The 72,089-nt window shown below is 38.2% G+C and overlaps 3 protein-coding genes and 1 pseudogene across 5 annotated transcripts; 2 read left to right on the top strand and 2 right to left on the bottom strand.

Annotated features, from left to right (window-relative positions):
* Positions 1–8,958: 8,958 nt before the first annotated feature.
* On the bottom strand, positions 8,959–11,617 carry GPR15 (G protein-coupled receptor 15). Its single transcript, XM_037058914.1, has one exon. It carries the CDS (start codon positions 11,503–11,505, stop codon positions 10,420–10,422), a length of 1,086 nt encoding a protein of 361 aa, XP_036914809.1. The 5' UTR covers positions 11,506–11,617; the 3' UTR covers positions 8,959–10,419.
* An 8,905-nt stretch (positions 11,618–20,522) lies between these two features.
* Positions 20,523–27,436, top strand: CLDND1 (claudin domain containing 1). Of its 3 annotated transcripts, none has more exons than XM_037058910.1 (5): positions 20,523–20,628; positions 21,979–22,285; positions 24,440–24,550; positions 25,873–26,010; positions 26,183–27,436. In XM_037058910.1, exons 2-5 carry the CDS (start codon positions 21,997–21,999, stop codon positions 26,401–26,403), a joined length of 759 nt encoding a protein of 252 aa, XP_036914805.1. In that variant the 5' UTR covers positions 20,523–20,628; positions 21,979–21,996; the 3' UTR covers positions 26,404–27,436. The 3 variants fall into 3 exon arrangements, with proteins under 3 accessions (XP_036914805.1, XP_036914808.1, XP_036914807.1); XM_037058912.1 differs by lacking the exon at positions 20,523–20,628 and adding an exon at positions 21,702–21,784; XM_037058913.1 differs by lacking the exon at positions 21,979–22,285 and having other exon boundaries at positions 20,556–20,628.
* A 33,702-nt stretch (positions 27,437–61,138) lies between these two features.
* On the top strand, positions 61,139–61,827 carry LOC118995725 (triosephosphate isomerase-like; annotated as a pseudogene).
* Positions 61,828–67,600: 5,773 nt separating this feature from the next.
* LOC118995724 (olfactory receptor 5K4-like) lies at positions 67,601–71,435 on the bottom strand. The gene is given in 6 exon segments (XM_037058821.1): positions 67,601–67,620; positions 70,461–70,518; positions 70,613–70,826; positions 70,828–70,873; positions 70,876–71,165; positions 71,167–71,435. Coding segments are annotated over 6 exon segments (897 nt in total).
* Positions 71,436–72,089: the final 654 nt, after the last annotated feature.

Here is a 72,089-nt window from a genome sequence, read left to right as displayed (position 1 = left end):
ATTAAGAAAAGTCTTCCAAAAAAAAAAAAAAAGAAAAGAAAAGTCTTCCATTGAAATAGGGAATCAATGTCACAGAGAGAAAGAGCTGAATAGGGATGAAGTACAAGTTACTGCTTCACTTATTTCTCTAATCATAATACAGCTAGAATCACCTAAAAAGTCAAATTATTTGTCTGCATTGCTTTTCTAACACAACTTATTATAGACAATGTCATTTCTCGATTGTATTGCCTTCTTTGTCATAGAGTAATTGACTGTGTAAGCAAGGGTTGATTTCTAGGCTCTCTATTCTGTTCCATTGATTTTTGTGTCTGTTTTTATGCCAGTACCATGATGTTTTGATTACTACAGTTTTGTAATATAGTTTGAAGTCCAGGCACATGCTACCTCCAACTTTGTTCTTCTTTCTCAAGATTGCCATGGCTATTCGGGGTCTGTCGTGGTTCTGTATAAATTTTAGGATTACTTTTTTCAGTTCTGAGAAGAATGTCACTGGTATTTTGATAGGCATTGCATTAAATCTGTAGAATGATTTGAGGTATTATGGACATTATAATGGTATTAATCCTTCTGATCCATGAGTATAGTATACCTTTCCATTTATTTGTGTCCTCTTCAATTTTTTTCTTCAGTGTCTTAGTTTTTAGTGTACAGGTCTTTCACTTCCTTGGTTAAATTTATTCCTTGGTGTTTTATTCTTTTCAGTACTATTGAAAACAGGATTCTTTTCTTAGTTCCTTCTTCCTGGACTTCAAACTATATTACAAAACTGTAGTAATCAAAACATCATGGTACTGGCATAAAAACAGACACAAAAATCAATGGAACAGAATAGAGAGGCCAGAAATCAACCCTTGCTTACACAGTCAATTACTCTATGACAAAGAAGGCAATACAATCGAGAAATGACATTGTCTATAATAAGTTGTGTTAGAAAAGCTACGCAGACAAATAATTTGACGTTTTAGGTGATTCTAGCTATATTTTGATTAGAGAAATAAGTGAAGCAGTAACTTGTACTTCATTCCTATTCAGCTCTTTCTCTCTGTGACATTGATTCCCTATTTCAATGGAAGACTTTTCTTAATGTAAATCCAATATGATTTGCAATAAAAAATAGTGTATGCAAATAAATACAACGAATTTCTGTATATTAATTTCATCTGCTGCTACTTTACTGAATTCATTTTTTACAAAAGAATGGACTTAGAGGGTATTGTGCTAAGTGAAATAAATCACACAGAGAGAGACAGAAATTATTTCACTATATGTGAAATCTAAAAAAAGAAACAAACAAATAAAACAAAACAGAAACAGATTCATAGAAACAGATCAAACCGATGGTTGTCAGAGGGGAGAGGCACAGGGGCATATGGGTGAAAAAGGTGAAGAGGAATATAGTCAATAATATCAGAACTTCAAGCAGTGACAGATGGCTCCTAGACTTGGCGTGGTGATCACATTGTAAAGTGCATGTGTTGAATCACTGTGTTGTGTAACAGAAACCGAGATAATGCGGAGTGCCAAGTACACTTAAATTTTGATATAAAGTTAAAGGGGAGTGGCAAGATTAGTGTTCCTAAACGAATTATTACTGGGGTAGCTTGCTAGACCCCTATAGTTACAACAAAACGAAAGCAAAAGAAGAAAAAGTACAAAACTTGAATATTTAACATTTGTAAAAGTTTTCCATTTTAGTTTTATCCAGTGGCATGGTATTTCTGGCATGTTCAGTTTGGTTCAACAATCATGTGCACCTAACAAGAACACGGACAAGCAGAAGCGTGGACATGCTCTGCCCCTCCCCACCAGGGAGCCCTTTCCCCAGTCCACCAGGTGACTCCGAGGACACAGGCTGCAGTAGTTTCGGTGCTAGGGGAGGGCCCAGGGAGATGGGGCCCTTGCTTGAATGCTGCAGTAGTGAGCCCCTCGTGATCATTTAAAATGCATGATAGTTTTAAAATTGCCACTTTGAAGGGATCAGGTACCTATGCAGGTAACAGAAAGGCCATCCTAAAAAGAATCAGAAGATTATTATGAAAAGGCTCAGGGGTAGGGGTTCTACTTACTCAGAAATCAGAAACACAGTACAACAAGGAACTGGAAGACCTTGTGACTCAGAATCGATGTTTTACAACAAATATACTTTAGTTCTTATTTTTATTTTTTTCTTATACAATTAGTGCATGTTCTTTTTTGGAAAATACAGGTAATAATAACAAAAACTTGTAACCTCACTATCTAGTGATGACCATTTTATTCTTGCACTAATGAAATAGTCATAAATGTGATTATCCTGTAGTCTTTTCTTTGACTTAATTTCATTTAATATATTATTAATATTTTCCACATCAGTACATGGTACCACATTTTTAAGGCTACATAGTCTTCTATTGTAAAGATGCATAGGAACGTTAATTTATTCAGTCAATTTTCTGTTAGAAGACATTGTTTTCACTTTTCTACTTTTGCAAACAGTGCTGCAATAAAATTGTATGTACAGGTATCTTTGCATGTGGCCATAATTACATTCCAGGATAAGATTCTAGAAGTAAAATTGCTTTTTAGATATATTCTAAATTCCTCTAAAAAGCTTAACAAAGTTACAGTCCATAGTCTGAGAAATCTCTCCCAGGCTACACACCTTCTATCCTGGTCGATCTTAGTAGTTAATGTTTGAATCTTTGGCAGTCTAATTAGTAAAGCTTATTTTTGTTATTTTAATTTAGCCATCTTTATTATTCATCATACTAAGTATTTTCTCAAGTTTATTGGCAGTAATTTCTTGTTTAAATTGTAGGAGTGAAGTTACTGTGATCTGAGACTGTGAGCACTATGTCGTGCACAGCCGCACCGACTGTTCTCAGTTCTTCTCCAATTTTCTGAATTTAAACTGTTTCTACTAATGCATGTAAGTTATTGCATGTACATTTTTTCATTAGATATAGAGTAGCCATTTCCATCTACCTTCCATTTCTCTGTATCTTTATTTTTTTTGCTTGAAACATGAAACCACAGGCCAAGTTTCATTTCTCATTTAAGCACTTCTCCCCCTGAGTTGTCGGTTTTGCCTTTGTTCTACACTGAGGGTAAGAGAGAGGGCACCACATTAAATCACTGTGTTTGGGCCGGGTTCGAGTAGAGTTATGTACTTTGCATACCTTCTTTAGTTTGCTTGAAAATAAATTTAAACCTAATATTGTTCACGATGCATTCTTGTGTTTAAAATGATCTTTTACCCCTAACAATGTTTATGGGCAATGAAAGTATTTTCATTTGGAGATGCCAATGTGGACCTTTCTTTAAGGAACTGTGACAATATTTAGGAAATAACCATGTCAAAATAACAGTTACATGAAGTGACATGTATATGGACTAAGTGTGGACTTTTCCCTAAATACTGGAAAAGATAAAAAAATGATTTGACTTGCGATTTTCTTTTTATTTATCAAGCTCTTCTTGGGTGTTAGTTACTTGTTTGATTCAAAAAACAAGTAACTATGGAGACTGTAAACTCAAAGAAGAAACAAGTTCCATGTTTACCTCATAAAATCCTGCAGTTTAATAGTGCCGTACATATATGTTGGGGAAAAGTAGATTCACAGCTGTGAGTACACAAAACACAGAGTTTCTGTTTGTAGTATTTATTAATTACTGTATTACTTTCCATACAAACGATGGTAAGTCGGCTTTTGCCCCACCCTGTATAGTAGTTGATTGTGGAACAGGCTGTTTGTTCAACCTTTTAATAGGGAATTTTAATCCATTTGTACTTTTGTTGTAATTGTTAGATATATTTGTACTTATATGTGCCATTTTATTTTGCATTTTCTATTTCCTATATTTTTCTTTGCTTTATTTTCTCCTTTCTTGTATTCTGTCCAACGCTTTAGTCTGAATACTAGCAACAAAATTCAGTAGGTGCTGATCAGCTGCATTTATGTACCACGTGGTTTTGTAGTTTCTGAGCAACTGCATTGTGCCTGCTTTAGAATCCATCAGGTATTTTTTCTTGCCCCTGAGCTCTTTTTTAAATTTAATCTTTAGTGCATTTTTTTTACTTTACCTTTCAGTCCCTTTATATCCCCTCCCCAACACCGTTGGGCACTCACCACACTGTGGTTCACATCCATGAGTCCTTTCTCCTTTTTGCTCAATCCCTCCACCCCCAGTCTCCCCACACTAGCTGTCATCTGCTCTCCACCTTTGAGTCTGTCCACATTTTCCTTGTCAGTTCAGTTTGTTCGTTAGATTCCACATATGAGTGAGATCATATAGTATTTGTCTTCCTCTGACTGACTTATTTCACTTAGCATCATGGAATTCATCAGTTATAATAATAAATTTGTGGTTGTCATAGTGCATTGTGTATAATAGACACTTGCCTTTATAGTTTGATGTTTGCAGTATTGACTATTTTTAGGGAACTTTACAATCTATGGCATAAAAGGCATAAAACTAAACCATTGACATGTGATGCAATGGGGGATAAGTGACTTAACTAGCTAGTCAGGCCAAACACTCCAGATTGACATCTCAGTTCTGCTTTATTTTCTACACACCATGAAGGAGCTCTAAATTTGCCTAGAGTAAAATACATGCTATAATGGGGTTTGCAAATTTAAGGATTTGTCAAGGTTTTGCAATAGACAGTACTTAAATAGTAATATATTTAAATACTTAAATACTGTCTATACTCTATAAGGAAAAGAACAGAACTGCTTACTAAAGACTCTGCCACAGACAATTTTTTAAAAATTAAAAATAGTCTTTAGTCACACATAAGTTTTGATGCATAAAATCTTGTATGGTCTAAGAACATCACAAGAGTAACTATATCTTCCGCCCTTATTTGTAAGGGCTAATGGGGGAGTGCTTTTGTAAAATATAGATCATAAAGTATTCTAACAAGGAGAACCTTTTACATTTTATTTTGAACTAACAGTAATATGAAAATTACATCTTTCTCATCAGATTGATAAGAGCAAGCAGATAAAAATGTTAATATTTCCAATCAGCATTGACAAACATTAAGTGCTCATAAACGAAGCCTAACTCTCATTAACATGGGAGTGATAGGGAACTAGATAATGATTAAATCTTAACTAGCAAATAGGAACATCACTGAATAATGTCAGATTGATGATATCCTTTGGTCTATAAAGCACTATAAAAATAATATGAACATTGTATCATAAATCCTTTTATTTTCAATCCTCACCCAGTGCTATGTTTATTGATCTTAGAGACAGAGAAAAGAGGAGAGAGAGATGGAACATCAAAGTGAGAGAGATACATGAATCGGCTACCTCTGCATGCACCCTAGGAATTGAACCTGCCACCTTTCAGTGTACGGAAGATACTCCAACCAACTGAGCTACCTGGGCAGGGCTCATATATCCTTTAAATGGGCTATTTAAACACAACTCAACATAAGCACATGTGGCCAACTCAAAGAAGTTTCACTGTAATTTATAGTGTCTTTGTATTTTAGAAATTTGTTACTCATATATATATATACACCAAGAATTTTAAAAAATATATTTTATTGATTATACTATTATAGTTGTCCCATTTCCCCCCCCCCCCCCCCCCGCTTTATTCCCTCTACCCCTTAGTCCATGTCCATGGGTTGTATATGCAAGTTCTTTGGCCTCTACATTTCATATTCTATTCTTAACCTTCCCCCCTCTATTTTGTACCTACCATTTATGCTATTTATTCCCTGTACCTTTTCCCCAACTCTCCCCCCTCCCTGCTAATAGCCCTCCATGTGATCTCCATTTCTGTGACTCTGTTCCTGTTCTAGTTGTTTGCTTAGTTTGTTTTTGTTTTCTTTTTAGGTTTGATTATTGATAGTTATACATTTGTTGTCATTTTACTGTTCATATTTTTCATCTTCTTTTTCTTAGATAAGTCCCTTTAACATTTTATATAATAAGGGCTTATAAACCAAGAGTTTTTAGTTCAATAATGTCTGCCAACTAATAGAACACTTCCCTCTACTTTTAGTTATTCCCCCCCTTTTCGAATAATAAATAATGGACATTTCATGTCAATTTATATTTCATTAAAATTTAACTTGTCATAAGAACCTTCACTTTAGTAACACTTTGATGTACTGGGTTTTTAAAGTAGGTTGTTGGGTTTTGTTTTTAATGCTGTAGGTTACTCTTAGGATACAATTCCCATTTATCAAATACATTTAGGAAATATGCTCTATTAAGGAAATGACAAAGAAAGCAAGAGACAAGAGTAGTTCACCCTAAGATGGATTTTTACACCTGCATTGTGAAATCAGGTCACTGGTAAAATCTAGTCGTAATTGTTTACTCACAGAACTGACAAAAATAAGGTTGATGCAAAGAAGAGAACTTAAAATAAGAACAGGCCTTTGTAGAGGACAGCCAATCCACAGCAGCTTCTGGGGAAGGCAAAGCCAAGCGACCGTTTACACATACTCTCTCAGAGTTACCCTCCTGCTTTTTCCCTGGATGCTGCTTCTCCCTCTCATCGGGCTGGAGGCATCATCTCACTAGCAGGCTACACCGTGGCTGGTGCAGAAATACGTATATAACTCTCTTAACATCGTTTGACTTTTGTGAATGAGCTCCGCGGGAAAACTGAGGCTTACTGCTCTGTGACACACACATCTGACGAGTCATTTCTTACCTCTGAGATTACTGGGGGGAAAGAATAGAGAATGATTTGAGGAGTCAAGATGAATCAGAGAGGGAGGTTTCTTTCACTCAGCTTACCATCACGCTGTGCATTTCTCCATCTACTTAAAAATTATCTTGTGACCCCCAGTAATAGTCTACCCTCAGTCACGCACATAGCTTCCTGTTTAGACTGTTTTTCTCAGCTAGTGTCATCTTACTCAGCGGTGATCTGACTTGTTAGAGGGGACAGGTCAGGGTGCTCCCAGGACTGCCGGGTTAGTTTTGCTCGTTCATTATGGCCCAAAAGGAGTATATGCGTGTTTGTGACTGTGCGCACTTGGAGTCTATCTATTTTAAAGTTAATTATAAGTTATCAAACAACACCTCAGGCTTTAATGGAGAGCTTTTCTGTGGTAAGTTAAAAAATTGCTTGAGAACTGCTTGGGAGATTACTATTGTTTTATATTTGTCAGTAACATTTTAGCAATAGCTTTGGACTGCTCAAACAAATGACAACAACTAACATTAACTGGCAAGGATTTCCTTATAGACAGACTCTTACTACATTTTATTTTCTTTTTCTAACTTTGGATGTAACCAACAAGGCATGATTGTGTTAAGGTGTCAGGTAGTTTTCTAGAATTTGTGGCAACGTGTGTTTATTTGTTCTATAATGACTTAACCAAAAGGTAGCCCTCAGAGTAGTGAGAGATAAAAATCTTGAAAATTTGTTAATATATTAATATGTCTGTTTCTGGATATATTTTATCTGCATATGTATTTAAATGAAATTTACTCATATTAAAAATATAGAAATAGTATGGTTTAAAATATGCAAAATGACACCTAACCAAATAATTTACAATACAACTTTTAATGCTATTATAATGTAAATTACATTCTATACCAGAGGAATCCATATATAACATAACATACCAACTTAAACGAGTTTCGCACTTTTTTCTATGAGAGTTATGCCATTTATAAAATTTTGTCTATTTTTCCTTCCATCTCTTTGGTACATTATGAATATAAAATACACCAAGATTTTTTTATTATTGTTCAAGTACAGTCGTCTCCATTTTCACCCACCACACCCTGCACCCCACCCTTCTCCACCTCCCCCCCTCGAATCCATGCCCCTTGGCTTTATTGGCTTTGTCCATATACCCAAATTTTTTAAAGGCATAAAACTAGGATGTATACTTAAAGTATTAAAAAGTACAATGTATTTTTGATGTTATTTTAAATATTTCCAGCAAAAACTAAAAAGGGATGAAACAGAAGTTAGACAGATTCTTAATATTTATTAAATGAGAGTGACTGTTATTTGATATGTTTGAAAATTTTTAAGCAACATTCAATAATTAATAATAGAAACCCAACAGCTTTATATAATTTGCTACTCAATATTTTATAAGATATTATATTTATTAATCTCATTCTTTAAAAATATTTTATTTATCTATTTAGAGAGAGGGGAAGTTAAGGAGAAAGAGAGGGGAAGAAACATCAGTGTGCGAGAGAAACATCGACTCTCTCATGCGTCCCAACTGGGGACCAGACCTGAAATGCAAGCTTGTGCCCTGACTGGGCACCACCAAATCATAGCCCTTTGCTTTGTGGGACAATGCTCAGCCAACCGAGCCATGCTGGCCAGGGCAAGTCTCATAATATTCTTGAGAATTCTACAGACATAGATGGTAGCAACTACATTTAAGTATGGAGGACTAAAATGATTTGCCCACTGTTCCAACATTAAGGATGAAGTTAAACCTAATAATTCATGTTTTCCCTTTTCTAAAAAATACCTTAGCTGAGTGATTGAGCTATTTTATTAGGGGTAGCATTTCTCACAGACAGTGATTTTTAAAGACAGTGATTATTAATAGTGTTTTTGTTGATGTGTTTTAAAAAAATTGAATGCCTTCTACCTTTCGTATTTTGTTTGCATCTAACCTTTGGAGATATATTTGTTTTGGACTTAGTTTTGAAGTATTCCAGGAAACTTCATTCTTTATAATTTACATAGTCAATTTTTCTATATATATGGTAAATAATTAAAAGACTTAGAATACATTAATATTAATAAGTATTAATGTTAATTAATTATTAATATCAATATATTAAATAGAAATGAGTACAATACAACATAGAATACTTAAATAAGGACATTATATTTTTATTTAATAAAAGTTTAATAGAAATTAACAAATTAACCAATTCATAAAATCAAAAATTATATTTTCAACTTTGAAATGGATTATAAGATAATAAGATATCCGATGGCTGAGATTTTTCTTAATGCAGAAGATACATACATAGAATAAACTTGAATTACTTCATCTCTGAAAAAAATATAATCTTTCTCTGATTTTTAAACTTAAGAGTTAGAAGTAAAACAGTAATTCATCTGAGCCAACAGTGGGTATAAAAACAACACATTTTCTCTTTGATCCAAAGGTGTTGATGATGGTGGGTTTGCTTCCGCAAAGCCTTTTGTAGTTATGGCTAATTAAGTTCTTACTCCAAAGCAATTGAAAGGAATATTAGGTACAAATAGACTAAAAAATATTTAATGGGCAAAAGAATTCAGGATAGTCTCTGGGTCTGAAAAAATGTATATGAAATACCAACATCATTTTGTTATGGATTTTTAAAATCTTTTTTACTTCAGCTGAATACAGAGCATCCTACCTTCCTATATCACAGGATCAAATCTTGAAATCATATATATGAGCAAATGACGCTATAAGGAATGTGCAGCACGAACATTTTAATTAGAATACAAAATCATAATTTGCACAAGGGTGTAGCTAAGGATTTGCTGACCTCCAATTATATTAGTAGTAACTAACATTTTTATTTGATAACTTGATAATGGGGTAATTAAAAGTATGTAATTAAAGCAGTCATATCCTAATTTATAAAGACAACAAAAGCAAAAGAGCATAGCAAAACCCCATTGAAAAGTAGCTACTACAGCATTATAATGAGATACATTTTTTACCAATATATCTTGTAATAAATATAAAGGTCAAACCTTGCCTTATACTTCTTTGTTAAAATACTTAGGAAGACCAGATGATAATGAAAGTCAAATACAAAATAATTTACCCCATGAGCTTTTTGCCAGTCTAAAGCAATTTTTTATGTTATGGGTTGAAAGACAATGTTGAAAGATGGTAAAGAATCCCTACACAAGTCTTTAGAGAATAAGGCCAGAGACTCACTTCATTACCTTGGAACAATTCATTACAGAGCACAGGTATGTTATAGTTTTTGCCTCCTGCATTATTATCACATTTCTCACCAGACGAAAGGGGGCAGAATCCTTTAAATGTAATCCACTCTGGAGCTCAGTATGAAGGGTGGTATGGGCCAAGGTACCCTCTTTCTTGAGAGAGGAAAAGGCCTGAATGTGCAATAAGAACCACGAAAACAGGCACTAGTCCAAGCAGGAGTCTTTATCTTAGAATTCGAGGATATATAGGAGTTGCATTTTGCCCAGTGAACTTGGTTGGCAGAGGTCAAATAAGGCCATTCAGCTAAAAAACCAAAACAAAACCCAGCATGTGGCCTGATTATATCCACAAACACAAGAACTTTTCAGTTACCTCTTTAATTAAAATGAACTCTACCTTGCATTTAGGATGCAGTATGAATACTCTTCAGCAATAGTTTTTTGTCTTTCTTTGTCACTGACCCAAATAAACTCTCCCGTCAACCAACAGAGCCTGGAAAGCCACAGACCCTTTTAGAGTGACACGGACCTCTTTCTTCTTCTGGTAGAATCCTCTGCATGAACCAAGTTGGACAGAGCCTTTGCGAGGTGACTATCTGATGTCTCAGTGCTGCTCCCAAAGTCATAGTTCTTCAGGCCAGGGCACAAGCAGCGCACAATGGCCCGGCGGATGTAGCTGTCAAAGATATAGTAAATAAAAGGGTTGACACAGCTGTTGGCAAATGCCAAGGGCCCACTCACCTCCATGCCCACTTGGGGAAAAGATGAGGAAGAGTAGAGTTCTTGCTGAAACCCAGAGACAATGGACAGAAGCTTGAAAGTATTGAAGGGCAGCCAGGAGAAGACAAAGGCTGACACAACAATAAATATGATCTTTATGGATTTCCTCAGCTTTTTGTTATGCTTTCCTGGCTGCTGGTAATGGACACACAGCTTCCTTGTGATGCAACAGTAGCAGGTCACAATGCTCACCAAAGGGGCAAAGAAGGTAAAAATTAAGGACACCAGGGCCCAAGTCAGTTTAATCGAAGTGGACTTCTTCTCTGCGCAGTATGGCTTATCATTAATCAGGGCGACCTCCCTGGACAGAACTGTAGGCAACCCCAGGAGGCAGGAGATAAACCAGACACTGGCACAGACTCCATAGGCACAGTCTTTCCTTCTGAATTTCCTGGATATGGTTGGGCGCACAATGGCCAGGTAGCGGTCAATGCTCATGCAGGTGAGCAGGAAGACACTGCAGTGCATGTTGACTGAGATCACGTAGGAGCTACCTTTGCACAGGAAAGAGCCTGTTCTCCACAGTCCTGAAGATGCTTCTTTATCCACCCAGAGAGGCAATGTGACAAGGAAAATGAAGTCAGAGGCGGCCAGGTTCAGGATAAAGATGTCCATCAGTCTTCGGCTGCCCCGTTTGAAATACAGTGCACTCATGAGGACGAGGTTCCCCAGCACTCCAGCCAGGAACACGGCTGTGTAAAAGACGGGCAGGAAAACAGACGTATAAGTGCCATGGGACTGGATGTCCTCAGTATCGTCAGAACTTTGGCTTGTAGCGTAGAAATAATCCAAGTAAATTGAGGTGGTTTCTGGGTCCATCACTGAAGGTCAGGTGCCAAACTATGGTAAGTTTCCTTACTGAGGAAGTTTTTGTGTGAATTTTAGAGATCTCAAGGCAGCTTGTTTTATATAGTGCTGCTTCTTCCCTCGACCCGCTCCCTCAGAGGATCTTGGAATGAGCATAAAAACAGAGATTTTAAAAAGCAGTTTCTACCAGTGCTCAGGAAGGGCCCACCAGAAACATCGCCCCGATTGGTGCTGGGTGGTTGTGGTTGTGGTTTTTTAACTTTGCATTTGCCCAGGAAACTAAAGTGCTTTTCTACTTCTTTCTTCAAAATATTCAACTTGTTTCTTTAAGTCTAGAAATTATTAAATGAATTAACTTTTTTTCCTTACCTGCTTTAAAGACATCTTTTGCTCTTCTGACACTGAGAATCCTTTTCTGCATAGGGGAGGCTGTTTTACTTAGAAGTTTAGGATGGAATTGGTGAAGATGCTCTTATTATTTACATCATTGGTAAAATGTAAAGAAAACAGTCTTTCATTGTATGAAGAGTGAACTGAAAATCTCCTAAATCATGTGAGTGCACATTTATGGCAAACATAATGATTCCAGTTAGAGTATCAGATTTTTCCACTTATTTGACTCTTAGTTTGTATGTAGTCAATGTTGTCTCATTCAATAAGTTTTTTTTTAATCCTCAAAAGGCTGAGACCATGGTCTCTTGTGGACCATTATTATCTGTAATAATTTCTCCTATATAATTAACACAGTACCTTGCACACAGTAGGTGCTTTGGAAATGTTAGTTTATTTGAGTTGTTTAGGAAAACTCTTGTTTTTGTGATTCAATACTGTTAGCAAGGGTGAATTCATTGGGGTTTCACTGCAGGCATTACTGTTATATAGCTTATAAATACAGGTTTAAAACAGAAATTAGAACTTTTACTGTCTTCTCTGCTACTGCAATTCAACCAATGTCATTCTCTTTGTTAGAATTAACATCCTTGATTAAGAGATTTTCTCTTTACTAACCCTGAATACTTATCCATCATTAGACTCCAGATTTCCTCTCCTCTTCGTACCTCTCCTTGGTAGCAGTGATTGTTTGGCGTTGGAGCTATGGCTTTTTCTTAAGTACGTCTGCGAAACAGTGAACTTCACTTTGGGAATCACTGACCTGGCAACAGAAAGATCTATATTAAGTGACATTATAATGAAGTTGCCAGTATAAGCAACACAAAAGGAAGATTTTTTTGGTTCATTCAAAACACTTGAGAAATAGACTGACATTAAAAAAATCCCACCATATTATTTTTTATCTGTTCTTTCTTATGTTAGAAAGACATGGTAAAATATAACAAATTTTGAAACTAGTTCCATTTATTTCAATTCTTTACTTGTCTGAAGTGGCTCAAGCTTCTCTCACACTCGGCTCTCCTTTCTTTTTCTCCATCTCATTTAATCACCATCAAAAATTACAGTTTTAGGCTGATATTGCCAATGCATAGAAGAATGTATGCCTGTAGATGAAAATACAATGGTTAAACATTTGAAGTTATTTCTATGAATTTTCATTTCTTCTGTAATTAATATGTTGAAAAATGATCCTGCCTGCTGTATGTCCTCCTTCTCTCTTTTTCCTAATGTGTCCTCATGTCACCTCAGTCTTAGATGTCAGTAAGGTCAGGGAAAGCGGAGGGCTCCCCAGCTCTGGGGCAGCCCCAGTAAGTCATCTGGAAGTTGTTTTTGGGACTAGGTCTGCCTTCTGCTGTGTCCCTGACTGCTCCGTGTTCACAGGGGGATGGGGGAGGGGTACACCCTTCACCAAGTATAGGCTGCAGATGAGAGGAACTAATTAATGCTTTGACATTTCTGGGATGAAAGTCTCTCCCACTGGGTAAGCCTTAAATATTTAATGAAATAGTTCATTTTTGCCAAATAGTTAGAAGTAGGACAATATGAACTTGTAAAGGACCAGTGGGGTGAACAGAATATTCAACCACTATATATAGGCTTGTGTGTGGGAGTGTATTCAAGTAGCAATCATATGTACTGTTAGAAGTGTGCAGTTAGAAGTTTGCATTCTGCAAGCGAAAGTTCTTTTGCCATTTGAGAAGACAACTTTAGTTCTGGGCCTAAGATATTTAAAAACATTTTTTAGATATGTCTCAAGAATTCCACATAAAAGTTATAAAATGAAAAAAGAGCTGATGTTCATACTCTAGAGGGAAATATCTGGCTGCACATATATCCTAAAGGTCTTAAACTTTCTTTCAGCATTCTGAATTGCTGGGCTACTGGTGTAAACTATCTTAAACAGTTTACTTTCTCAGTAAACTTTAAAGCTGCTGTAGACAAAATGATGTTTTATGATATATAGTCATTTGGAATATAACAATTAGTGGTAGAATTCTGCAATGTGAGACTATCCTACATGAATCAGCAGTATTTTGGGACTCAAGTTAGAAAACAAACTAAGTGATTTGAGGGGAGAAAAAAGGAGGGAGAGAGAATAGCATTGTCCTGGGCTTTTAATAACTCAAAGAATATAAAGCTATTATTAGAGCCCATAATAAAAGCTGAATAGATAAGCTAGTGAAGGTCATCATTCTAAATAAACGTGGGAACAATAGTCATTTTTCAGGCTTCAAATGCTCTTTGAAATAACAATAAAATAACCAACGACATAGACAAAAACTCAAAGACAACACTGGGTACACAAGCATGTAAAAAAGCAATATGAACAGTATGATCTTTTAAAGTCTTTCTAAAGAGTAAGGTATAAATATTAGTAATGGAATTACAGCATACATGCCATCTCAAGAACGGCTTTCCTCTCCAAAAATTGCTTAACTTTCCTCCCTGAACCCTGGCAGTCACTTGCTTCTACCTTTGTGTTTTCTAAGACCTTATACAACACTTATAAAGACCTTATACGACACGGCTTATACCTCATTGCACATGATTAGTTGTTTTCATGTCTGACCTCCTGAGCTGATTATGAGCAACTTGAAGGGAGAGCCCACCGTTATCTCTCCACTGGCCTCTGGCTTACGGTAGCTACCCAAGAAAAGTCGTCTATGGATTGTTTTGAACTTGTGGGTGCCAGACCACATTACCCACACTAGAGTCACCTGGGGTGCCTACTCAGCTGTAGCTCTCGGAACCCAGTCTCAGATGTACCGAGTCGGAATTATTAGTAGAGTCTAGGACTTTATATTCAACAAACATCCCAGGTGATTCTTACACACACTAAAATTGAGAATCATTTTTCTAATTTCTTAGTCAGCATTGTATGTTATGCTTTGTCATTATTTTGCCTGTCTTTTTAAAAAGTTTAAAAATTACCTCTAAATTTGAACTTCTTCGATGCCTTCTATTCTGGAGCTCACAGAATTTTAGAAATTAATTTAGACTTCTGGGCTCTCCCTATTCTGTGTCCAAATTCCTGAGATATGTTCAGAATTGGGTCAGATGTTGAAGACAGGGAGAGAGTAGGGTTCTGTCCCCAGAGACACCTGCTAAAATGAATCTTTTCTCATCTATCATGTGGCCATAGCTGTGGCTCACAGCCTCTGTGTCAGAGGTGAGCTGAGGTTTTGTGTGACTACAGCCACCCCAACTGGCATTATGGTAGATTACTTCTGCTTCTGTCAACCACTCTGGCCCCTGGATTAAGTAGGGACTCATCAGAGTATCGCATACAGCAGAGCAGAAAGAAGTCTCTGTTTATATGTGCTCACCTGATGAGTCCTAGAATAAATGGCAAATATTGTGAAGCAGTTTTTTTCATTAATCTTATCAGAGTGGTGATATATTTATTTGTTAGAAAAACACTCTTTTTTGTTTCTTCCTTGAGTGTTATAAAATGTGTTACCATTTACATAGTTCAGTTTAAGAGATCGACTTATACTCTAAAAGTTAATATTTTAAATTCTAGCAGTTACTTGGAGAGTTTAGTGCAATATAATGTAATAGATCATACTAAATTAAGTGTTTGCTGTTTTCAGGGTCCTCCCTGTCTTTATTTATTGGGTTATTTCCCTTGCTACACCATATTTACAGACAGAGCTGTGATGTTACTATTTTAGGAGCCCACATATTTTAGACTTCTTCGTAATGGCTGATCTGATCTGGACTTAAGGTGCCCATAACAAAGACTGCGTTTATTTGTACTGGTGTTCCTGGTACCCAGTACAGTGTCTGGCATACAACAGATAGTCATCAAGTGTTTGTAGGTCTGGATTGACTTATGCCTGAATTTTGAGTCATTTCCAATGATTGGGACTTTTTGCAAACTTCTTGGATAGTTTTCGTTTCCCATGATTACTGTTTATCACTGAAACAGCAGAAGTTTGTGCGGTTGTATCTTTTCAAATCGGAGTGCACTCCTCCTTTTCCTTCAGCCACCTGCATTTCCCGTTATCTCTGTCTTCTCGTACACTGCCTGGACCGAAGGATGCGTGAATTCCCCAGGAAACTTTAATGCTGTGGATCTATGTGACAACCACATTTTAGAGTTACATTATTCTCCTTCCAGCAGAATTATGAACCTAAAGTTTTAGAGCTTCAGGTGATACTTGTGATCATCCACTACAAACATTGCACCATGAGAACACTGGGGCCAGGAGAGGCCACTTACTAAAGACTCAAATGATGATTTTAAAATAAAGGGCAATTAAAATGTAAACTTCCTACATACATATGGTCAATTCACTTCCTTCAGAAGCATGGACATCTAAACAATTATAGTTCATTGCTCTGTGCAGCATTTGATGGAAATTGTTAAAAGGAAAGAGGTTTTTATTTCTCAGACTTTTTAAAATTTTCAATTGCAGTTGATATACAATATTATATTGGCATTAGGTATACAATATAACGATTAGACTTTTTTATACATTACAGAGTGATTACCACAGTATGTACCATCTAACATAATACATAGTTATTATAATATTATTGACTATATTCCCTATGATATACTTTATGTCCCCATGACTAATTTTATAACTGGCAATTTGCAGTTCTTTAAAAAAATTTATGAGTTTATTTCAGCCAAATTGATGACATATGCTGGGGAGCAAGATCTTAAATGCTCCATAATTTATGCTTCTTAATTCCTTCATCATTTTCATCCAACTCCCCAAACCCCTTCCAATCAACCACCGGTTTGTTCTATCAATTAGTTTCTTCCTGTTTTTTCATTTGTTTGTTAGTTTGTTTGTTTTGGATTCCACATATAAGTGAAATTATATGGTGCTTGGTTTTCTCTGCCTGACATTTCACTTAGCATACTATCCTCTAGGTCTATTCATATCTTTGCAAATGGTAAAATTTCAGTCTTTTCAAGAGAATAAAAGACTTATTTATTTTTAGAGAAAGGGGATGGGAAAGAGAAAGAGCAGGAGAGATACATCAATTAGTTGTCTCTTGTATATATCCCATCCAGGGACTGAACCTGCAGCCTTGGCATGTACCCTGACCTGGAATCAAACCAGTGACCTTTTGCTTTGTGGGTGACACCCAACCATCTGAGCCACACTGCTTAGGGTGATTTCATCCTTTTTATAGCTGAATAATATTTCATTGTGTATTCATACAACTTCCTCTCAATCCACTCATATCCATTGATGGACACTTAGGTTGCTTTCATATGTTGGCTATAGTAAACAATGCTGCAATGAACTTAGGGGTGCACATATCTTTCAAATTGGTGTTTTGGGTTTCTTCAGGTAAATACCCAGAAGTGGAAATGCTGGGTCCTTCTTTGCCTTGTTATAGACTTTGTTTTAAAGTCTATCTTGTTTGATATAAGTACTGCTACCTCAGTTTTTTTTCTTTGTTTCCACTTGCACAAAATATCTTTTAGGAAAGTCCACAGCATGAGCTAAGACAGGTCATTTGTATGGAAGAGCCAAAAGTTGGGTGGCATGGGGCCTCAGGGAATCACCAGGGTGGGGGAATGGTGTTAGCCAGGCTGATGGAGACTCAGATATGGCACCTGCCTGAATCTGCAAGCTGGGGAGGGGCAGGCCTCAACCAGGGGCAAATGGCACCTTCTTGTATTTCTGTCTGGGAGAAAGCTGCCCCTCCAGCTCCTAGCACAAAGCCAGACGATTTTGTTTCTCTCCATATGTCCCTGTGCTTTTCCAGAAGTTGCCCCAGTCCTGAAGTTCAAAGCAAGTGAGTCCCTCAGCCAGTAAAATCAGTATGCATGCCCTTTTAAGAGGAACTGCCTGGGACTCCAGAAGCACTTGGTCTCACTCAGCCACTGTACCTACTGGTTTTTGCAGCCAGAAGTTATGGTGACTTCCTTTCCTGGCACTAGAACCCTGGGCTTGGGGGACTGGTGTGGGGCTGGGAGCCCTCGCTCCTCAGGGGAGACCTCCGAAGCCAAGATATCACTTTTGAATTTTAACCTCCACATGTGGGTGTGGGACAATTAAGTAGCAGCTAGGAATGAGTGGCCAAAGGGGGAAGAAAGGCAGAGCCTTTGCCATTACAGTCTAACAGAGAACTTACTATAGGAGGCTAGAAGCAAAAGGAAGACATGTCTCACCAGTTCACTGATCATGCTGAGCTTGGCTTGAGGTTGCCAGAGGTTCTGAACATTGCAAGCAGGAATATAGCAAGGAGGAAGGGAAGGTAGTCCTTGAGATTCTATGCTGGGGAAGAAAGTCTCTAACATTTTCACTAAGAAAAAGAGCCTTTGCTCACTGATGAAGAAAGCCTTTGTAGCTGTACATTATTCCCAAGATTTAGAAGTGGGGGATAAGGGGGGAACCTAAAAGCTGACTAAGGTCTATAACCTCTGAACACCAATAGTCAGTGTACTTAGATTAACTAAGTACCCACTTGTAGCCTGGGCTCAAGTGTATAGAACAAACTTAGTAACTTATTAACAACTTTATTTTCTTTATACATTGGGCATTTAGACCAGATGGGTGCTTGCTTGTAGCTTTGTGCTCATGTGTTTCATAAATAAACTTGCTATCTTGTTTCCATTATACTTGTTTGTCTCTCACTTGAATCTGTGAGCAAGACAAGAACCAACGCAGGGGAGGGATCCTCTTGACTTGGGTCTCTCTCTCCCCATCCATGACAGGACCAGTTAGTTCTCCTCCCACCCCCTCCCACCAGTCTCCAGATGGCTTCTTTATATCCTTAGTTGTAGGAATTCTGTTTAGCTACGTTTCAGGTGATTCTCAACGTGGTCGTTCTGTAGTTTCGTAGTAATTCTGGCATGGTTGTGGGAGGAAATGAGCATAGCATTTTCCTATGCCACCATCATCTTGAGGAAAGAGCCACTTTAGATGTACTTTTCTACTTGCCTTGCTCTTCTGGCTAATTTTCTTATTGTTCTCCAGTGAATTGAAACAAGGACATTTTTAAATGATAATATTTTTAAGGGTGATTGTTGATTAGAACCCAGAGCTTACATATGGTTCTATTGTTCTCCTTCCTGTACTCCTAGGTTCACAAGAAAAACTACCACAATAAAATTATATGAGAAAAACATAATGTAGGTACACATGGCTTAACATAATTTCTAGTTCCTAAAAATGTGCAACTAAAAATAATATTTAAGTAGACTAAGACATTTGTTATGGAAGGAAATTCTCATGTGAAGAGTTCTTTTGTGAGTACATAATATAAACAAGTAAAAAAGCTACATAACTAGATCTTCAGTGGTGGGTTTATTTAAACTGTAATGTAATTGTAACATCTTTCCACTGAAACTAGAACCATCCCTAACAAATTAAGCCAGAGGTCTAGTTCAATTTTGCTTTTAAATACAAATTGCATAATCTGTATATGGTTGCACTAGTTATCTTTAACATTTGGTGAAGATACTTCAGGCCAGCTACAGTTTCCCAAACACCAGATTAACAAATGGAAGCAGAAATTTAACTCCATTATTTTAAATATTAAGGATTTCTATTGCCTACCCATACAACAAGCAAGTACAAAAAGAAAATAGAAAACATCCGAGATGCACAGATAAATCAGACACACAGTTGTGTGCTTGGTGATACTGCGGGCGATGAGGCAGTGCAAGTCCTCTGTGCTGAGTAGATAGGATGGTCACAGTCTCAAACGTGCAGACACTTCTAGGTCCATACTATTTGGTGAGTGAAATGTGTCTTGTGTGTTTTCTAGGCATTCTGCAGACTTGACGGATGAAAGCAACACCCTTCTTTGCAGGTCTCTCAAGAAAGACGCATCCCAAATCATGAAGACTTATGCATGCTTGAGCAGAGCTAAACAAGGATGCCTGAGATCTGGTCCAGGTAAGTCTTTTCTTGTCATTTTGCAGGTTAGTCCACAGGTTCATAAAACCTGAAGTGAGCAGAGACACTTACCTCTATAAATGCCTTATTTCCACCATCCAGGGGAATCAGGAGCTTTCAATAGCTGGCCCTATTTAAATATTTTAGATAGTCAACACATACTTTCAAATACTAACAATTTAATAATTGTTTACTATACCTCAGGCCCTGTGCTGGACATTTAATATGTATTTTTTTCTCATTTAATCCTCACAATGACCCCTTGGAATAGGGGCTATTATCAACATTCATATTTTGGATAAAATAAAACTGAAACTTAAAGAAGTTAAGTAAATTGTCTAATGTCACAAGTCAGCTCTCCCCAATAGTAAAGTTTGGTAAGTCAGTTATTCACCCTGAGCTCAGTTTCCTTCTGTTTGAATTGAGGTAGGGTCTTCCTCTTTCAAGCTGTAAAACTTGAGTTTCATAGATCACAATCAGTGACAGGCGGTGACCGGAGACCCGAGACAATTCATTCGCCCTAATCTGTGGCCCACAGTCTCTTCCTCTCTAAAATGTAAGAATCCATCACCCGTCCCTCTCAAGCTTGCTGGCTTTACCTCTGGAGCCGAACTACATCCCCCACAAGGCACCGCGCGTGGCTCCAGGAATGCCTTCCGCCTGTTCCCTCAGCTTCCCCTCTGTGGCTCCTACAACTCCCACAAGCCCCCTCGGCCCCAGGCCGTGGCCAGACCTGGGGTGGAGGCGGAGGCGCGGGAGTTATGGAGGGGGCGGGATCTGCAGGGAAGTGCGTCAGAGGAGGTGCAGGGAGAGTAGGGCGCTGTGGTCTGAGCTTGAGAGTGAAGCTGGCGGAGTAGGAGGATGGGCGGTGAGTGAGAGGGACCGGCGAGGCTGGGTGGGGGTCACGTAGCCGTTGGACGTTTCCAGTGGTTTAGGAAAAGGTCTCCTGCCCGTGCGCGGCTGTGGTGGGCTGGTCTGAGCGGCGAGGTTACGGTGGGGTTGTCCCTCGGCCCAGTGGTCTGGGAGGGGCCTGGTCGGGTCCCTGGGGCCCCAGGCTGGAGTCAGCGCCGGGCTTCCCCTCCCCAACCTCCACTAGCTTCCGCCTCCCTCTGCCCCCTGGTGCGCCCCGCGAGGTGACAGCGCCAGACGTCCGACATGGGAGAACCGCCGCTCCCGAGGCCGGGACCTGTTAAGGTCATTTGAGAGCACCAGGCTGAAAGAAGGTTAAAAAGAATAAAGACCCAGACCCAACTTAGAGAGTTGTCGTTAATTACTGTAATTGCCTTGAGCTCTCTTGAATCACTCCCCGTCTTCCAAACTCTTTAACCTTAGTTTGCCAGCCTGTTTTCTTGCTGCTTTGTAAGGTGTTTGGTGCGGTCCTGGTACATATTTGCAGTATTTGACTCAGCTGGATACGCCTTGAGTCATTTTATTGCGGCCTTTACTACTGCCATTGAGCCCGTGTCCACGCCTTGGGAGTGTTCGTATTTTAATTCAAAGTTTTCTTTAAGGTTGAGGCGACAGCATTTAGTTTGCAGTTGAGGAGGTTCAAAATTATAAGGGATGGGGAGAGTTGGTAGGAGGGGAGAATTTGGCAGTGTAAAGGAGCTTGGCTTAGCGTTACTGGATTAGGGGCGGGTTGGTATCTAGCATTATGTGTTGTTGTGTTCTCCTTGCTATTCTGTGCACCAGCAACAGCTCTTTGAGTTCACAAATATCTTGAACTCAGTCTTCCAGACTCTAAACCTTGTTTTTGGGTTTCCCTCGTAAGATTAAACTGGGAGGAGTGAGTTTCCTCTGCTTCCTTTTCCTACGCCCTTTTCACACTCAGGCCCAGAACTCTTAATGCTCTGCAGCTTGTATGAAAATTCTGTCAGCAATTAAAAATTTATGCATGGTACATTGCTAATTCTGGGCTTGTCTGTTGTTGGTATCTGTAATGTGTATGTCCTTTTCAGTGTTGTCTGTTTTAGTGCGCAGGTGATAGACTAGAGAACAAGACCTCTGTCTCCGTAGCATCCTGGGTATGTGAACCTTCAATAAGTACGTACATGATCGTGACTTTTGTTTTGAACTTAATTAAAAGAATACTAGTAAAAAAACCTAATGATTAGACATTACTTTAAATAGCCAAAGAATGGGGGCTAACAGGTGACTGGTTTCTTTCAAAGTAATCTTTGCCCTTGATTGAGTCTAACTTTTCTTCAATTTTATACAGAGCAGTCTGAATGCCAGAATGGATAACCGTTTTGCTACAGCATTTGTAATAGCTTGTGTGCTTAGCCTCATCTCCACCGTCTACGTGGCAGCCTCAGTCGGCACAGACTTCTGGTATGAGTATCGAAGTCCGGTTCGAGAAAATTCCAGCGATTTGAACAAAAGCATCTGGGTCAGCTTTGCTAGCGATGAGGCAGATGAAAAGACTTATAATGATGTACTTTTTCGATATAATGGCACAGTGGGATTGTGGAGACGGTGTATCACTGTGCCCCAAAATATAGAGTGGAATAACCAAGAAAGGACAGGTATTTCTCTTTCTGTCTCCTTTACGTATTCAATAATAGACAATGTTATGATGATGGCCTGATTATGTTTAAGCAGGTTTGTGAGTTCTTTCTCTCATCAGAGAAATAAATCTTACACGTCTCTTCTTTCCATAGCACCTTCCGCCCCCTTTATCTCCTGTGGCTTACCGTTGTACTCATAAATATTGGCTGGATCAGTAACTGCCCTCCTCGTCATGGGAAGGACATTTAAAATCTTTGTATTTATTTACCTGTCTGTTAAAAGCCTTTTTATTAATGTCACATGTCATTAGGAAATAATTGGAAAAGTATATTGGAAGATTTTAAATACTTGGTAACTGGTACAAAGGATTAGTATCCAAAATCAAGTCAACAAATGTGAATTGATAGTCCTTTTATGTGTTAACTGTGTTTTAGTAGAAATTGTCTCTCAGATTTATTTTGCAAGCATTCTCAACATTTAAAAATTTTAATTTCCAGTTATTAAAACTGGAACTTTAGAGCTCTTTGTAAGGAACAACCTTACATTTTGTTATTATTTGTGACTACTTCTCATAGCTCACAGGCTTGAGTTGCCATACATCAAAAGAATGGTAGTTGTGATTCAAATGGAAAAAAGAAAATAGTGTGGAAGAGGGGAAAGTTGGTTAAAATTTATTGTAAGATGTTTAGGTCTATGAGAACGTAGGAGTACTTAATATTTGAGTCTTAGCAACCATTTATCCTTCATTTAACAAATATTTATTGTATGTCAGGTTCTAGGGCCTAGTAGCTTGGAACACATTAGAGAAAGTAAAAATAAAAATTCTTACTTCTGGGATAGCTACTTGCATTCCAATAAAGGGCAACAGGCAATAAACATAACAGTATAAATAGTACATAATTATATAGTATATTAAAAGATGACATACGTTATGAAAAAATATACCAAAATAGGAAATACATATGATGTTGGTGGGCATAAGTTATGATATTCGGTAGTATAGGCAAAATAGGCTCCAACAGGAAGTTACCACTGGAGTGAAGACGATATACGTGAAGATGTTGGCCCAATAGGTAATGGTGGAGGCAGAGAGAATCTCATAGGGTGGAAGGAAGAACCACTTACTGCAAAGGCCTTATGTTGGGAGCATGCCTAAATAGTCAAGGTCCGGCAAGGAAACCACTGGGCTAGAATGGAGGGAGAGTGGGGACCCTGTCAGAGATGTGTGCCCTTGGGGTGGGAGTAGGGCAACTCATGCAGTGTTTTGTAGGCATGATGAGGACTTTAATTTTTACTCTGAATGTGATGGATCCATTGTGGGGGGTGGGGTTAAGCAGAGGTGAGCTGATCTAGTCACCTAGCTGGTATGTTGAATACAGGTGTCAGGCATTGGTGGAAGTCAAGAGACCAGTCAGGAAGCCTTTGCACTATGAATTAGTGCAATGAGAAATGAATGTGACTCAGACCATGGTGGTAGTACTGAACAGTGGCCGGGTTCTAGATATATTTTGAAGGTAGAGCCTCTAGGGCGTAAGTGGCAAACACAAGGCCCATGGGCTGAATCCCTCCACCTTGTTTTATCCGGCCTGGCACCTTGTTTCTACCCAGCAGCAGCGCTGAGCTCTCACTTAACTGTTAAGGAGTTGTTACATTTATACAGTCCTAAAATTACATTCAGCTCTTTGAAGGCAACCACGAGGCTGATGTGGCCCCTGGTGAAAGTGAGTTTGACACCCGTACTCTAGGATTTCCTGATGTGGGATTTCCTGCATGTGGGCAAGAATGACTGAAGTTTCCAGGCTGAGGAGCTGGAAGGTGGAATTGCCATTGCCTGAGATGGGGAAGATGACTGGTGGAGTAGGTTAGGGGGAGAGATCAAAGTTCCAATTTATATCAGTTTTTATCCCCTCCTCCTCTTTCCTAGTCTTACACATCTATTCTCATTCATTTTACTGCTCATCCCCCCACCCCCTTTCTTGTGCCGTGTCTCAAGCCTGCCACTGAGAACCACTAGCACTATTGGGCATTGATTTTGTATATCAGGACCAAAGAGGTTGCTATCTCCTCTGGGAATGTTTTTCTGTATCACTTTTTATTTAATTGCCCCAAAGAGATTTTTGTTAAATGCTTATAATTAAAACAACAAACAAACCTTGTTATTCCTGTTCCAGAGTCATTTGATGTGATTACAAGATGCATGAGTTTCACACTTAGTGAGCAGTTCATGGAGAAGTTTGTTGTTCCTGGAGATCAAAATGCTGGGATCGATCTTCTTCGGACCTGTGAGTACTTTGTTATCAGCAGGACAATTAGGGGGCGGGGAATAGGAAATAATTTTGCTCTTTTTTTTTAAACTCTGATTTTGGAACAAGATTGAGTTAGTACATTGTGTCAACTTGACATCAATAACAGTATTGATATGTTGATAACATATTTGAGAAGTTAGATACACACTTACCAAATTACAAATAAGAAATTAAAAGAGACAGAGTAACACATTGGATGACAAAATTCAGGCCCTTCAAAAGGAGTTACTAGTGAGCCCATGTAAAGAAGTAGTTTAACAGGGGTACATAATAAATTCCCATATTGGAGTTAAACACTTCAGTTACCTGAGTGCAAATAGGAATGTGTGAAAACAGTTGACTGCAAGCTCTGTATGACTCAGTTGCATGTCAGGCCTGCCACCGATGTTAATCCAGGCCTAAGTGGTAGTAACAAAGGTGTCAAAAATACATGAAAATATTTTTAGGAACACTGTATTCCTTGAGGGTCAGGCTACCCAGGATGTACTGTCTTCAGATTTGGACCTAGTTTCCAATCGACAGAGATATATTGGAGCTTTCTGGGAAGAATGATCATGTCATGAGATGAAACATTGATTTAATGGCAGGTATTCAATTTTGTGTCGCAAATACATAGGAAGAAGTTTACTTATGCTAATAATTTGAAGGAAAGTGAGAGAAAAGACATTTATGTAGTTCTGGAAGTAAAACTAGCATTAAGGGTAGATTTGGTTTGGAGTTGATATTAATACATTGCTAATAATTAAAATAATTTAAAAATGGAATGCGATGCTTTGTAAAGACATTGACTGTCTTCTCATGTGGTTAAAGAAATTTATGATAATTAATACTGCCATTAATTGAGTGCCAAGTATATACCAGCACCTGTACTTTGGTACTTTATGTATCTTTCAACAGGTTTTTTATCATTACCACTCATTGACTTGTTATTCCTGCCATGGATCCTGTAAGGACTTAGATTTGTGTGTGTGTAGAGCCAGAGCGTTGTATTTCAAATACTGTCTGTACTGCTTCATAGGGATGCTGGGAGGATTGATATACAAAGCGCCTGCAGAGCAGAGCCTGGCACGTAGTAAGCCTGTCCTGCTGAGATGAGGAATTGTTAACTCTTAGGGTCCTTTTGCTTCAACAGGACCCAGTGTGCTTTCCGTTCTTTTGAGCAGTGTGCTTTAGAAAGAATCCTCAATGTTCCTTTCTTACTTTTGAGAAAAGATCTAATTAGAATATGAAAGAAATTGCCATTGTGGAAAAAGTGTCTGGAATCCTGGTAACAGTTTTATTCTCTTTTTAAAAATCAGATCTTTGGCGTTGCCAGTTCCTGTTACCCTTTGTGAGTCTAGGTTTGATGTGCTTTGGGGCTTTGATTGGACTCTGTGCTTGTATCTGCCGAAGCTTGTACCCCACCATTGCCACGGGCATTCTCCATCTTCTTGCAGGTGGGTCTTGTCTTTAGACTAAACGTTTTATCCTTCTTCTGGCTCCCTAGAGACCAAAGAGTTGTAATTCTTACACATTCTTATATTTTTTCCCTGTCACGTTGCCCGAAGAACACTTACCGGTCCTCTTATCTAACCGCATTTTGTTTTGTTTTCTAAATTTTCCTCCAAGGTCTGTGCACACTGGGCTCAGTGAGTTGTTATGTTGCTGGAATTGAACTCCTCCACCAGAAACTGAAGCTGCCTGAGAATGTGTCCGGGGAATTTGGATGGTCCTTCTGCCTGGCCTGCGTCTCAGCTCCCTTACAGTTCATGGCTTCTGCCCTCTTCATCTGGGCAGCTCACACCAACCGGAAAGAGTACACCTTAATGAAGGCATATCGTGTGGCGTGAGGGGGAGGCCAGCTGCTTTACAATTGCCATTTTTATTTTTTTAAGAGTAATACTTTCCCTTGTCACCCCCTCCCAACTGTTTTTAATTTAACATTTTTTTTGCTGATATTTTATCTTGAAAATCCAATTTATTTATTCACACAGTTTTAAAAGCACTAAAATTTATATGCACTATTTGGAGTGATTCCGTATTTCAGACAAACTGATCTGGGGTCCGAGTCCAGACAGAAGGAGGTGGGTGGGCACAAGTTTGTTACAGAAAACCGGTAGTGGGGAGTTGACCCGGAGCAAGTTATGTCTGTTAGACTTTTCAGTAAAGTGATTAATTGTATTCACCCACCTGGAAATTTTACTTTTATTGGGAAACCTCATCATTTTCAAAACTTATGTTCACCTTGCTGTTACAGAAAGCCAGCCAGCCAGAAGTATTAGTGCTGTTTTCAAAGACTTCAGGTCCATAAAATAAGGAAATTACCTAGAATCCCTTCCCTAAATGTTGTCATCCAGTGTCACTGAGATGAAATATGGCAGCTGTTTATCTGCACCACATCTATCTACCAGAGAGGAGGTGAAAACAGCATTTACTCAAAATTCTAGCGTTGTAACTGCAGGAATTCCAGTTCAGCCAGACAACAAGATTAACCTTATTTTATTATTTTTTTTAAACTCCCCTTAGTAAGTCAGTAGGATTTTCAGTACCACCAAACCATTTTGGATTTTTGTTCCTTCCCCCTTAATGCACCAGGCTTATTCAAAGAATGCTTTCTGTTTAATACTACACGGGGGTCGCGGAGTAAAATTCTCCCACTGCTGTCTTTGTTTCAGCTGAGTACCATAAAGAACGGTCCACCACAAAGACCCTCTGGAGTTAGGAAGACCACTACAGCCACGCTGGTCGTTAACTTCTAACCGTGGTCTTTATTTCTCGTGGTGAAATGATGTGCCTTTCCTTGCCTAAATCCCTTCCTGGTGTGTATCAACATTATTTAATGTCTTCTAATTCAGTCATTTTTTGATAAAATGTCTATAAACATTGAGCTTTTAAAAAATTTATTTATTTATTTCATTACTGTAGCACTTGACAGATTTTTTAAAATGTAATTTAGTAATTTCTTACAATTCACTAAATCTGTCTTTTATAAAAAATAAAATAAAAAATGAGAAGAGACTCAGTTGATTTAAGTTTCAATACCTTAGCATAAAAAAGTACCAGAATCTGAATGAGTATCTCTGTGGTTCTCTGTGGAAATGCACTGTCGCTTTATAGGCCTATCTTTATGTTTAGTGTTTGGATCTCTATTTTATCTTCCCGGAAATGTGGTAACCTTGCCTCCATTAGAAAATAAGAGACTCTTTATCACTTATGTTTCAGTTTTAAATTATGTTTTCAAAGTAGTTTTGTGATCTCGTACTTACTGTGGCTATTTTCTCATAAATTCACTTCATGGCTGTGGATGTTTGTGTTCTATATTAAAGAAATAATCAAGTGAGCTTTTGACTTCCAACGAAGCTGCTATTGCTCTGCAGCTGATTATTGCCTGAGAAATGGCTGGCTACTCAGCTCTCTCTCTAACTCTTGAAGTGTTGTTGCCCTTCAGCACCTTCTGTGGAAAGTAGACAGAAAAGCTAAGCGAACAAATGCAAAACACTTTCGGGAATGGGATTTTAAAATTATTGAACAGGGCATTTTTGTATTGGGAATTATTTTAAACAATGGTCCCTGCCTCTCTTCACTCCAGAGCTGCGTGTGACTGTGACCGCAGTCTGTGGGGGCACAGTCAGAACTGGACTTTTGTGGTACAGCCTCACCAGTAGCATCATTTCTTGTGGGAAGCTGGCACCTCAGGCCCTGGTGCTAAGTGTGTGTTGTAGTTGGTGTTTTAAGCACATTGCAGTGTAGCTGAGATCATCCTCTCCTGTGTAGACATTTTTCTTTGGAATAAATAGGGCTATGTTTTATTAGATGTGATAACTACAGTTTTTCAGCTGTCTCATAATTCTAAAGAGGTAGAATCATATGAATTACTGATACCTAACCTTTTTAAAATTAAACTAATACATAAAATACGTGGCAAGTAAAGTCCTATTAATCCCTTTTCATCTAATCTTTGAAAGTAACTTCCAAAGTAAAAAATGAATTTTTGGATTTTTCAGAACATGAGCTTTATGGCAATGTAAGAAGCCTGTTTTAAAAATCTTAATTTTACGGCTCCCAACCTCATGAGTAAATGATATGAGTATCTGCTGTAGCCTTTTCTGCAAAAATACTCATTTCCAAATTTCTTAAAGATAGCCATAAAAACAGTAAAAGTTAACATACCATAAAAAGGGCACAATAATTCTGGAACAATTTGTTTATTCACTTAACCGTGCCTACTGTCTGTGTCCCAATACACCAGAGTCTCATGAATTTAATAGCAATGTGTTAAAGTTCCACCTGCCCTGCATGTTGTGTGTGTGTGTGCGTGCGCACCCATGCGCGCCCGTGCTCAGGGGAGGACAGACTTATAAGTCACTTAAAGGTGAACCGATTTAGTCACACAAGTGAGAATGAGAAGACCATACAGTAAATCAATTCAGAGTTTGATTGCTCTGCTATTCCAAAGATGATATTAAATTGTAGACTAGCAGTTAAAACTTACTATATAGATTCAGTCATCTTGAGTTGACTATAAAGTACATAGTGTGAGGGCACTTTTAAATTTAACCCTCATATTGGCTTTTATCCAATGAGATGAAAACAGTCTGTTGAATTAACCTGATTTGCCAGTGGCAACACTTGCTAAAGTTTCCTGCAGCCAGAGGAGCAGGTAATGGGGGCAATTCTGAAGATGCAAATCATCTCACAAGCTGGATGCAGCTTTGCCTGGCACAGATGGGTGGAGTCATTTGTCCTCCTTTCAGATCTGTGCTCACTGGGAAATAATGATTCATACCTTGAAAAGAAAATTAAAACAAGGAAGAACATACGTAGATAGGAAATCTTTTGTCTATTGCACATCAGGTGTTCAACACAATGTTGTAATGAGATACATTTTTTCCCTGGGATCAAATGACATGCCAATGGCCTGCAAATTCATCATGTGAAAATTCTAAATGGCAAATAGAATAGATTAGAATAATTATTTGCTATACAGAAGTTACTGTGAGTTATTTAAATCCTCTTCAGTGCTAAAATTTTTGTTAGCAAAATTAATACATTATTTGACATTAACATTGACATGCTTTCAGCAAACCTGTATAAAGATTCTATCTACCTATCTATATTTGCAGTTGATAAAAATATGAAATAAGAGAAAGATAATTCTCTTTGTTTCCACCTTTTAAAATATCTGAGTTTTCGGGTAATGCATCACATTTCTTCCTTTTTATTTAAAATTTTGTTTAGTTTTTGAGAGAGAGGGAGGGAGACAGACTTCCGTAAGTTGCCTCTCACACACACCCCAACTGGGGACTGAACCTGCCACAGAGGTATCTGCCCTGACCTGAATCCAACTGGCAACCTTTCACTTTGCTGGATGAGGTCCAACCAACTGAGCCGTACTGGTCAGGGCTCGTCTTTCATCTTCTGACTCAGTGTCTCAGAATGTGAACATGACCTTAGCTTTCCTGCAGAGCCATTCAGTCCCTCCCAATTTCTTAGACTTTTCTTGGTTTTCTTTACTCAGCTTGTATTGTCACTGGTGTGTTCACGAGGGGCTTTGATTCTTCTATTCCCATGTTTCTCTTGGCACCTTTCTTCACAGTCCTTAGCCTTGTCTTCCCAGTTTTCTTACTTTCAGCTTCAAGGTATCAAAGATGGCTGTTCAAAACTAAGAGCGATTCTGGGAAATAGATGTGCTATCTGACTTTAGCTGCTTAACAGTTCTAATCACCTCTGACTGGATTTATTATTCCTTGCCACACATTTTCCAAAATCTCTCGTAGAATCTTATTCTTCCTTAAATTCCACATTCTCTTTAATGAGGGAGTATCGGAATAAACTGGTTCCAGTTCCTCCAAAACTCACTTGCTCCTCTCTACAAAAGAAGAAATGTACCTGACTGGGGAGGTGACCGGGGTCATAGCGTCCACAAACAGTGACAAAGGGTGTGGTGGTTAAGTGTTCGCTCTAGAGACAAAATACTGGGTTTGCGGTGCCAGGTCTGTCACTCAGCCTCTCCCAGCCTGCTCTTCCCCCCTGAGCAATGCTATCATACCTGCTGTGACGAGGGTTGTGTCAATTTATTAGCTTAAAGTAGCCACTCAAAAAAGTGCTGGTTAAGACTGGTTGCCTTAAGAGGGCATGGGGTTATCAAACCTATGAAGCTGTAGTCCTCAGCCTGGGCTACACATTGGAATTGCCTGGAGAATGTTAAAAAAAATACGTTTGCCCTAGAGATTCTGATTTAGTTGGTCTGGGGTGTGGCCGCCATTTATAAACCTTTCCAAATGATGCCAGTGGGATAGCTCTGTTTGAAAAATATGCTTGAGAATATTATGTTTAAAAGCAAGAAATGGGATTCTTTCTCTACTAGTCAGATTGTTAGAAGGAGACAGTGCGCTCTGTCAAGTAAATAGACCTGGCAACAGTGCCTGCTTTCTAGAAGCCATTTCCCTCCTGTGCTTCGGAAGCATGCTCTTCTGCAGATGACTGGATGTTTGAGGGGGGCGCCAATCCACCACACTCTTCTGGAGATGGGTGTGAAGAGTCTGCCTGCAGGTCCAATACGCCCCCCTGGCTGGTCCGGAGATTCAGATTTGGCAGGAGGAAGTAGGAAGCCTTGTTTTTTGTTTTTTTGTTTTTTTTTTTTTTTTGCTTCAATCCCAGATTACTTTCTTTAATCCAGTACTTTTCAAGAATTCTGTAGCTGATGTGATGGGGCCTTCATAAAGAAAATGAAAACTTTGATCCTTGTCTGCTTATCAGTTCATTGTGTTCCTACTACTGGGTAGAACCAGTAAGGACAGACGCATACGCGATGGGCATTAACCTCTACACAAGCCAGAAATGCTTGAGAACAGACTTATAAAATGAGGACAAAATAGTATGTGCCTTGATACATTATTGTGAGGGTTAAATAGGAAGGTACATAGATCCTGAAATGTAAGAGCTCAATAGATGTTTGGAATTAGAGGCTAACACAGCACACGGAGGAGGTGGCCTTTGCCTGGCCTGTGGGGTCAGGCTCTAGTAAACGCAGGAATTGGAGCTGTGGTGACTTGCTGAGTGGCTGCGTGTGGGCAGGGATTAAAGCTGGGGCTGGTCCTAGTTTTGAGGGGGAATCTGGTTTCCTGTTAAGGTTCATCTCAAAACAGCTCAATTACACAGGCTTTTTAGCCAACATTGCTAAAGGTCATGTTTTTATCCTTTTTCTCAAACAGGTTGGGATTTTTAGTCTTTTGATGATTTCACTAAGTATCAGTTGATGATTCAAGATCAGCTGCATCAAAAGTCTGTCTTTATCTTGTTTAAATTGGATTTAGGTCCACTGAGGGGATGGGAGGAACTTGGATTCCTGAGGCTTGTTCTCAGTCTCCTGAAATCAACTACTACCACATACAGTGCAATTTGATTTGGATGGTTAATTATTTTAAAATTATAGTTGACATAAAATATATTAGTTTCAGGTGTATGACATAGAGATTCAACATTTATATACCTTACACTGTGGTTGCTATGATACTTCTAGTAACCATCTGTCACCATATAAAACTCTTAAAATGTTAGTGACTGTATTCCCTGTGCTATATCCCCGTGACTAGTTTATTTTATACCTGGAAGTTTGTACCTCTAATTCCCCTTCATCTTTTTCACCCACCTACTCTCCACCCCCCTGACAACTATTAGTTTGTTCTCTGTGCATGCGAGTCTGGGGCAGTGGATTTCAGGCACACCATAAGTTCAACCACTGGGCATTGTTCATGAGCAGTTACAGTAAGTTGCACAGAGGCATTTTCCTGTTGCACTGGACGTAAAGGAGGATTCAAAGATATGAAAGGTAAGAAACTATCTTTAAGAATTCTAGGAGAGTTCAAACATTGGGGCTATAATGCCTTCTAAGACTCATTTAGAGGCAGCCAAACCCATTTTTGTCTTTTATTGTTTATGCGATTACAGTTGCTCTTGCTTTTTCTCCCTTAGCCCATCTCCCCTCAGCCCCCACCTCCCCATCCCTAGGCAGTCCCTATATCATTGTCTGTGTCCATGGGTCAAGCATGCACATATATGTTCTTTGGCTGATCCCCTTCACCTTCTTTCAACCAGTCCTCCTAACCCAACATCTGTCAGTTTGTTTTGTGTATCTATGCTTCTGTTTCTAATTTGTTCATTAGTTTATTTTATTCATTAGATTCCACATATAAGTGCAATCATATGGTGTTTGTCTTTCTTTGACTGGCTTATTTCACGTCACCTTTTTTATTGCTACATAGTATTCCATTGTGTAAATGTACCACAGCTTTTTTATCCACTCATTTACTGATGGGCGCTTACACTGTTCCAGATCTTGGGTATTGTAATTAATTCTCCTATAAACAAAGGAGTGCATATATTTTATTGTGTTGGTGTTTCAGGCATCTTAGAATACATTCCCAGAAGTGAAATTGCTGGGTCAAAAGAGTGTTCATTTTTAATTTTTTGAGGGTAGTCCATTCTGTTTTCCACAGTGACTCAGACAGTCTGCATTCCCACCAAAGGTGAACTAGGGTTCACTTTTCTCCACATCCTCACCATCACTTATTTGTTGATGAATTGATGGTAGCCATTCTGACAGCTGTGAGGTGGTATCTCACAGTGGTTTTAATTTGCATCTCTCGAGCATTTTTTCATATGTCTGTTGGCCATCTCTATGACCTCTTTGAAGAAGTGTCTATCTATTCAGATCCTTAGCCCATTTTTAAAAACTTGAACTGTTTGTTGTAAGTGTTAAATTGTATTAGTTCTTTGTATGTTTTGGAGATTGTACCCTTATAAGATGTACGTATTATTGGTGAATACAGTCTCCCACACAGTGGGTTCCTTTTCATCTTGCTGGTGGTTTCTTTAGCTGTATGAGCTTTTTAATTTGATGCTGTCCTATTTGTTTATTTTTTTCATTGTTTCCATTGCCCGAACCCTAGGAGATGTATGGGCAAAAATACTGCTTTATGAGATATCTGACATTTTACTAACTATGTTTTATCATAGAATTTTTATGGTTTCATGACTTATATTTAACTCTTTTACCCATTTTGAGTTTATTCTGGTGTATGGTATGGTGTAAGCTGGTCTAGTTTCATTTTTTTGCATGTATCAATCCAGTTCTCCCAACACCATTTACTGAAGAGACTGTCTTTACTCCTAGTATGCTCTTGCCTCCTTTGTCAAATATTATTTGACCATAAAGGTGTGGATTTATTTATGGACTCTCTGTTCTGTTCCATTGATCTATATGCCTGTTCTTATGCCAGTAGCAGACTGTTTTGATTACTGTGGCCTTGTAATACAGTTTGATATCAGGTATTGTGATCCCTCCTACTTTGTTGTGCTTTCACAAGGCTGCTGAGGCTATTTATTTGAGGTCTTTTTTGGTGCCATAGAATTCTGGGGATATTTGTTCTAGATTTGTGAAATGTGACATTGGTATGTTAATAGGAATTGAGCTGAATCTATAGATTGCTTTGGGTATTTTAATGATGTTAATCTTCCAATACATGAACACAATATATGCTTCCACTTATTTGTATCTTCCTCAATTTCTTTCTTGAGTGTCCTGTAGTTTTCCAAGCACAGATCTTTTACCTCCTTGGTTAAATTTATTCCTAGGTACCTTATTTTTGTTGTTGTTGTGCAATAGTAAGTGGGATTGTTTTTTAAAATTTCTCTTTCTGATAGTTCATTATTGGTGTATATAAATGCCATTGATTTCTGAGTATTGATTTTGTATCCTGTTACTTTGCCAAATTCATTTATTAGGTCTAGTAGTTTTTTGATGGAGCCTATAGGGTTTTCTTTTTTGTTTTTACCTCCAATTATTTTATTTTATTTTATTTTTTAAAACTTAAAATTTTTTTGGTTCAAGTACAGTTGTCTCTACTCCCCTGACCCCAACCATCCCATTCCACCCTTGATCCTACCCCTGTTTGGTTTTGTCCATTATCCCCCCCCCTTTAACTCGCCATTATCCGCCCCCCGCCCCGACCTCCCCTCTGGTTACTGCCCGTTTGTTCTTAATTTCAATGTTTCTGGTTATATTTTGCTTGCTTTGTTGATTAGGTTCCACCCTATAGGATTTTCTATGCACAATATCATGCTGTCTGCAAATAACAACAGTTTTACTTTCTCCTTTCCAGTTTGGATGCCTTTTATTTCTTCCTCTTGTCTGATCACTGTAGCTAGGACTTCCAGTAGTATGTTGAATAAGAGAGGTGGAAGTGGACATCTCTGTCTTGTTTCTGATCTTAAGGGAAACATTTTTATTTTTTGCCCATTGAGTATGGTGTTGGCTGTAGGTTTTCCATATATGGCCTTTATTATGTTGAAGTATGATCTCTCTACTCCCACCTTACTGAGAGGGTTTTTTTTTTCATAAACGGGTGCAGGATTTTATCAAGTGCCTTTTCTGCATCCATTGATATGAATATGTGATTTTTATCCATTTTGTTTATGTAATGAATCACATTTATTGATTTATGAATATTATACAGCCTTGCAAATTCAGAGTGAATCCCATTTGATCATGGTGTATGATCTTTTTGGTGTATTTCTGTATTTGGTTTAAAATATTCCTGTTGAGGATTCTAGCATATATGCTCATCAGGGATATTGGCCTGTAATTTTCTTTCTTTGTTGGTTATGGAATTAGGGAAACCATATTTTATTATTCTAACTACCCAACTATCGCTCCAGACAGTGCTTCCCAACCCTCCTCATTTGCAGTAAGATGATTGGAGGGATGAAAGGGAGGAAAAGGCTTTGAGTCATTGAGTGGCAGGTGCTGGGTCTACTCCCTCTCCTCCACCACAGAGTGGAGGTATGGACTCCAACCTGTGTACTAGTCACCAGTCAAGGTGAAAAAGCAGAGTTGCTCTGGAGTTAATTCTTGATTTTTGCATCAAGAGATCTGCTGTAGATTTAGACATATCTGCTTATAACCCCAGCTCTTCCTTTCACTGGTTGAGAAAGTTTCGACAAGTTATATCACTTCCGGTGGGATAAGTCACTGTTCATGTTTGTTGTGAGGCTTAAATAAGATAACACACACAAAGCACTTAGCACAGTGTTCAGCACATCTTAAGATTTCAATACACTTTTACACAATGGAATTCTATGCAGCAGAAAGAAAGGAGCTTCTACCCTTTGCAACAACATGGATGGAACTGGAAAGCATTATGCTGAGTGAAATAAGCCAGGCGGTGAAAGACAAATACCATATGATCTCACCTTTAACAGGAACCTAAACAACAAAACAAACAAGCAAGCAAAATATGACCAAAGACACTGAAATACAGAACAGGCTGACAGGGACCAGAGGGGAGAGGAGAGAGAATTTCAGGGGAAAAGGGGAAGGATTCACAGGAACAAGTATGAAGGACACATGGACAAAAAATACAGTGGGGGGAGGGGGAATGGGAGGCAGGTGGGGAGCACTGGGGTGGGGTGGGCTGGGTTGGGAGTATAAGACAGAAAAGTGTACTTAGCCCTGGTTGGTGCAGTTCAGTGGACTGAGCGAGGGCCTGTGAACCACACAATCACGGTTCAATTCCCAGTCAGGGCACGTGCCTGGGTTGCAGGCCAGTTCCCAGCAGGGGACTCATGAAAGGCAACCATATGTTGGTGTTTCTCTCCTTCTCTCCTTCCCTTCCCCTATAAAGATAAATAAATAAAATCTTTAAATAAAAAAAAAGAAAACTGTACTTGAACAATAATTAAATAAATCTAAAAAAAGATTTCAATAAATGCTATTACTAACATGCAGATAATTTCAAATCCCCAGCCCTACCTTCTCTCCTAAACATATGTCTAAATTTCTAACTGCCTCAAGACAGCTCCATTTGAATATTCTCATGGTACCCCAAACTTAATATGGTCAAATGCAAACTTATCGTTCTTCTCATAGTTTCTCCAATTCCCATTTTCTTTATGTTTCTCCCATCAGCTAGACTTTCAGTGGTGACATTATTTTTAACTCCTCCTAGTCCCTTGCCTTATATATTCAATAACTTATCAAGACTTCTTTATTCTACTTTCATAATGCCTCTCTCTCGAAAACCCTTGTTTTTTCCTGGTTCAGACTACTAGATGATGACAGTAGCCTTTTTGCTGGATTCCTTTGTCACCAGCTCTTTCTCCTGTAACCCTTTTTATACATAAATTTGGTCATAACAGCCTTTTAAAAAAATTTATTTATTTATCTATCTTTAGAGGGGATGGGAAGGAGAGAAGGAGGGAAACATCAATGTGTGGTTACCTCTCATGTGTCCTCTACTGGGAACTGGCCTGCAACCCAGGCAGGTGCCCTGACTGGGAATTGAACTGTGATCATGTGGTTCACAGACCCTCACTCAATCCACTGAGCTACACCAGCCAGGGCTCACAACAGCCTTTTATTCAAAACCTTTCAAAGACTACCCGTTGCTTATAAAAGCCATCTAGAATAGTCTAAATTGAGTCTCATACCCAAGCTCTAGAATTAGTTGGTTCTATCTTTGCAACATTTTCTGTTCTCCTGCTTTTTAGTTGGACTCACTGTTAGTTGTACCCTGTTTGCATTTTCTTTAACCCATGCTTTTTATTGTCTTCTTTGTTACTGGGATACAGTTTTTCACATATTTGAATTCTGCCCATACCACCTCACTAAAATTAGTTTAAAGAGTCACAACTATTTCTTTGCCAAATAGAATAATTTAAACCTGATTTCAAATGTCTGATTCTTCAGAATTCCTTTTAGCATGCTGAGTAAACTTTTGTGGTTTTTATCACTTTCTACCTTGTATAACACCAATTAGTATGAATATCTTCTTCCCTACTAGGATTTATTGCCTATCTAGTCTATGCATCTCCTAACATCTCCCATATTGCCTTGCCAAGAGTAGTCTCAGGAAATCAGAGAGAGGTTTCTGAATGTTAATCCTTAGATTATTAGAGAGCCCCATTGTAAAGTACACACTTTCTACCTTACAGAACACTGGTTAATATGTATATATCATCTTTACTACTAGAACTTAATGCCTATCTATTCTTTATACCTCCTAATACCTCCCACATTGCCTTGCAAAGAGTAGTCTCAGGAAATAAGAGGTTTCTGAATGTTAATCTTTGAAATTATTAGAGAGCCTCATTGTAAAATGTATACTTGCAACTGCACTCTCTAGGAAAGAATTAGAATTGATTGACAGGAACTCAAGTTTAACAGTGTGGAGGGAAAGCTCTCTGCTGGGTTCTTCCAGGTAACTGAGATGTGCAGATATAGTTGCCTCCCACCTGTGCTGAAGAGGAATTGGGTTCAGTTCTATGTCAGTTGTGATGCCATGCGTACACTTAAACTCAGTCTCTTAGGTTTTTGTGATCTTTGCACATTTCGTAGTAAGTGCTTATACTAGGAAATATTTAAATTTTTTTGTTGACTTGGTTAGAAGACACATTCAGAAGACACATTTCTTTTAAAGAAAATTAGATTCTTGGTCAATGAATAATTTTTATGATCTACATTATTCCTGAAAATTACTTATTTATCAACAACCTTTTAATATTGTTCCATTTCTCTTAGGATAGTTTACAAGCTCAAAGCCTTATACTTTGATGCAATTTCTATATTTTAGATGCACTGGCCTATGAGCTTTTTCAATGGACCATGCCTGCAGCAGTTTAAAAATGTGGCTTTATAATTCTTTGATCATTCTTCCATTGAAAGGGGGGCTCTCTGTCCTCTCCCCTTGAATCTAGGCAAGCTTGTGATTGCTCTGACCATTGGAGTTTGGTTGAAGTGATACTCTGAGGTCACAAAAGGCTATATGCAGCTTCAGATTGAGTCTCTTGGGACGCTTGCCTTTAGGATACTTACCTGTGAGATGCTCTGTCTCATAACCCAGCTGCCATGCTGTGAAACTCAGGCCACATGGAGAGACCCTTTATAGGAGTTACAGTTAAAATCCCAAGCTAAACTCCCAGGTGCAGCCAAGCTCCTCCTCCAGCCACGTGCATCAGCCACGTTGGATGTCCAGCCCTGCTGAGCCTTCAGATGACTCTGACCCAGCAACTATCTGCTGTAACCCAATGAGACTCTAATCACGAACCACTCAGTTGTGCCCAATCAGCCTACAGAACTGTAAAAGATAATAAATCGTTGTCTTACACCACTACATTTTGGAGTCATTTATGATGCACAGTATCTAGAAAAATGCTCTTTTCTCCCACAGGATTTCAAAAGTTTTCTCTTTTTCTGACCATGCCACCCACTCTACTTCACTCCCCACTTTTTTACCTGCCTAATTTCTATTTATTCGTCTAGTCAAAGCTTGATATGTACTTCTTCAGCAAAATGTTCCCTGATCGTCTTTCTTGTGTTAGTTCTTCTCCCTCTCATTTATTTCTAAGAACCCTGAAGTTCTTCACTATGGTGGGCCATAAAGTCCAAAGCAGAGAGTGTCTCTATTTGTCATCATTCCTTTTAAACTCCATGGGCCCTGTCTTCCTGATCCTTAATAGTATCTAAGGTAGATTTTGGGGTCACTTAATAATTAATGAAGTCACCTTCTAGAGGAATATGAAAAAGTTCAGTCTGGTCTGATAATCACAGGCCAGTTAGTGAAATTACAGCCAGAACAACAAAGTTCCAGCGCCCTCCTCTCCTGGCTTGGGCTTGCCTCTGGCCGGGAGGCCTACAAAAGGGAAAGGATCGGTCAGCTTCTTCTCTCTGTCCTTAGTCACTTTTTTTCTACATGGACAGTTATGCTTCTGACCCCTCCATGGTCACACACTGAGTAGATTAGGGGAAAGGAGTTTTATTTATGTGGTTGGTACAGTTGTTATCTCACCTTGAGGCTCTAGTGGGCCCAGGCACAACTGCAGACTATTTTAAGGGCTCTCCCTGAACGTGGGTCCAGCTGCCCGCCATTTTGAAAGCCAATACCGGAGAGGCAGGTGCTGATGTAAAGACAAGTGGTTTTATTCAGGTGCTGGCAACCTGGAAGGTGGGGACTCTCGTCTTAAAGCCCATCTCCACATCTCAGCGCAGGCAGCGGGTTGTAGGAGGGAGAGGGACGAGGAGAACAAAGACACCAGGGCGAGAGGCTGTGGACATGCAGGCAGTGTCCTTGCTGGTCCCGATATGGATCTTTATGTCAGCACCGTGGGGCTGGTCAGTGGCAGCCAAGTCCCTGCAGTGGGGCGATCTGCGTCACCCAAAGTCTCGTACAAGCAGGAACTGGACCTGCTGGCACCTCCAGTGTGCTTACAAAGAAACTACTGGTATGCGGGTTCTTTTTAGCAGTTCATTAGTACAATATGTTCTAGTTCCATTTTGTGGTATGTCAGAGTAGTATGGAGTTTTTAATTCCCTGTCACAGGGTCACTTTTGGGAGCTTCTCAGAGACCTTCTCTCTGAATACCTGTAGACTGCAGTTCTTTTAACAAGTGAAATTAATGTCTGTCCTTCAGCTGTCAGCTTACAACTTCCTCTGAGTCCCTGGGTTCCTGCCAGGCTAATGCCTCTGTGTCAGGGTCCTGTTACTTTCAGGTTGTTCAGGAGTTCTTTTTTACAGGATGCTTGTCAGCTCCTTCTCTGGGTAAGATATTTAGCCTCCAGGAAACAAGAAGAACTAATGGATATCTAGACAGTAAGAATGTAGGTTTCTCCCAGCTCACCCTGGGGTATCGCTGCTTCTCTGCTTCAGGACCACCTAGCCAAGCCCTTTCATCTTTAGGCTTTTCAGAAGTGAGTCGGATTTCTCTTCCAGGGTCTTCAGAGTCCAGGGTATGCGTGACAAGCTCTCTGAGTAAAACCTCTCTTAACTGTCTTAGTAGAGTAAGGGGGAGGCAAGCCCCCTCCTCACCTCAATGGGTGGGCCTAGGGAAAAGCCCATAGCCTTCAGTATGGGCTTCAGTACCTTCTCTGTCTAGAGAATGTCTGTCTTCTAATTCTCCAAACCTTGACTGATCCCCAAGGCTCCCCTTGAGGACAATAATGAGCTAAAGCCACAGATCCATTTTTAGATTACTTTCTGCAAATCCTGCTCAGGGGTCTAACATCTCTATTCAGAATGTAGAACTTCTGATAACATTAAACTGAGATAATTACTTGAATTACATTTAAATCCAATGAAACATTATTAAATATAATGGTTTTGTTTAATATTTTCCTCTTGTCTGGCTTCACTCATAGCACAGAAATGCTTAGTCAGTGCCTCATGTATAATAGAATGCTCAGTAAGTACTAACTGAATGGTGCATGATAAATAAATACATTTAGATTATATAACTGAGTTTTGTTTTTTTATGAGCTAATCTTTTAAATCTGGTTACCCAGAATACTCACTTTTCAGATGTAAGTACATGCATATATACATAGCTAGTACATTTTGAGCTTTGTCGTTCCTCCTGTCAGTCTTCAAACAAATAAAAGTTATTTTCTTGGTATGTATTTCCTCAGGAGAAGAGAAGTATTTTTATTTCAAAAGATAAAGTTTCCCTGTAAGCAAGCGCTGCTGCATATTTAGCTATGAAGTTAGTTAAATAGACAACATAGAAGAGAGTGGGAAGCATTGTGGAGAATGAAGTTCTGTTTAGTTTATTGAATGCACTATAAATATCCTATAGAATTTTCTTTCCTTCTTAATAGCCTACATTAGATGAATTTCTAAGAAGCAAGGATTATGCCCATGCAGTTCTTTTTACTGTGTGTCACACCATATCATTTCCCACACTGAGAGGAACTAAAATCAGTATATACTTTTCTGGGGTTGACAGGAAGGAAAACAACTTGCTTTACGGGAGGGCAGGAGGAGGATGCGTTGGAGAGCATTACAAAAGAGGACAACCCTCAGACTGATGGGGGAATGGTGCCAAAGATTTCATCTCTGGTGCTTATAGCTTGCCTCTGCAAGAATTCTTGTCATGAGAAATTTCAATCTTAACATTTGTTTCTTGTGGCAATGTAAGACTAAGAGATGGCTCAAGTGATGCGTTCTTTGAAGTCACACTCCTAGTGGAGACAACATAAAACGGAGAAGGCGACTTCTTTCAGGGTCCTCTTCCCTCCTGCTTTTAGTTCCGCTTCTTCTTGCACAGCCCAGGCCCCTGGCTTTCTAGGGGACTCATGTTTGGGATCTTATCTGGCCTTTGGTGTGTGTGAGAGTGATAGCTCCCTAAATGTGTGCTTCATTCCTTTAGGCTTCTTCCTGCTGAATAGCTGGCAAAATAGCCGTTGAACTGATTTGTGCTGCTGAGCTAAGGAGTCACACCTTCCAAGTAAGTTGTTTCCATTTTAACCTTCGGACTTTCAAGACCTTAATCTTAATTTTTTCTCCTTGTTCTTCTCCCTTCCTGCCTTTCTTTCTCAGTATAGTTTTTGAGCAAGTCAGCTGGCGCCAGGCATTGCAATAGGCCCTGGGGATGTACATTGGACCTGTGCCCTCATGGTCATCACGTGGAACATGGGTTGCCATGCAAAACACATCATAAATCATTTTCTTTAATATGGAAGCATAACACATTGCATTTTCGAGTCCGTGAATAATACTCAGGAGTCATCAGTCATGCTCTTACTTGCTCATTTGGCAAGAAAAATAATATCTATTCAACATGTTTGTCTCAACATTCTAAGGGTGGAATCTGTTGTTACTATAGAGATCAAGAAATATTTTGACCGGAAGAATAGTTTGGTGCCCTTCAAACTGTATTACTTTTTCTACTCATAGGGCTAGTCTCTGTGTACTTGTCTCCCAGGAATAAATAAGTCAACTTTGTCCTGTTGTCCCCAGTTGTGGCAGTAACCTCAAGTAACTCTTCCACATTCTAGTTTTAATGCAAATGTGCTGAATGTCTCTCCTCCACCCATCTGTGTGGATGACATGCCAATAAGCTTAGGCACATGCACGTAGATAGCCTAACCTGCCTATCAGAGTGTCAGACCGAAAGGAAGTTGTTTTCTCATGTTCCTCTCTAGTTCTATGATGAACCAGTTCAACATATGTGCATATCTCTGCATGCTATCATGTTTAAAATATTTTCCCTGAAGTTTTTTTGCATAATAAAACTTTTGGATTTTAATCTCAATTTTCTTTTATTTCATACATGTTCTTTTGTTCTTATCTTCTAAAAGGAGTATTAAAAGAAAAATATCTGTAAGTAATAGCAATATATAATAACTCATTTCCTCAAAACTATCATGCTAATTTGATAATACGCTCTTTCCCACATTAGGTTTTGGCTTTTGTGTCTTTCTTTTTTTTAATCATCTTTACTATATATATTTTTTCCATTACCATTTAGTCTCCCTATATGCCTTCCCCACAGCAATCACCACACTGTTGTCCATGTCCATGAGTCCTTTTTTCCTTTCTGCTCAATCTCTCTACCTGCTAAACTCGACCCCCCCCCACTAGCTGTATCTGTTCTCCATCTATGAATCTGTCTCTGTTTTGCTTGTTAGTCCAGTTTGTTCATTAGATTCCACGTATGAGTGAAATCGCATGGTATTTGTATTTCTCTGACTGGGTATTTCACGTAGCATAATGTTCTCTAGGTGCATCCACACCATTGCAAAGGGTAACATTTTCTTCTTTTTTACATGTGAGTAGAATTCCATTGTGTAAATTGTCCCATAGTTGTTTTATCCACGCATCTATTGATGGACACTTGGGCTGCTTCCATATCTTGGAGACTGTAAATAATGTTACGATGAACATAGGGGTGCTTATGTTTTTTTGAATTAGTGTTTTGGGTTCTTTCAGATGTATTCCAGATGTGGGATTCCTTGGTCAAAAGGTAGGTCCATTTTCAGTTTTTTGAGGTGTCTCCATACTGCTTTCCATAGTGGCTGCACCAGTCTGCATTCCCACCAACAGTACAAATGGGTTCCCACTTCTCCACATCCCCACCAGCACTTGCTGTTTGTTGATTTACTGATGATGGCCATTCTGGCAGGTGTGAGGTGGTATATCATTGTGGTTTTTAACTTGCATTTCTCTGATAATTAGCGATGTTGAGCATCTTTTCATATGTCTATTGGCCATCTGTATGTCCTCTTTGGAGAAGTGTCTATCAGATCCTGTGCCCATTTTTTAATTAGGTTGTTTGGTTTATTTTGATGTTGAGTTTTGTAAGTACTTTAAATTTTGGATAGTAACCCCTTGTCAGATGTATTGGTGAATATATTCTCCCATTCTGTGGATTGTCTCTTTATTTTGTTGATGACTTCCTTTGCTGTGTAAAAAAATTTTAGTTCAGTGAAGTTCCGTTTGTTCACTTTTTTTTGTTTCCCTTGCTTGGGGTGGTATATGCAGTAAAAAAACTTCTATGAGCAATGTCCGAAATTTTGCTGCCTATGTTTTATTCTAGGATTTTTATGGTTTTGGGTCTAACATTTAAGTCCTTGATCCATTTTGAATTTATCCTTGTGTGTAGTGTGAGAAGGTTGTCTAGTTTCATTTCTCTGCACATGTCTGTCCAATTTTCCCAGCACCATTTATTGAATAAACTATCTTTAGCTCATTGTATGTGCTTGCTTCCTCTGTCAAATATAAATTGACTATACAGGTGAAGGTTTATTTCTGGGTTCTCTGTTCTGTTCCATTGATCTGTGTATCTGTTTTTATGCCAGAACCATGCTGTGTTGATTGCTATGGCCTCATAGTATAGCTTGATATTAGGATATTAGGTAACATGATTCCTCCAACTTTGTTGTTCTTTCTCAGAGTCGCTGTTGCTCTGTGGGGCCTTTTGTGGTTCCATGTAAGTTTTTATTCTAGTTCTATGACATATGTCATTGGAATCTTGATATGAATTGAGCTGAGTCTATAGATTGCTTTGGGTATTTTAATGATGTTAATTCTTCCTGTCCATGAACATGGTATGTGCTTCCACTTATTTTTTTCTTCCTCAGTGTCTTATAATTTTCTGAGTACAGGTCTTTTACATCCTTGGTTAGGTTTAGTCCTAGGTATTTTATTCTTTTTGAAGCAATTGTGAATGAGATCGTTTTCTTAATTCCCCTTTCTGTTATATTACTATTGACATATAAACTCGCAACTGATTTCTGAATATTAATGTTGTATCCTGATACTTTGCAAATTTATTTATCAGTTCTGATAGTTTATTGGTGGAATCTCTTGGATTCTTCATGTACTGTAGCATGTCATCTGCAAATAAAGACAGTTTTACTTTTTCCTTTCCAATTCGGATGCCTTTATTTCTTCCTATTGTCTGAATGCTGTGGCTATTGCTAATTCTAGTACTATGTCAATTAAGAGAGATGAAAGCAGACATCCCTGTTCTGTTCCCAATCTTAAGGGGAATGCTTGTATTTTTTGCCTGTTGAGTACAATGCTGGTAGTAGGTTTATCATATGTGGCCTTTATTATATAAGGCTTTTTGCTTCTTGGGAGTTTTTTGAATACTGCTTCAGTTTCATTAGGTGTAATCTGTCTATTCAGGTCCCCAGATTCTTCCTGATTTGGTTTTGGAAGACAGCATGTTTCTAGGAATTTATCCATTTTGCCCAGGCTGTCTGGTTTATTGGTATATAATCATTCATAATATTTTCTTATAATCCTTTGTATCTCCTTGGTCTCAGTTGTTATTTCTCCTCTTTCATTTCTGATTTTGTTTGGGTCCTTTCTCTCTCCCTTTTTTTTAAGACTTGGGTTTTTTTAAAAAATATTTTATTTATTTATCTTTAGAGGGGAAGGGAAGGAGAGAGGGAGAGAAATATCAATGTGTGGTTGCCTCTTGTGCAGCCCCTACTGGGAACTGGCCTGCAACCCAGGCATGTGCCCTGACTGGGAATCGAACCACAATCCTTTGGTTCACAGGTCCACGCTCAATCCATTGAGCTACGCCAGCCAGGGCACTTTCTCTTTTTTTCTTGATGAGTGTGGTTAAAGGTTTGTCAATCTTGTTTAAGACCCAAGACTCTTGTTATTGACTCAATAATTAAGTGGGGGAATGTTCAAGCTTAATGCAAAATCTGATGCAGTTTCATTGCTTTCCTTGTTCAATCTTTCGAATGTGGCAGCCACACAGTACATAGACTCACTCAGTAACATCTACTGCCCCTCACTGACTAGTACAGTGAGGTTGTTGTGGTTCACTCATGTGCATTCCAATCTACTCTTTTTGGCTTCCAGGTTAGAGTGATCTCATGCAAACCATTCTCATTGTATGAACAGTGGTTGGACTTTTTGTGGACAGACCTTGTATTTTTGGTAACTTTTGACTTCTCTTGAATTCAGAAGTGATACAAATGAATTGCAAGAATTAGACTAGTGCTTATACAATAGACTTTAGATTAAAGGAAAAAAATGTAAGGAACTTCAAAATTGAAAAATAAGAATCATAAGGAAAATTTTAAGGCAAGATGCCAATTTCTAAGTAAATATTAAGGGCAATGTTCTGACTTTAACCCATTTGAGTTAGTTTCTCCTTCTCGGCAGTCTGGATATAAAGTCCTAACTAAGTGGGAAGAAAAAAATTCCACTAAATTGGTCTGCAAAGGCTTTGTAGAGAAGGTGGGAAGCAAGCTAGGATTTTTTTTTTTTTTTTTAGCCTCACAGGAGAGGTGTGATGTGAACAGAGGTCATAAAGCAGCACCTTTCCCACCTCTTTTTTTTAAATCTATGTGTTCTTATTTATTTATTTATTTTTAGAGAGAGGGGAAGGAAAGGAGAAAGAGTGAGAGAGAAACACCAATGTGTGGNAAAAAAATGTAAGGAACTTCAAAATTGAAAAATAAGAATCATAAGGAAAATTTTAAGGCAAGATGCCAATTTCTAAGTAAATATTAAGGGCAATGTTCTGACTTTAACCCATTTGAGTTAGTTTCTCCTCAGCAGTCTGGATATAAAGTCCTAAGTGGGAAGGAAAAAATCCCACTAAATAGGTCAGCAAAGGCTTTGTAGAGAAGGTGGGAAGTGAGCTAGGATTTTTTTTTTTTTTTTTTTGCCTCACAGGAGAAGTGTGATGTGAACAGAGGTCATAAAGCAGCACCTTTCCCACCTCTTTTTTTTTAATCTATGTGTTCTTATTTATTTATTTATTTTTAGAGAGAGGGGAAGGAAAGGAGAAAGAGTGAGAGAGAAACACCAATGTGTGGTTGCCTCTCATGTGTTCCCTACTGGGAGCCTGGCCTGCAACCCAGGCATGTGCCCTGACTGAGAATCGAACCAGCAACCCTTTGCTTCACAGGTCTCACCTCTTTTAAAAGTCATACAATTTCTAGAATCTTTCTTTGAAATTATATATAATGCCTTTAATAGGATCCCCGAGATACATTTACATTTTTCTTGCTTCTCAAAGGACTTTGCTCAAAATACTTCCTTATTTAGGACTCCTCCATAATCTTAGTGTTATATGAATCCATATTGTCCATCAATCTCATTTCAATTTGTTTGGTTAATTATTTTGATTTTTCTAACTATATATTATTTGAGTTCATTTTATCTCATTATATTCTGCACTCACCATGTACTACCCCTAAGTTAAGCGCTTCTCTTCATGGTTCTCTGAATAAGTCACTTTCTGTCTTCATTTGGTACCTTTTACCCTACCTGGATTACCTTCCTCATGTCCCTCTATTTACCCAAATTCTACCCCTTCTTTAATACTCTGACCAAGGCCTATCCAACTTTACTAGGACAAACCCATCTGTCTTCTTCCCAACCTCCCAAGCTCTTGTTACCCATATAACACCTCTTGAATCTCAGCTTTTGCCTTGCCCTGGCATTTCATGGGTATAAGTCTTATTCTCCTCAGTTTGATAGCAAGCTCATTAATGTCAAGATTATGCATATTTCCAAGATGTACCCTGAGGACACAGCAAAGACCAAAGCAGGGAAAAAATCTCTGTCCTCAGAATTAAATTATAGAACAATATGATAATGCAGGGCCATTTCTGTGCTGATGTGGCACCACGGGGAAACTCTCTCCTGTAATGACAGCCTGTTACGACTTGTTGGGGAAAAGGGTCTACCAAAGGAACTGTGGAAAAATGATGAATGTCGCTCTTAGTTTACCTCTTAGCTATGAAACAATGTGGAATCAGTTATAGACTCAGTGAAAAAATCATAGCTCATTTCTTGTTATTCTAAATTTATTTCTTATAAATTTATGAAAACTTTTATGTTATGTGACAAAACAGTTGCAATTTATTGCATCACTTGTTCATACACTCATACAATGAATACTTTATAGTGCCTACCATTGTTGAAGGAAGTCATCTTGAGGATGTTGCCCCTGGTTGATACATGAGATGGACCCCGGTCCTCACTCTGTCCCCTGTCCTTGGAATGTATGTTCTTCCCACTGTGAGAGCAGTGGGAGTTCTTCTCAAGGATGAAGCCTTGAGACAGTGTTGGTGAGACCATGTATATACATGACTGACCTGAGTTAAGGCCTCTACACAAACTTTGGAGATTCTAGCAGGTGGGCATAGAGATCGACTCACCTTGTGGCCACACAAGACAAGCCTGGTGAGTACCCTTGCTTATTAGAACTGCTACCCACCAGTCTGGAGCAACCTGACTCTTTCTTTGGTTTCTCCTTGTGCTCTGTGTATGGGAGCCTCTTTGAGAACCAACAACTGTGTGTCGTCACAATGATACATTCTGTTTCATGAAGCTTATGTTCTTACAGAGGAGATTGGGGAAGCAGATATAAATAAATACATATATAAGAAAAAAAGCAAAAGATAGTAAGTGGAAATACTGAGGATAAAACAGAGCAATGTGATAAAGAATGACTGTGAGTTACTTCAGATCAGATGGTTGGAAAGCATCTGCAGGAAAGGTGGGCAGCTGAGCTGAGATGTGAGCAGCAAGAAGCCAGTGATGGAAGTTCTGGGGACAGCATGTTAAAGACAGAGGAGAAGTGGTGAACATTCCTTAAGGCAGAAATAAGCTTTGCTTATTTGAGGAACTCATAAAAGGCGGGAAAAGTGGTTGGTGATGAGATTGAAAAGTTGGTCTGGAAGGTTTTGTAATATATAGCATGGAACTTGCATTTAATTTTCAATGCAGTGAGAAGCCTTGGGAAGGGGTATTAGTTTTTTACTGCTGTTGTAACAAACTGCCACAAACTCAGTAGTTTAAAACAGCATAAATTTATTCACTCACAGTTCTGGAGCTTAGAAGTCTGAAGTGAGTCTTTCTGAGCTAAAATTAAGGTGTCAACATCCCCTAGAGGCTGTAGGGAAAAATCTATTTCCTTGCCTTCTCGAGTCTGTCTACATTTCTTGGCTCATGTCCCCTTCCATCTCCAAAGGCCGATATGGCCAGTTAAATCTTTCCCACATTATGTCACTCCAATTCTTACTGTTCTGCTTCTGATTTCAACATTTAAACAATTACACTGGGCCAGCTGGATAATCCAGGATTAGTTAATTCCCCTCTTACCATGTAACATAGCATATGAACAACTTTCAAGGCTCTAGGATAAGTACATCTTTGAGGGGATCATTATTCTGCAAACCAAACCAGGGTTTTTTAAAGCCAGGCAATGGCATGATTTTATTTATGTTTTAAAAAGGAACGCTGTACAAATTGTTCAGTAAATGGATCATGAGGGGTAAGGGCAGAAGTGGGGAGACCAGCTAAGAGGATAGTGCAGTAGTTCAGCATGAAGAGGCCAGTAGTGGACCTGGAGAAATGTAGGTGCAATTGGGTTGTTTTTGGAAGATGAGCCAGCAGAACTTGCTGATGATTTACGTTTGAGAGGAAGATGTGAGGGGGCAAAAAGAGCTGGCATGGAAAACGCCTGGATGTTTTGCCTTCGGCATCTGAGTTGAAGGAGGCTAGGGGAGGAATGCTTTCTTAGGGACAGCAAGGGAGAAGGTCTGGATTTAGAAATATGTTTTATCCATGTCATGTTTGAGATGCTTATTTATCTAAGTGGAAATGTTGAACGAGCAGTTGAATATAAAAAACATAGTAAAGACTAGGAGTCATTAGTGTATATATGCATAATTTCTTTTAAAGACTTGGAACTGAGCAAAATAATCTAGGGAGAGTAGGAAGGCAGAAAAGAGAATGGTACTGGGAGACAAGCCTCTGAGACTTTGGTTTGTATTAGGCCAGATCACCTAGCATACAAAATACATAGTCGGAATAGAATGCAGTGGTATAGAAATTACAGGAAATATTCTAAAATGCCAAATCAAAGAGCTTGAGTTTTATTTAGTAGGCCACGAATAAATTTGTCAAGCACTGATGCTATCAAATCTGAGGCTTAGATAACTCTGTGTATGACTCATTGCTTTATTCCCTATGTTCCATTTTGCATTTTGGTGAGGCATAGATGATAAATTAACAAATGTTTGAGTGCCCCTTATGCACCACCTATGGTTAAAGATGTGGAATAAAGAATAATGTCTTAAACTAACATTGTTATTTAAAAAATCAAGGCAACAGAAAAAACCCTAAATTTAATATGACGTTTGTATGCTTTCCTGGTCGTGTTTGACTCATCGATGAAGGGTTGATAGTGCTTATTATAATACCAAGCATAGTGCTGATAGGCAGTAGTAAATCAAAGCAATATAAGGCCCCATCCATGTTTGCTGTGACTTCTCAATATACTGGGAGGCAGTCATGTAAACAAATAATTAGAATGCAAAGTGATAGCATCTAGAATACAATCATACACTCAGAACTATGGAAAAACAGATGGGAATGAATTAATTTGCCTGGGCGTGTTAAAAAGCTTTGTGTAACAAAACTGCCTTTTCCATAATAAAATAACACTTTATTTTGGCAGTAGAGAGAAAATCTTCCTGTGAGAGAAGCAAATCTCCGCAGCCCACGACTCTGTTCCAGATCCTCATTGTTCCCTTGGGGACGTAGCCACCACTGCCGCCAAAGCCACGATGACTACGAGGAGCCTTTGCTCTTCCATTTCCTCCGGCCCCAGCGAGTCCCTGAAGCACAAAGATTGAGGGATCATTTGTACGAGTCTTTACTAGACATGGGGATGCCACAGGGAAACAAAATGCAGATATACATTTAGAACAGTAGTGCTCAACCCTTTCTCTCCACTGAGAAAGCAAATTGGCCGATACACTCCCATGGGCTTCCTCATGTAATGAATGAGCACTTGTCTGCTATCTGAGGTATGAGTCCTCTTCATTTCTCTTCCATTCAAGACAGCATATCATCATATAAGGGAATGAGGAAGGTATTATTAAGATAATGTGGAATCTACTCTAATTATATAAAAAAGTAAATCATATTACACTATGGTACTTTATTATTAAGAAGGCATTAATTACCATGCATCTCATAGCTGATTGTGATAAATCAGGGTGTTGAAATAATTTGAAGGCTGCTGATCTGATTTGTATGAGTGGATTGCTCATCTTGCATTTATAGTTGGAAACAGTGAGGCCTCCTTACTTATCTCCAAGTCTACCTCTGCGAAGCACAGGCTGTCTTTTCCCAGTCACCAGGAAATTCAAGCATGGCTCAGTCCAGGGAGTTCTGTTTCCAAGAGTATGAGAGACAGAAGACTGGCTTCTTGTCTGAGGGCTTATGTCTGCCCCACATGATTCACAGTAGGAATACCCACTCCTTCGGGGGAGTTCCCTGCCTTAACTACAAAGATATAGCCATATCCTCCACAAAACAATCATATTAAAATATTCTACAATTAGGCCCAGTGTGTATATAAGAAGCATGTGTGCACACACACGAAACAAAAAACCATCGTGGGTTGTTTTATTATAGATTTCCCAGGAGAAGACATTTCACCCTGACCTTTAAAGCTATGTAGACATTTTCTTTAAACAGAAGAGCCGGAGAAAGGGGGACCCTTCTGCACTGTTGGTGGGAATGCAGAATGGTGCCGCCACTGTGGAAAGCATTATGGAGTTTCATCAGAAAAGTAAAAATGTAACTGCCTTATGATCTAGCGATTCCACTTCTGTTGTTTGTTGATTTATTGATGATAGTCATTCTGTCAGGTGTAAGATGTCATGACATCTCATTGTGGTTTTAATTTGCATTTTATTGATGATTAGTGATGTCAAGCATCTTTTCATATGTCTGTTGATCAGCTGCGTGTCCTCTTTGGAGAACTGTCTATTCAGGTCCTTTGCCCATTTCGTAATTGGATTGTTTGTATTTTGGTGTTGAGCTATAGAAGTACTTTATAAATTTTGGATATTAGCCCCTTATCAGATGTATCAGCAAATATGTTCTCTTATTCAGTGGTTTGTCTTTTTATTTTGTTGATGGTTTTCTTTGCTGTGCAAAAAATTTTTAGTTTGATGTAGTCCCATCTGTTTATTTTTTCATTTGTTTCCCTTGCCTGAGGAAATATATCAGAAAAATATTGCTATAAGCAATTTCTGGGATTTTACTACATAGGCTTTCTTCTTGGATATATATAGTTTGAAGTCTAACATTTAGGTCTTTAATCCATTCTGAATTTATTTTGGTGTGTGGCATATGAAGAGGGTCTAGTTTCATTTTTTACACATGTATCTGTTCAATTTTCCCAACACCACTTACTGAATAAATTTTTTTTAGTTCATTGTATGTTTTTGACTCCTCTGTGAAATATTAATTGGCTAAAGAGGCATGGATTTATTTCTGGGTTCTCTATTCTGTTCCACTGATCTATATGTCTGTTTTTATGCCCATAACATGCTGTTTTGATTACTATGGCCTTGTAGCGTAATTTGATATTAGGTAGATGATTCCTCAAACTATGTTCTTCTTCCTCAAGATCATTGTTTCTATTTACAATTTTGTTGGTGTTTCCATTTACATACTTGGAATATTTATTATAGTTCTGTGAAATAGGTCCTTGGTGTCTTGATAGAAATTGCTTTGAATCAATAAATTGGCTTGGATAATATGGACATTTTAATCATGTTAATTCTTCCTATCCATGAACATGGTATATGCTCCCACTTATTTTATCTTCTTCAATTTCCTTCTTCAGTGACTTACAATTTTCCCAGTAAAGGTCTTTACATTCTTGGTTAAACTTATTCACAGGTATCTTATTCTTTCAGAATCAAGTATGATTTGGATTCTTTCCTTAATTTATCTTTCTGACCATTCATTATTAGCATACAGAGTGCAACTGATCTCTGAATTTTAATTTTGTATCCTGCCACTTTACTGAATTAATTTATCAGTCCTAGGAGTTTCAGGGTGGAATCTTTAGGGTTCTCTCTATATAATATCATATCATCTGTAAATAATGACAGTTTTACTTCTTCCATTACAATTTGGATGCCTTTTATTTCTTCTTCCTGTCTGATTGCTGCATTTAGAACTTCCAGTACTATGTTGAAAAGCGTGGTAAAACTGGACATCCCTGTCTTGTTACAAGTCTTAAGAGGATGTTTGTAGTTTGGGGCCATTAAGTATGGTGCTGGCAGTGAGTTTGTCACATGTGGCCTTTATTATGTTGAGGTTTATTCCTGCTATTCCCACTTTGCTGGGACTTTTTTTTCCATAAATGGGTGCTAGATTTTATTGAAAAATTTTCTGCATCTATTGATATGAATATGTTGTTTTTATCCTTCATTTTGTTTATGTGATATATCATGTTTATTGATTTGCAAATATTGTACCAACCTTGCATCCCATAATAAAGCTCACTTGATCATGGTGTATCATGTATTTGATGTATTTCTGTATTCAGTTTGCTGATATTTTATTGAGGATTTTTAGTATCTGTGTTCATCAGAGATATTGGCCTATAATTTTCTGTCTTTTGTAGTATTTTTATCTGGTTTTAGAATTATGATAATGCTGGCCTTGTAGTATGAGCTTGTGAACCTTCCCTCCTCTTGAATTTTTTGGAATAGTTTGAGAATGAGAGGTGTTAGTTCTTAGAATATTTGGTAAAATTTACCTGTGAAACAATCTGGTCCAGGATTTTTGGGGGTTTTTTTTCTTCACTTTGTTGGTTGGGAGTTTTTTGATTACAGCTTCAGTTTCACTAGTTGTGATACATCTATTCAAGTTCTCTGATTCTCCCCTGATTTTGGAACATTGTATGTTTCTAGACATTTATTCATTTTGTCCAGATTGTCCAGTTTGTTGGCATATAGTTGTTTGTAATATTTTCTTACAATACTGTGCATTTCTTTGGTGTTAGTTGTTACTTCTCCTCTTTCATTACTGATTTCATTTATTTGAGTTCTCTATCTTTTTTTCTTGACGAGTCTAGTTAAAGGTTTGTCTGTTTATCTTTTCAAAGAACCAACTCTTGGCTCACTGATTTTTTGTATCTTTTTTTTAGATTCCATTTCATTTATTTCTGCTTTGATCTTTATCATTTCCTTCTTTCTACTGAGTTTGGGCTTTGTTTGTTATTCTTTCTCAAGTTTCTTTAAGTGTGAAGTTAGGTTGTTTATTTGAGGTTTTTCTTTTCTTTTCTTTCTTTCTTTCTTTTTTTTTTTTTTTGAGATAGGCCTGTAATGCTATGAATTTCCCTATTAGGATTGCTTTCCCAGTGTCCCATAAATTTTGAATTGTTGAGTCCTCATTTTCATTTGTTTCCAGGTATCTTTTAATTTCTTCCTTGATCTCATTGTTGACCCATTAATTGTTTTATAACATTATTTAGCTTCCATGTCTTTATGTATTTTTTGTGGTCAATTTCTTGTGGTTGATTTATATTCTCAAAGCATTGTGGTCAGATGAAACACCTGATATGATTTCAATTTTTCTTAAATATATTGAGTTCTTTTGTGTCCTAATATGTGGTCTATTTCAGAAAACTTTCCAGGTACACTTGAAAAGAATGTATATTCTGCTGCTCTGAGGTGCAGTGCTCTGAAGATATCGATTAAATGCCTTTGATCTAGAGTATATTTTAAGGCCACCATTTCCATGTTGATATTCTGTCCAGAAAATCTATCCATTGATGTCAATTGGTGTTAAAATCCCCTACTATGACTGTATTTCTGTCACTCTCTCCCTTTATATACATTAGATATACTTTATATATGTAGGTGCTCCTATGTTGGGTGCATACATGTTTATAGGGTTATATCCTCTTGATTGCTTTTTTTTATCATTATGCAGTGTCCTTCTTTGTCTCTCATTATAGCCATTTTTTAAACTCTATTTCTTCAGATATAAATATTGCTGACCCAGCTTTTTTCCTTTTCATTTGCATGCAATGTTTTTTCCAGCCCTTTATTTTTAGTCTTTGTGTATCTTTCGGTCTAAGGTGGGACCGAAGACAGTATATATATATATGGGTCTTGCTTTCTTATCCACTTAATTACCCTATGTGGTATAACTGGAGCATTTGAGATATTTATATTTAAAGTGATTTTTGAAAGATATGTATTTATTCCCATATTAGTCTTTTAACTGTGTTTATCTGGTTTTTTCCTTTTTCTTTGTAAAGCAAGCCCTTTACCATTTGTTGTAATACTGGTTTGTTGGGAAGAAACTTCTTTGGCTTTCTTTTGTCTGGGAAGCTCTTTATTTGTTCTTCAATTTTAAATCATAGCCTTGTTGAGTGAAGCAGCCTTGGTCGTGGGTCCTTGCTTTTCATCTCCTTGAATATTGCATGCTAATCCCTCATGGCCTGAAATACTTCTGTTGAGGAATCAGCCACAGTCTTATGGCAGCACCCTTGTAGGTAACTAACTGTTTTTCTCTTGAGGCTTTTAAGATTCTTTCCTTGTCTTTAAGTATTGCCATTTTAGTTAAGATGTGTCTTGGTGTGGGCCTCTTTGATCCATCTTATTTGCAACTCTCTGTGTTTCCTCAACTTGGGTGTCTTTTTTCTTTATTACCTTAGGGAAATTAGCTTAGAAAAATTTTCAGTTATTATTTCTTCAGATAGATTCTTGGTCCCTTGCTCACTCTATTCTTTTTCTGATATTCTTATAATGTGGATATTGTTATACTTATTATTGTCCCAAATGTCCATTAAAGTATCCTCAAAATTTTTAAAATTCTTTTTTCTTTTTGCTGCTCTAACTGGGTGTTTTTTTCTACCTTGTCTTCCAAAATGCTTTTTCAGTCTTCTGCTTCATCTAATCTACTATTTTTTCCTCCCAGTGTATTATTTATTTTAGATATTGTATTCTTTATTTGTGGCTGGTTCTTTTTATTATTATTTCTATGTTGTTTTTCACGCTGTTGAGCATCCTATAATCATGACTTTGAACTTTATATCTGCTAAATTGCTTGCCTCCATTTCATTTATCTCTTCTTCTGGAGAATTCTCTTGTCCTTTTGTATTGGGCCCATTTCTTTGTTTTCCTGTTTTGTATGACCCTCTGTGTTTGTTTCTGTATTCGGTAGATCTGCAAAGACTCTGGTGCAGACCTATGTCCAACACTGTCTTTGAGTGGCCCTGGGCAACCAATTTGAAACTATCAGAGATCCATAGCTTGTGGCTCCCTCTGCCGAGATTGTGTGTGTGCTGAAAGGACCGAGGTGAACACCAAGGCCAGCTTTTACCAGCACTGGGCCCAGGGGAAGGTCAGCTAATGTCTCAGACACCCAGAGATCTGCCTCTGCTGTAGGCTGCCTGTTAGGCTTGTTCACTGAGAGAGCACCGCCTATACTCCTCAGCAGAGCTTGAACTCCACAGAGTAGGGCAAGAGGAATTTCTGCAGGGGAGGCTCTTGTTTCCCCCCCGAGCTGAATGCTGCATGGAGGGGAGAGCTCTGCCTGGGAAAATTGGCTTCTTCAGAAGGGGAATGACTGAGTACAAGGATTCTGGCAGCTAACCCTTCCGCTCTCTCCCCAGAATCACCAACCGCAGACTCTCCTCGCACAGCTCAGGTCCACTGTACCCTCCAGGGCCTCGTGTTAGTGGTAGTCTCAGTGTGATGATGTGGTTTCTTCTGTGAGTGCTTGGTTGTAAGTCTTCTCTCCAGCTAGTCTTTAGCTATTTATTCAGCTATAAGATATATGTATGATATAGTTGTATCATACATATGTCATTTATTCAGCTAAAAGATATGTGTATGATATAGTTGTAACTCCAATTTGCTGTTGGGAGGAGGTTATTGTAGCTTTCACTATTCTGCTGTTATCTTGGATCCCTCGGTAATTTCTTTATCCATGAGAATCTTCAGTATTTTCTAGTCTGGATTTAAAATAAATACCTTTAAATTGTACTGCTTGAAGTATTTCGATGCTCTAAATAAAAATTTTTTATTTATATCTGTATAAATATCACCATTTGGATATACTTATATAATTAATATAAATATTAATTGTTTATATTTATAATCTTGATGATGAAGATGAAAGTTACTCCTGAGGTAAAAGAAAGAAAAAGAATTGCCAATTGGTACTTCTTTTTTTGGAAAGTCATAGTTTTATTCTTCTGGGTTTTTTATTTGTTTGTTTGTTTATACTTTGATCATCATTAGTATAAATGGACTCACTTTGACTCCCCTTTGTAATTACCAAGGACCTTTTAGCCCTCAAAATCTGAGCTCACAGCTAGGGCTTGATGTATTTTTAAATACTAATATATAACACACATGTAACACAGTACACAAATAATATGTGTACAGGTCAACAAATTTTTACCTATTTGTATACCTGTGTAATGTAATCAGCACCAAGATTAGCCTTAGTGTTTTTTCACTTCTTCTAAGTGACATGAACTCTGAGATATCCAGCACTTTCCCTCATTTTGTATCTCCACTTCTATCTTTCTTTCCTTCCCATTTTCCCTGCTCCCATCTCTAGGTCTCTTCCTATTGTGCTGCCCATTTTTCCATCTTCTCTACATCCTTCTCTATTTAGAGCAGCTCCCTCTGGTTCTATTCTGCCTTTTGTTCTTCTACCCACTCTCACTTCCATTTGTGTATGTGGACATCCCTGGGCTTATTACAGCTGGTTGCACAACCCAGTCACTCCCTGCTGTGGGTTCCTGCGGGAGCTCCAACTGGGCCCCAAGTCAAAGTGCTTCCAGAGAAGGTGAAGCGTCATGACTGCGACTGGCCACTTCAAGTCCTCAGTGTTTGGGAGAAACAGGCTGTCTCCTTTTTCAAGGAGGCAGCAACACCCTGATTCCATCACACTGATTCGAGCTGGCTTTCAGACCTGAGGATCACAGACAACTGAATGAAGCCAACCTGACTCTGGATAAGTCATTCTGACTCTGGCATAGAAACAGCAAGTGAAGGTAGCTTTATAGACAGAAAATAATGGTGGTACTCTCCAGTTCCTCATGAATTTATGAATCAAAATGAAAAGTTTTTATTATAAAAGTGTTACTTTTATACATGCTCATAGAAAAAAACTGGAACAAAGAAGATATAAAAACCAGAAATGTATAAAAGGAAACTAAAAAATCTATACAGATGGGGTGGCTACCTAAATAACTACTATTATCATTTTAATGTACATCCTTGCAGAATTATTTATCATCTTTCCTTAGGAAAGTGGCATTATATTGGAACTAGCATTTTAACTTAACAATTTTAAAAAGAAATCTGTTTATACCAACAAGCGAAAATCTACACCATAGTTAAATACCCGAATGAGAAACACCTGGACACCCCAGGTTCTTTCTCCCAGACTCTTAAGCAGCTTGGCTCACATGCTTGTCGAGCAAAACCCAATTCTTGTTCAGGCCTCCCCCAGTGTCTGGGTTAGAGTTACTGTGCAGAAACTAATGGAGAACTGTGGCGGTACTCTGTGTAGAGCACCACCATTATTTTCTGTCTCTAGAGTTACTATGCAGAAGCACCCCACCCCAGGGGCCCTTGGCAAGTACAGTGAACGGGGCTGGGCCTACAGGCTGTGCAGGAGAGAGACTGCCCAAAGCCAAAAAAACAGGGAGTGAACTGTGCATGCTTAAGGCCATTAGTCTCTCACCTTCCTGCCTGCCAGGAGGCAGAAGGCCCTGAGGCTCTGCTGGCTTCAGACTAGCGCCACAGGGCCCCACTCAGAGGTCTGCCAAGGTCCAAGGCCACAGCAGCCTAAATGTGCTGTTCCATTGCAACGACCCCCAAGCCTGTTGCTCCTAGCAGCAGTGCGGGCTCTAGAATTCATTTCAGGAATGAATTGAACAGGCATTGCTACCTGTTCCTCCAGCCTCAGGAGCCTACAAACTTGGGTGTTCCATTATTTTCTTCCAGCTTTGTTGAGTTTAATCGGCATATAACATTGTATAGATTTAAGCTGCACAATGTGATGATTCACTTTGCATGTGTATTGTGAAATGATTGCAACAATAAGGATGGTTGACACCTCCATCATCTCTCATAATTACCCATTTCCTGTGTGTGGTGAGATCTTTTAATATTTATTCTCTTAGCAACTTTCAAATATATAAAAGTTTGTTAACTACAATCTCTACAGTACACCAAATGTTTGTATGCCCTGACAGCATTGCTCCATTTCCCTCAGTCCTCAGCCCCTGACAACAACTCTGTGTTTCTATGAGTTCCACATTTTTGGATTCTATGTATATGTACTATCATGCCATATTTGTCTTTCTCTCTGACTTATCTCACATAGTATAATGCCCTCAAGTTTCATCTATATTATTTGAAATGGCAGGATTTTTTATGGGTGAATAATATCTCATTGTGTGTATATTATATAAGTGTATGAATATATACTTATATATAACATGCACACAGGTCCTCAAATAAATTTGTTTCATTCAACATTGGTTTGCCATCATATTAATGAGAAAAACAGTTAATTCCCAGCTGAGGCCACTTTCTATGTGGAGTTTGCAAGTTCTCCCTATGTTTGCATGGGTTTTCTTGGGGGGCTCTGGATTCCTCCCACAACCCAATGTGGTGAACTGGCATGTCTAAATTCGCCCAGTCTGAGTGAGTGTCAGTGTGGGGCTGTGCCCTGCAATGGACAGGCATCCTGTCCAGGATGGAGTCCCACCTTACTCCCTGGGCTGCCGGGAAAGGCCCCAGCTATTCGTGACCCTGAACTGGACTAAGCAGTTTGGAAAATCACTATCTTATTTGTTTTTATTAATCTTTTTAAAATGTATGTATAGCTCACATTTATTTTAATATGTAACATTAGAAGGGTTTGGGTCATTATTCTCAAGTTTGTTGATGTTTTTGTGACCAGAAATATGCTGTATTTAACTCTTGTTTATAATAATTAGGCAAGGGTAAAATTGGTTTCATTGTATATTGTTTTGCTTAAAGTTAGAGTTTCCAAGACCATATTCACAGTTTTAAGCGAACATTTTGTGTGTGTGTGTGTATAATGTGAGAGATATATATTTACATTTATAGATACTTCTGAGTATCTAGCCAAAGAAAATGAAACTACTGTTTCAAAGAAATCTGTACGCTCATGTTCTTTGCAACAGTATTCACAATAACCAAGACAATGAAGCAACCCGAATGTCCATCAGGAGATGAAGGGGTTTCTTTGTTAGGTTCATTCCTTTATTTTCAGCACCTTGAAGAGTGTCTGGCCCTTTGTAGTGCTCTAAAAATATTTGTTGAATGAATGAAAAATGATACTTTCCTACTCAAGAATTTGCTATTGTCTCTACAGTTTCCAAACCAAATTGATTTTCCTCATTGGTATTCCAGATATTCCAATCTGGCTGTATCTTACCTATTGCCATGTTACTTCCTCTCACCTCAGGGCACTTGACATGTATATATACCCCCTCACCATCCCTCTGTGCACTTGCTTTAGTTAATTTGCTCATAGCATTTCCCTCACTGAAAACTCCTCTCTTTCCATCCAAATCTTACTCATCCTTGAGATCAAATTTGACCTGCTCCATGAGGACTTTTCTGGGTTCTTAAAATCAAACTGATTTTTCTTTTCCCTGATTTACATGATACTTACCTACTTTTATAGTAAACTTGCAACTTTATCAAGTGTGACTTACTGCATTTTTTGGACTATAAGACACCCCTCCAATTTGGGAGGAATATGGTTGTTAATGCTGCTGTTGAGTTCTGTTTACATGCACATTGGTGAATATTATTTATGTTATTAAATATTTTACCAAATTTTTTGCGTCAAAATTTTTTTCCCTATTTTCCTCCTCTAAAACCTAGGTGCATCTTATGGTCCGAAAAATGTGGTATGTGTTGCTTGATAATAAAAATCTTGACTTAACTCACTGATTTTGTTACACATCTCTTGGCTTCCTCACAATAAACTGAGGTAGATCCTCAATATATACTATGCTGATCGCTAGAATTTCAGTTTGCTTACCCTTAATCAAACACTTATAATACACAGGGCATTGGAAAACACAGTGGGTAGAGTGGGCACAGAATGTGAATGTGGTGGAGAGAGAAAGTTCTTAGTTTTTACTTATGGCTCCTGACAAGAAGCTTGTAGTCTAGTGGGGAGAAAGAACTGACATTACTAAGTAACGTTCAGTTTAGGCTGTGATATTAAAAAGCATAAGCATCTTTTATGAAAACATAGTGAAGGAGGATCCTGGCCTTCAGTGTGTTGGCGTAAGCACCACAGCACCCTCCGGGAAGTTTCTTGTAAGTGGAAATTGGAAGACAAATGGGTGGAAGATGAGTCTGGAGGAACTCACCAGCACTTTGAATGTGGCTGGCTGACTTCAAGGTGGTTTGTGCAGTCCCACCACCTACATTGACTTTGCCAAGTAGAAGCTAGATCCCCAGTTTGCTGTGCCAGCCCAGAACTGCTACAGAGTGACTAAAGGAGCCTTTACTGGGGAAAACAGTCCTGGCATGATCAAAGACTGTGGAGCCGCATGGGTAGTCTTGAGGCACTTGGAGAGAAGGCACTTGCTTGCGGAGTCAGATGAGCTGATTGGATACAAAATGGCCCATGCCCTGGCCGAGGGACTTGGAGTGATCCTGGCCTGAGGAGAAGCTAAAGGAGAGGGAAGCTGGCATCACCGTGAAGTGATGGTTTGGTTTTTGAACAAATCAAGGTCATCACAGATAATGTGAAAGACTGGTCCAAGGTTGTTCTGGCATAAGCAAGACTGTGTGGGCCATTGGTACAAGCAAGACTAAAACACCCTAACCGGCCCAGGATGTATATGAAAACCTCTAGGGATGCCTTAAGTCCAGTGTCTCTGATGCAGGGACTCAGACCACCTACATCATTTATGGAGGGTCCATGACTCGGGCAACCTACAAGGAATTGGCAAGCTGATCTCATGTGGGTGGCTTCCTCTTATGTGGTGCTTGCCTCACCCCCAAATTTTTGGACATCACCAATGTCAAACAACAAGCCCCTTTCATCTCCCCTACCCTTCCTGTTATGCATAGGCCCCAACAATGGACCCTCTATTCCTTCACATACTTCTGATGGTATCATCTGCCCCCTCTTGTAGCCTAATTAAAACAGTATCTCTTCCTTTTTTTCATTTGCATCTTCATCTGTATTGGTTGAGACCAGGCAAATCCCTTCTTTACTTACTATAGTCATTGCAAGGGGTGAGTTTGCTTGTGGGACGCCCCCCTCCCCCAGTGAAGGCAGGAAAGAGAAGTCATCCTCCTTTCCCAATTCACACCTTGGGGCCAAGTGCTGAGAGACAACCCTATCCTCCCTTCAGAGGCCGGGGTGCTGCTCTTACCCCCGGTGCCAACACCTGTGTGCGTTGTATATGTCCGCTGTCCCAGTTGGGTGGGAGGAATAAGCACTTGGCACTGAAAAAAACTACATACACACAGTGAAGGCAGTGAATTGAGGAAGAAAGATTTCCCAAATGGACTTGTCATCTGAGATGAACCTTGCAAGATAAGTGGAATAATAATTGACAAATAACATAAGGAAAAGAAGCCTGGGGGAAGTACATGATATTAGCCTGGAAGCTTGAAATGAGACTTAATAAAGAAAAACTGATAATAAACTACAGTGACTGAGGTTACTTATATGTATGAAGAAAGGAAACATACAGGTAATATAAAAGGAATGGAGAAATATATTGGAATTTGTTCTATTTGGTTTCTTCCTATTTATTGCCCCTGCCAATTCACCAAATCCTCTCTCTATAAGGTCACAGCCAATTCTCAATGCCAACTCCAAAGAATTATCTTCCTAAGTGTAGTGTTTGGTACTAGTCTCTCGTGATGCACTCACTGCATGTATCTTCCTGACAGTCATCTCAGGTTTTTATACTGGGAAGTGTTTGTCTCTTTGCCATTAATGAGGCTCATGTTTCCCTGATTCTATCCTTGGCCTCCCTCTTTGCTCATCTAGAGTTTTTCCTAGATTAGCTCATTCATTCTTGTGTTTTCAACTATCTTCCATCTGCTGTTGACTTCTAAGCCATTTTGGCATATACTCATATCAATAAAGTTATTTGGAATATATTCTAAATACATACATTTTATCTATAAATTAGATATACCACTATATTAAAATATTATATATACTATGAAACATAAAAATAGAAATTAAAAAACAATGAGACTAAATAAAAATATTAACACTTTACATATTAATTTTATGAAAACATTGTTTACTCCCACTAACACTTATTAATTAAATAATAAAAATATTTAGAAAAATAAATGTGATGTTATATAACATATTACTTAAATCTTAGCCTTGTGATGCAGCAATTCAAGCATTCGTTTGGATTTATTTCCAAACATTTCTTAATGTCTGACCAATTGACAACATGCTACATATAGATATGTCTGCCTGAAAGGGAGAAGAATGCACATTTTGAGTGGATCCTAGAACAGGAGAGGGCTCTGTAGTATGTCTAACCTGTGAGGTAAGCAGTTCCGACATTTGGGCCCATAGGACTCAGCAGCCAGTGATATTAAGGGTGTTTGAAGTGGGAAGAGATGTGGAGTTAATGGAAAGTTTATGGACAACTCTAATAGGAGAATAATAACGTGTATCCTTAGATTTTTAGTGCAAGGTCTTGCTCTCAGCAGCAGATATTGGAACTTCTGAAAAAATAACTTCCTGGCGTGTGATATACTCTGCCAGAGATAGAGCTCCTGACTCTGGAACACCAAGTGACTAAGTGGTCAGAATTGTCTTCCTGAGCTAAAATTTGTCAGATTAAGTATAAGACAAAGCAGGGCCAGGAGCAGTTTGTTAGAAGATGAAGGTGGCACACCCAAGGACCTGGTATGAGCAGGGCCAGAGAATACAGTAAGTCACATAAGCAGGTGACGCTGACCTTCATGTCTTCTACCACTCTTGCATTGACATCTCTCCCTCAGCTCACATCTGGCCTCAAAAGACCAAACTGATTCTTGGATGGTCACCTTGATGTACTGGGCCAAGCCAAAATGTGTTGTTGCTGAACTGTAGTTCCACCCAGAGTTATCTTGAAAGTTACTGATGAGGGGAAATCCTTATGTAAAGCAGTGGATTAACCATCCATTTCCAGTGCATAGAAAGAGAGTGATTCAACTAAGAAAATATAGATTCATGTTGGAGGTGGATGGCTAGATGTTGGTCAGTGACCTGGAGAGAGATAGATGAAGAGGTGAGGGGCCAGGAAATCTGAGAAAGAGGCATGTGAATGACTCTACTAGAACAGATACAAAGTATGGAGGCCTGCGTAGTACATACCAATGTTCACCAGAGAACATCTACCATGGAAGAAATACTGAACAACCAAATAGAAGGATTCTGCTTGCTGAGGTCATACAGCTTTGTTTACACCATTCCAAGGCGGACACAATGGGCACATGAACGTAGTGGGTATAGTGGCCCGGATGGAGACATGCGTGTGCCTAATAGTATGGGCTTCCACTTTTCCAGGCTGACCTAGCTCCTCTTCCTAGAAGTGTACAACTAGTGGGATAAAAATGGGGGACATTGAGGGCCCCCCCCACACATGGCAGCACCTCTCAAGAAAGTCGGTTAGCCACTTGGTGTCTATGACCCACCACGTGAGGTACTATAAATTCCTTCCCTTCTGAAGGGGGAAGAAATTCATTCTGATGTGGAATCAACATAATCTAGGTACGTGCTGTCTTTCCTCTCTGAAGGCAGCAGGAAGCACCGCCATCTGAGACTGATAGAGTGGTGCATAGCATTGCACTGAACCAGGAAATCTAATCTGTAGTAGATACGGTGTGGTCCTGGGCAGTGAGTAGTATACTGGCTCTATCCTATTTCACATTATCCAGAGGCTACAGGCTTAATGGATGATGAAATGGCTCTTCAAAGGTATAATTGAGGTATGAGGACTACATCTTCTAAAGTGCAATCAGTACCAAAAATCAGTGACCGAGGTGGAATACTTAGGTCCAAGAGCTCTCTAAGCTCTCCACGTGGAGAATCTGTATTCTACATCCCCACATCCTTGAGCTGTGTAGGTTTAGAGGTCCTGGTCCTCAAAGGCGAATGCTTTACTAGAGGACACAGGAGGAATCTCATCAAATGTAAAGCTGCAGATGCCACCCAGTCACTTTGGATTTTTTGTTCCAAGAGACCACTAGACTGAAAAAGAAGTCACAAGACTTAACGGGGTATTTGACCCTGTTAGGAGAAAGAGATAGGGCCCCTGTTACCCAATGGGGGACATGAAAAAATGCATTTGGCATTCAAGTGATCCATAGGCATTTGTTGGTACACCCTTGCTCAAAACTGACAGTAAGCAGACAAACGCAGCAATCACAGCCAGAAAAGGGCATGGTGATGGCAGGCTCCGATTCCCCAGGGACCTAATTCTGGACTATTGCACCATGTTAGTTACTTGGACCAACAGAGGCATTAGGTGAAGGTGAAGGGAGTTAAGAGGAGGGAGAAGGTGAGTGTCTTATGGCCGTGGGACTGGCTGCAGCAGAGGGAAGTGCAGGTTGTGCCATTTAACTTCATCTTGAAAGACCCAATCGAAGGCTGGGAGGGGCCCTAGCACTGTAAAAAAACTGTAAAAAAAACCCCAAAACCCAGTACCTCTAGTATCCCACTTTTATTTCTCCAGTTGTAAGAAGGCTGGTAGCTGATGGCTGATTCCATCTCTATTAATTCTCTTGAGGAGCATTTTCTTATCAAGGTCATATCCCTTCCTTGAGGGCTGCCTCCATCCAATGACAATTCATAGAAAATATAAATTCCAGGCTTCTGCCTGAAGGCATAGGAACTCTGAAGGAAAATCCCACAAGCTCACTTCATAAGATTAGCTAAGTCCTTTGCTGTGACTACATTCCATTTATTCTTCTGCCCAATCTTACTTCCTTCACTCCAGCAATAAGTATTGAGTCTGAGAGTATTTCTTTTTAGAAATAGACTAAAACAAACTTTTTACATGTATATCACCACTTCAGAGTCTTTTAAAAAAGATTTTATTTATTTATTTTTAGAGACAGGGAAAGAGGGAAACATCAATGTGTGAGAGAAACATCAACGGGTTGACTTTCCCACACTCCCAACTGGGGACCTGTCCTGCAACACAGGCATGTACCCTGACTGGGATTTGAACCAGTGACTTTTTGGTTTGCCGGCCAGTGCTCAATCCAGTGAGCCACACCAGCCAGGGACCAAAGTTTGTTTTTTGGGGGACCTCAAACAAGTTGTTGCCAAAACCAAAGAAAAATAACAAGTTTAGAAGACACACCTAAACATACCCTCAGAGATAAACCACCTGTTAAATAGCAAATCACTGCACCCATAGAGGACAGTGCTCTCACTAATAACTTAGTAAACTATAGTATCCTGTCACTCCTGCTTAAATAGAATTATCTATTATTGCTGATCCAGAAAAACACTAGGTGTTTCCTCTCAAAATTGAAATGTGAAGGGGCCAGGAAGCCCACACACAAAACCAGTAAAAGAAGAAAACTAAAAATATGAATAGAAATATTTTATTTTATTATTCAAAAAATTTCTAAGAAAAATAAATAGAACAACCCTAACAACTCCTTAACCTAAACTAATTTTCATTAAACAGTTGCCAATATGGGGAAAAAAACCTTTTATCAAAAAATTAAAAAATGAAAATAGAGATGGACAAAAAGAAATATATAAGATGAAAATTGCCCAAAGGTAGAAAAAATGGAGAAAAAGACAATTATTTTAGAATTTAAGATTAAGTTACAAAGTTCTCAAGGGGTATGAGGTTCCATGAAGAGAGAAAGTAAGAGAATGAAAGTGGAATCAATAAAGGGCTAAAAAGAACTGGAGAGAGTGCGATGGGATAGAAGATTAGCAAGGGTGGTATACTACACATTAAATTGGAATTCCTGGAAAGGAAGAGTAATAACAGAATACAAATAATATTTAAAATTATAGTCCAAGAACATTTTGAGGGATAATGGAAGACTAATGTACATTTTGACACATACTTGTGCCACTTACTGCAGAAAAAGAAATCCAAGATATATCCCAGTAAAAGTATTAGACTTCAAGATAAAAAGTTTGTGCATACTTCACATAAGAAGGAAATCAGAAAAGCATCTCAAAAGCAACATAGAAAGCAAGATAACTGATGATCAATAGTTTTAATAAGCTCAAGGAAAAAAACTGAGTCAAGGATTTTATATCTAGGTAAGCTTTACTTTTTCATTAAGACATATAGAAACAATAGGGGAAATAGAAAGTAGTAATTTGAATCCCACAGTAATAATTTTTGTGGTGAGCAAACCTTTAAGGAGGAAAAGGATATTTTTATAGTCTAAAATATCTCCCCCAAACATTTGTTAGTTACTAGGGTGGTGTTAACATATTCCCACAGATTTTTTGAGACTTCTTCCAGGAGATACAGCATTGTTCCCCTCCTCTTGAATGTAGTCTGGACTTGGTGACTTGTTTCTCATAAATGAAGCATGAATAAGAAAAATAGTTAACCTTACAGAGGAGAAACCTACCAGACCCACACTACTCAAGTGATCAATGTTGACATTATCAGTACCGTAATAAGTCATGCTGACAACATCTACCCTCAATACGATACAATGAGAAGGTCTCTTGACTTCACTGATATTCTTCTTCCAGCTCATAATACATGTCTAATGTTGATCAAATATCAGAAAAATCAATATTTAGGGACATTCTACAAAATATTTGATCAAAACTCTTCAGTATTGTCAAGGTCATAAAAAGACAGGAAACTGATAAACCATCACGGACTAGAGGAAAGCAAGCAGACATGAGAACTAAATGCCAACTAGTATCCTGGATTGAATCCTGGAACAGAAAAATGACGTTAGTGGATACACTGTACAATCCAAAATAAAGCCTGTAGTTAACAGGCTTTATTTTAGTTTTGATAATTGTGCTGTGATTATTTAAAATGTTAATATTAGGGGAACTTGGGTAGAGTGCACATGGGAACTCTCTGAAAATCTAAAATTATTTCAAAGTCAATTTTTTAAATTTTAAAAGATAAGCAGAGGAGGAATAAATTCATGGATTGCCACATAAATACTAGTCATAATTAATATTATTTAGAGCTGACAAACCAAATGTAGCATCATAAATACAGAACAAGGGTAATTGGATATGCAATAAATTAACATAAAGGTAACAACTAAAACAATAATTCAAACCATCTAAAGTAGAAAAAAATATAAAAAGGAAATAAAACAAGCTTTATAAACAGTAAAGATAACATAATATAGTTGGCCCTGACTGGTGTGGCTCAGTGGATTGAGCACTGGCCTGAGAGCCAAAGGGTCGCCAATTTGATTCCCAGTCAGGGTCCAGAGATCTCAAAATGAGTCCAGAGATCTCAAAAATGTGTCAGAACTAGAAATACACATCTGAGTCATCTTTATATTGATGATATTAAAAGCTATAAAAAGTATAAGTATGTCACATAAAAAGAAAGAATGGAAAGTATAGAATAAAGAACCTTATATCTGAAACTTATAGAATCCTAACATTCTGACTATGGTTAGAGGCAGAAGAATCTTTTCCAATCATAAAAGTCATTACTGCATAGTTTAGTTACTTCTTTAAATGTCCCTCTTCCCTATGAATATAAGTGTAGATACTGGAACTGTCTGTGTTTTTTTTTTTTTGAGCAGACTAGAGAGATGAGAAATAGACCTCTCTGAATATGCAAGTGCTGTGAGCGAACGACTGAATGAACAAAAGGAGTCATAAGAAATCAGTGAGTAGGGAAGAGTGAGCAAATGCTGTTGAAATACTAGTTAGCCATAAAAAATCAGACTTTAATTCTCACTTTACAACATTCTAAAATGAATCCCAGTTGAGTAAGAGTGCTTTTTATAAAAATTTAGGCTATGGTAAAAGAAAGATAAAAATATGTTTATAAAATATTATTATAAAATATCTCTGAATGAGGGAGAACATAAATTTTAATACAAATAGAAGAAATTAACTGCTAACCAATTTATCTAGGACTATTCACTTAATAATCCTTTCTTTTCTCATTGACTTGTGAAACTCTTCTTATTTTATATGTAAGTAATAAAATGTAGATAATCTGATTTTTCAAATTGATTGATGTACTGATTCATGATTTAACATCAAATTATTTTAATTATTGGAATGTCATTAAATACTTTAATCTATAAACACCAAGTCTACATCAATATTTGTTTTATTGTTTACTATTTTTTTTAGAAAAATTTAGAATTATTTTGCCAGGTTCTCGAAGAAGTCCTTCTTGGAGGTTTAGCTGTGTTCAATTAATCTGTGAATGATTTTTGGAGAAACAAGCCAAATAATGTTACATCTTCAACTCATGCCATATACTAATAAATTCTGGGCAGAATCAGGAGTAAAGTACAAAAATTTAAACTATTAAAAAGAGAAAAAATAATAAAGAAGAAGGAGGAAAATGGGGAGGAGGAGACAAAAGAAAAAGAGAAAAAAACATTGAGAGTAATATTGAAAAAAACTAGTAGTGTATTTCAGATTAAGAAGTTCTTTTCAAAAAGCATAAAAGATTATACAATACAAAAATCAACATATATGAACAAATTGAATTTTAATTTTATCAATTTATAAATAACAAATATTAAAGTGCTATTAACATACAGAAAACATTTGCCACAAATAACTTCAATATCTTAATATCTTTTTTTAAAATAGTGTTACAAATAAATTAGGAAATAACAGGAAGACTTATAGAAAAAATTAACAGATAATTCATAGAAGTAAAAATGGCCAATAAACAATATTAATTCATTTCACTATTACTTAAAAAATATAAGGTAATAAAATAGTGACTTCATTAATGTTTTAAATGCTTATTGAGTGTTTACCATGGAAGTTGCTCTTCTACCTTCCATAGGACATAACATGATGATGCTTTTAAAAAGGTGAAAGACCTCAGTCACACCTCAAGGTAAATAGATCTGAATCTGCTTAGTCAACTTGTTATAATTCCTTATTAATTATTCCACAAAGTGTGTATTTGACTCTGTGTGTGTGTATTTCCTCTCACTCCATTTTCCTCCCCATTCATGAATCTTATCTAGAGTCATTACTTTAAAAATGGATTATTGCAATTAGTTTGCTTCTAGTCTCTCTCCTGACAAACTGATCTATGTCTGCCAGGTCGATTTGCTGAATGAAAATGAACAGACTTCTGCCAAGAAATTGTAAATATTTCAAATACTCTACATCAGATTAGACATAATGTCTTCCATTAACTACACAAGATTAATCAAGGCAGACTCTTATGCACATTTAAACATTTAATTTTGATGCTGTGTTAATTTATTGAGGTTTGGAACAATAGTCTGACACAATTCCATGAGAATAATAAGAGTTGGTAAGGAAAATTGCCATTGAGTTTTCTCCTGCTTTACTTGGTAATGGTGGAGTTGGGATTAAGATTTGCCAGACAATTTTGAAATTCCATTCATATATCTTCCTTAAAACACAGGCTAATCACTTAGAGATTATTATTTTACATGAAAACATTTTTTGTTTTTCTGTCCCTTATCTATGACACCATTTTAAAAAATTAAAATGTTTCCATTGAAGATAAAGTTCATTTATCTTCAGAATCAACAATATGATTCTGTATAATTTTTTAGAACACTTATCACTTATCACCTCCTTATTTCTCAGGCTATAAATAAAAGGGCTTAGTAAATAAATTAGTAAGTAATTTATTAGTAAAAAGTAAAATAAAGTAAATAAAAGTAAAATAAATTACTTTTATTTACTAAAAGTAAATAAATTACTTTTTTATACTAATTGTATAAAAAATAGCCACTGGCATATCTTTATTCCCTTCTCCAAGTGGTCAAATATACATGAATAGACAGATGTAGAATATTGAGATAGACAGAAAGTGGGATGAACAGGTAGAAAATGCTTTATCTCTCCCCTCTTTGGATTTCATTTTGAAAACAGTGAAAAGGATGCCAATATACGAAATTAAGACAATGGCAATGGTGAAGATTAGAATTGGCATTAAAAATATATATCATTAGTTCATTGATGTAAGTGTCAGTAAAGAGAGTCCGTAGAGTGGAAGGATATCACAAAAAATATGGTAAATTCTATTAGATCTGCAGAAAGTTAACCTTAACAGAAGCCCCACATGGATCATGGAATGCAGGATGCTAGCTATGAAGGTCCCTGTAGTCATTTGGATGCAGAGCTCCTTTGACATCGTGGTGTGGTACTGCAGTGGACTACGTATGGCCATGTAGCGATCATAAGCCATTGCTGCCAGGAGAAAGCTATCTGCAGTTTCAGCAAGGAAGAGAAAATAAAATTGTACTATGCAATCGTTGAAGGAAATCACTGTCTTCAGAAAAGAAGTTTCCTAACATCTTGGGAGTAATGGCACAAGAACAACAGGAATCCATCAGAGCCAGGTTGCCCAGAAAGATGTACATTGGTGTGTGAAGTTGACGCTCCATAAATATCAATGCCACCAGGCCAAGATTACCCATCACAGTGATCAGATAGATGGCAAAGAACACCAGAAACAGAAGGATCTTCAGCTGTGGATAATCTGTAAATCCTATGAGGATAAACTCAGTTGTGAAGGAGTGATTTTCCTTAGCCATTCCTGGCTTCTTGGTTGAGATAGAAATCACAGAGAAATAAAATTCTAAGGTAGAATGGTATAGTTCTGCCCCCCTAATATTTCCATATATCAAATGAAAAAAACTCTCTTTAATCATCCTATGCTGCCTCCTGAAAACTAGCACATGCATAGTAGGTCAAGTCTGTAAGGAGAAAAGTATCACAGATGGTGTACACAGGATTGTCTAGAAATGCTTGTGTGAATCCCCAAGAGATAACAGCTTTTTCTCTGCATGAACTAACCAATGCTGATGTGAGGAGTCCTAGTCAGTGTATATAATTTAGCATCTTCAAAATTAAAAACATTTTCTTATGGTGTCTTTTCTTCCAGGAAAAGAAATAAACAAGTTTAAAATACTTTCTTGTGGAACTGATATGGGATTTGAAAGTCAATTGCTCTTTAGACATCTTAAGTGTCTAATATTAAGAACTCCACAGAATCACAGTGGATTTTTAAAATGGTGCCTCTGGCTTAGTATCCCTTCACAGGGATACTAAGTTATCATTGGATACTTCAGAGAAAGACCTATTAACCTTTAAGACAGTGTAAGAATATGTTAATTTTGATAGTTTTATATTTATTGCAACACATTCTGAATCTTACTCCTATGTTAATAGAACACATCCCCCAAGAA

This window comes from Sturnira hondurensis, unplaced genomic scaffold, assembly GCF_014824575.4.
Source record: "Sturnira hondurensis isolate 20B ecotype Veracruz unplaced genomic scaffold, ASM1482457v3 Scaffold0010428, whole genome shotgun sequence".
Lineage (NCBI taxonomy): Eukaryota > Metazoa > Chordata > Mammalia > Chiroptera > Phyllostomidae > Sturnira > Sturnira hondurensis.
This window is presented reverse-complemented; position numbering and strand designations above follow the sequence as displayed.

Coding starts and splice junctions, on each gene's coding strand:
- GPR15 (XM_037058914.1), bottom strand. CDS start 11,505: ATGGACCCAGAAACCACCTCAATTTACTTGGATTATTTCTACGCTACA.
- CLDND1 (XM_037058910.1), top strand. CDS start 21,997: ATGGATAACCGTTTTGCTACAGCATTTGTAATAGCTTGTGTGCTTAGC. Junction 22,286..24,439: donor GAATAACCAAGAAAGGACAG/GTATTTCTCTTT, acceptor TTCCTGTTCCAG/AGTCATTTGATGTGATTACA. Junction 26,011..26,182: donor CATTCTCCATCTTCTTGCAG/GTGGGTCTTGTC, acceptor TTTTCCTCCAAG/GTCTGTGCACACTGGGCTCA.